The sequence below is a fragment of the Coffea arabica genome, chromosome 6c (assembly GCF_036785885.1).
Source record: "Coffea arabica cultivar ET-39 chromosome 6c, Coffea Arabica ET-39 HiFi, whole genome shotgun sequence".
In the NCBI taxonomy this organism is placed as follows: domain Eukaryota; kingdom Viridiplantae; phylum Streptophyta; class Magnoliopsida; order Gentianales; family Rubiaceae; genus Coffea; species Coffea arabica.
This window is the reverse complement of record NC_092320.1, coordinates 59782899-59854987: the sequence shown is the minus strand read 5'-3', so window position 1 is coordinate 59854987 and position 72089 is coordinate 59782899. Positions and strand designations below refer to the sequence as shown.

Genomic DNA, 72089 nt, shown 5'->3' with positions numbered 1-72089 from the left:
GATCCCAGAGGGAAGGAGAGCTCCGGCATACAGCGTCATGGCGACAAGCGAGCATGGAGGACAGCAGCGGCGCTCGGCTGTAGTGGCTGGCGACTGGGAGTTGAGCGCGACTTGGGGGAGCAGCGGCGGAGATGGGGTTTCGGCCGACGAAGGAAAGGAATGGGAAATAAGGGAAGAAGAAAGGAAGAAAAGAGAAAGAAGAAAAAGAAAGAAAGAAAGAAGGAGTAAAAGAAAATAGGTTTCGGGGATTTTTTTTACATTCTTTTCCCTCAAACATGACGTGGGCACGTCATGAAGGCAAGAACCCTTCTGATGAATATCCGTTGAATTCAAGTTATCACGTGCCCGGTTGATGTGGGCGCGTCATGTCTGTCAGTCCGCTCCAGGATGGAAGAAGAACTCTCCAGATAACTTGACGCGGACGCGTAATGAGAGTGGAAATCCTTCTGATGAATCACCTGAAAATTGCACTTTACCACGCACCCTCTTGACACGGGCACGTCATGTCTGGGGGATACCTACTAATCATCAAAAATGAAAAATTAAACCAGAAATCTGAAAAAACTCTAAGAAAACATATTGAAACTATCAAATAAAGCTGAAAAACAATTAAAAAAAATTAGATTGCCTCCCAATAAGCGTCTTTTTTTAACGTCTTTGGTTAGATGCTAAACACCACCCTTTAATCTAGATGTAATTCAATTTTTCTTGTAATCGGAGGCCTTTCTCCGAGATCCAAATGGCCATTTAGTGCAACATTTTTTCTTAATTTTCTACTTATTTTCACCTCATAAATTGCTTTCATCACATGATATTTGTTCGTAGCAATTTTGAATTTACCCTTACAAGCAAACTCAAAAAATTTTTACACAGAGAGATTAGTGGCATGAATAGCAAACACAGAATGAGAGTTAACATGATATTTCATTGTATCAAAAATATTAAAGTGGACTATTTCTCCATCAAATTCTATTGTGAGAGTACCCTTACTAACATCAATCTTAGTTTGGGCAGCACTCAAGAATAACCTTCCTAATATAATGGGTGATGGATTTGGGGCACTTCTATCATCCATGTATAGAACATAAAAATCAGCAGGAAAATTTAATCCATTTACTTGCACTAAAACAACCTCAACTACTCCATCCGGATAAGCAAATGTACGATCAGCCAATTGAATTATTATCCCTGTTACTTTTAAAGGTTCTAAATTTAGGGAATCATAGATTGATTTAGACATCACATTAATAGAAATCTCTAAATCTAGCATGACATTTTTAATCTTAAAATGTCCAATCTTACAGGGGATAGTAAACATACCTGGATCTCCGCATTTAGGTGGTAGTTTTTTTTGTAAAATCGCTAAAACGTTCTCACCTACTACAATATGCTTATTCCCCCTCAACTTCTTCTTGTTGACGCAAAAATTTTTCAAGAATTTAGCGCATTTTGACACTTGTTTGATTGCGTCCAACAAAGGGATATTGATTGCCATCTTTCGAAACACCTCTAGAATCTCCTTTTCCTTATCTTGTTTCTTTGGTTTCTCTAACCTGCTTGGAAAAGGTGGTGAGTTAGTTCTAACTTTAATTATAGAATCAGGAACTACCTTTGGATTTGCATTTCTCATTCCTTCCTCCCCAAGCTCTTTTTCAATTCGATCTTCATTTTTATCCTTCGGAATCACGAGTTCGGGTCCCTGAATTTCCTTCCCGCTCCTTAAGGTCATTACACTTACATTCTTCAGGTTCAGTTCAGGTTGAGATGACAATTGTCGAGTACGAGTAATCTCTCCAACCCGGATTGTATGTGTTTGAGTATGGGTCATATGGCTTTCTTGGCGCGAGCGCGTGATCAGCTATATTGACTTGCTCCACACTCTCTTTTTGAATCATCGGGCACATTTTTGTAGAATGACCTGTGACAGTGCAAATTTCACACACCTTGGCCTACTGTGCATTTCTTACAGCCAATTGCCTAACAAAAGATGTTAATTCTGTCAATTCCTGTTGGACAGAGGATGTTTCTATTTCATTCACTCTGCGTATCGGGATATCCTCCCTTGTACCAAACTGCTGCGAATTCTCAGTCATTCCTTCAATTAACTCTCACGCTTCTCGAGAAGTTTTGTTCACCAACGCCCCTCCACTTGCAGCATCAATTATACTCTTGTCTCTGAAAAGTAGCCCCTCGTAAAAATATTGGATGAGCAATTGCTCACTTATTTGGTGTTGAGGGCACTTGATGCATAACTTCTTGAATCACTCCCAGTAATCATGAAGCGACTCACCTAGATGCTGTTTCATACCGCATATCTCCTTCCTTAAACTTGGAGCTCGAGACGTAGGAAAATAGTCGTCTAAGAATTTCTTCATCAGGTAGTCCCAAGTGGTGATACTACCGGTGGTAGGTAGTACAGCCAGTCTTTCGCGGAGTCCTTCAGAGAGAAGGGAAATGTCCTTATTTTTATCTGTTCTTCTGTAATTTTCAGGGGCTTCATACTATTAGCCAACCCCCTTAGTGTTCGTGCATTAGCCATAGTAACTTTTTCTCGATCTGGATCACTCGAAGTATCGCCAAGAGAATTTGTTGCTTCAACTTTCGGATCAAGTCTCTGAGATGCAGCACTAGATTGCTCCTCTCTGAGCTGTCGGATCTCTTTTCGTGTTCTCCGCGCGGTCTTCTCTACCTCAGGGTCAAAAATTAATTCACCTGTATGAGAAGAATGAGGCATACACTAGAAAAGTACTAGAAAAATAACGAGTAGAATCTGATAATTAATATACATGTGGTAAGGTAATAAGAGAAATTAATTATAAAATAACTAACAAAATTACAACCTATCAATTTCCCCCACACCTAAACCATGCTTATCCTTAAGCATGAGAATAGGAAACAGACACTAATTTCTGATTATGGCGATTGCTCCATCTACCTTATTGCCAAGATACAAAAAAAAAACACCTATCAAGCATCAATGGTCAAGATCCAAGAAACATCACCCCGGGTAGCTTTTAAACCGTGGACAACTTCAATTTAAGGCAAACTAATCTAAGAAAAAAGAATGGCCGCTCAACATTTATCAGCAAATAATTCAACTATTAACCAAAATTTCAACATTAAATCCACAAATAGGCAAGCTAACTTTAATCACATCTTGACACAACTTTTACCTTTTTATCACGCTTTTCTATTTTTCTCTTTTTTTAATAGTAATAATAGACTTAGTCTCTAGCCATTAGAGTTTTTTTACGCGAACTCCAATATTTGTTAGATGAAGGAACCCGATTACTCAACTCCTATCGCTATGAGACCACGTGCTCATAGAAATTATCACTTTTTGACGCGAGTATCGACACTTTCGGTGAAGATCCCCGATTACTCAACAGTAACGGCTAGCAGGGTACATCCAACTTTAATTCTCAACCAGGCAACAAAATAACTCGAAATAATACAAAAAATAATAGCAGCAGCTAGCCTCATTTCTTCAAACATGGAGAATTCAAGTTAATAATCGGACCAATTCACATGAAAATGCCAACAGTTATTCCCTATGCCTAAAAAAATTAATCAAAAATTATAGGAGTCACGCAATCGTCGATATTCACCAAAGAGATATTTTTGGATTCAACCAAATTAACTTGATACACTTTTATTATTAAAACGTGACAATAGTAGAATTGGAGCCAAACAACCATCATTAATCCTTGATATTCACAGAAGTAAAAAGTAAAAAGAAAATAAAAGAAAAACAGAACAAATAACAAGAAATAAAGAAAAATATCTAAAATTAAAAATATTAGCTGTACCACAGCTCACCCCCACACCTAAATCCGACGTTGTCCTCAATAGAGATCATAAAGCAAAGAAAGCAAACCGGACAACGAAACATCCCCGAATACGTGGTGGAGGGTTTCGGACGGCTATGGAATAGGTGGGAACGGTGGAGCGAAAATGTTGCTATGGCAGTGCGCGACAGTGATGGATCACAGAGGGAAGGAGAGCTCCGACGTACAGTGTCATGGCGACGAGGAAGCATGGAGGACAACAGCGGCGCTCGACTGTAGTGGCTGGTGACCGGGAGTTGAGTGCGACTTCCTATAGCGACGGCGGATGTAGGGTTTCGACCGACGAAGGAAAGGAAAGGGAAATAAGGGAAGAAGAAAGAAAGAAAAGAGAAAGAAAGAAAAAGAAAGGAAGAAAGAAAGAAAGAAGGAGAAAAAGAAAATAGGTTTCGGGGTTTTTTTTTTTTACATAAGTTTCCCTCAAACATGACGTGGGCACATTATAAAGGCAAGAACCCTTCTGATGAATGTCCGTTCAATTCAAGTTATCACGTGCCCAGTTGAAGCGGGCGCGTCCTGTCAGTCAGTCCGCTCCAGGATCGAAGAAGAGCTCTTCAGGTGACTTGATGCGAGCGCGTCATGAGGGTGGAAACCCTTCTGATGAATCACTTGAAAATTGCACTTTACCACGCGCCCTCTTGACACGGGCGCGTCATGTCAGGGGGACACCTACTAATCGTCAAAAATGAAAAATTAAACCAGAAATCTGAAAAAACTCTAAGAAAACATATTGAAACTATCAAATAAAGCTGAACAAACAACTAAAAGAAATTAGATTGCCTCCCAATAAGCGCATTTCATTAACGTCTTTGCCTAGACGTTAAACACCACTTTTCAATCTGGATGTAATTCAATTTTCCTTGTAATCGGTGGCCTTTCTCCGGGATCCAAATAGTCATTGAGTGCAATGTTTTTCCTTAATTTTCTACTCATAAATTGCTTTCATCCCATGATATTTGTTCGTAACAATTTTGAATTTACCCCTACAAGCAAACTCAGAAAATTCTTGTACAGAGAGATTAGTAGCATGAATAGCAAACACAGAATGAGAATTAACAGGATTTTTCATTATATCAAAAATATTAAAGTGGACTATTTCTCCATCAAATTTCATTGTGAGAGTACCCTTACTAACATCAATCTTAGTTTGGGCAGTACTCAAGAATGGCTTTCCTAATATAATGGGTGATAGATTTGGAACACTTCTATCATCCATGTAAAGCACATAAAATTCGGTTCAAAAAATTAATCCATCTACTTGTACTAAAACATCCTAAACTACTCCATCCGGATAAGCAAATGTACGATCAGCCAATTGAATTATTATCTCAATTTCTTTTAAAGGTTCTAAATTTAGGGAATCATAGATTGATTTAGACATCACAATAATAGAAACCCCTAAATCTAGCATCACATTTTTAATCTTAAAATGTCCAATCTTACAGGGGATAGTAAACATACTTGGATCTCCACATTTAGGTGGTAGTTTCCTTTGTAAAATTTTGCTGAAACGTTCTCACCTACCATAATATGCTTATCCCCCCTCAACTTCTTCTTGTTTTGGCACTTGTTTGATCACGTCCAACAAAGAGATATTGATCGCCACCTTTCAAAACACCTAGAATCTCCTTTTCCTTATCTTCCTTCTTTGGTTTCTCTAACCTGCTTGGAAAAGGTGGTGAGTTAGTTCCAACTTTAATTATAGAATCAAGAATTACCTTTGGATTTGCATTTCTCATTCCTTCCTCCTCAAGCTCTTTTTCAATTCGATCTTCGTTTTTATCCTTCGGAATCACGAGTTCGGGTTCCTGAATTTCATTCTCGCGCCTTAAGGTCATTACACTTACATTCTTCAGGTTTAGCTCAAGTTGAGATGGCAATTTTTCGTAAACTTGAGATTCCAAACGGTTGATTGCTATTGCCATCTGGCTCATCTGACTTTGCATTGCTTTATATGATCCATTTGACTTTGTACTGTTTGTATCTGACCGATTTGACTTTGCAAGTTAGATTCCATCTTTTGTTGGCTAGCAATTAGTTGCTTCATCATTTCTTCCAAAGACGGGCTTGAGCTTGGAGGTGCTGGGGGTGCTGGCCGAGATTGGTATTGCTGATGATAGCCTTACTGTCTGTTCGGTACAAAATTTGATTGTTTATTCCCTCCATAGCTGAAGTTAGGGTGATCTCTCCGACCCAGATTGTACGTGTTCGAGTATTGGTCATGTGACTTTCTTGGCGCAGGCGCGTGATCAGCCATGTTGACTTGCTCCACACTCTCTTCTTGAATCATCGGGCATATTTCTCTAGAATGACCCGTGACAGCACAAATTTCACACACCTTGGCCTGCGGTGCATTTCCTACAGCCAGTTGCCGAACAAAATATGTTAATTCGGTCAATTGCTGTTGGATAGAGGATGTTTCTACTTCATTCACTTTGTGTGTCCGAACATCCTCCCTTGTACCAAACTGCTGCGAATTCTCGGCCATTCCTTCAATTAACTCCCACACTTCTCGAGGAGTCTTGTTCACCAACGCCCCTCCACTTGCAGCATCAATTATAGTCCTGTCTCTGAAAAGTAGCCCCTCGTAAAAATATTGGATGAGCAATTGCTCATTTATTTGGTGTTGAGGGCACTTGATGCATAACTTCTTGAATCGCTCTCAGTAATTATAAAGCGACTCTCCTTGATGCTGTTTGATATCGCATATCTCCTTCCTTAGACGTGTACCACGAGACGCAGGAAAATATTTATCTAGGAATTTTTTCTTCAGCTGGTCCCAAGTGGTGACACTATCTGGTGGTAGGTAGTACAGCCAGTCTTTCGCGGAGTCATTCAGAGAGAAGGGGAATGCCCTTATTTTTATCTGTTCTTTTGTAATTTCTGGGGGTTGCACACTGTTGCAAACGACATCGAACTATTGCAAGTGCTTATAAGACTCCTCACCTGCTAAACCATGAAAAGATGGTAAAAGATAATTAGACCAGATTTTAACTCAAATGGGGTGTTATTATTGAAACTTGGAAAAGTAATGCATAAGCTTTGCTGATTTAGATCCGGAGCAGCCAACACCCTTGGTGTTCGAGCATTAGCCATAGTAACTTCTTCTCGATCCGGATCACTCAAAGTATCGCCAAGAGAATTTGTTGCTTCAACTTTCGGATCAAGTCTCTGAGATGCAGCACTAGATTACTCCTCTCTGAGCTGTCTAGTCTCTTTTCGTGAACTTCGCGTGATCTTCTCTACCTCAGGGTCAAAAATCAATTCACTTGTATGAGAAGAACGATGCATACACTAGAAAAGTACCAAAAAATTAAAACAAGAATGAATTTAAAAAGAAACAAATTAACTAACCCCAGTCCCCAGCAACGTCACCAAAAATTGAAAGGTTATCGAGCCTGTGCAATAATAAATGCCTGCTCAAACAAAATATAATTTCTGTAGATAGTGATAAACAGAGTCAAATCCACAGGGATTGGGGATATTTGTCTCTTTTGAAATTCAAAGTAACAAGGGGGTGATTTCGTATAAAAGATGACAATTAAAACAGTCCAAATAAAAACAAATAGTTAACTAAAAATTAAATGACAATTTACTAAAATCAGATTAATAATAACTAAAGATCTAGCCAAGAAATAACTTCAATAATGGTTTACCTAATTGATTATCGATGCAAAGGTAATTTCAATTATTTACTAATAAATGGTTATAACTGCCAAACATTCGATGACAGTCAACCTCTCCTTACCGTGTCGGTGATTAAGGTACGCACATTAATCACTGCTCTAATTCAGAAATAATTCTAGGCAATCCAGTAAGATTTAATTCTCCAATTGCCTTATGTATTAGACGAGTCCTATTCTAACCAAATAACGCACTACTAGGGTTATTTTAGATTAGTCCGCGTATTCCCCCGTCACAAATCCAATCATGCCAATTGTCACTATTTTAAAGTAATTGAACAATTACAGATTTAATGCTCCAATTGACAGCAGGTTCTTGAATCAATTCATTGTCCGTATCCAAGATAATCAATTAATTAAATAACCATAAGCACTGCAAGTAGAGAATATGCAAATACCAGTAAATAAGAGGAATAAATAAAATTAATTCGATCTCACAATTTTTAGATGAACCAAAACCTCCGTTGTTTCCTGACTAGAAAAAGGGATTTAGTTCATATTTGATGAGAAAAATCCACGCGAAAATTCAGAAGTAATTGTCAAAGACATTCTCCTCTATATAATGAAGAAATCCGAATAATTGAAAATGAGAGGAAAAGTACTAAGTCAAAAGGATTGGCTAATGTCTTCTCTGTAGCCTCTAGCCAGAGTTTCACGGGAATAATCTAAAAACAATGAACAACTCCCATAAGCTAAGTCTGTTCCTCTTTTTTCTACCTTGCGGCCGACCCTACTCCAAAAGCACTAGAATTGGAGTCCTAGTCAAATTCTGACTTTTCTTACTATGCTAAAACTACTCATGTTAATTCAAATTAGATAACCAACGAAGGGAATAATCGCGGCTCCCATGTTGCACTTCCAATTGGCAGTTGGTGTCATAAGGTCTTTCCCGCACCTTCCGGACATGTTAAGACCTAAGTTGACGAGATCACGCCAAACAGCATTTGTAGTACGAAATTTGCACCTATTTATCATATTTTTCTCCAACTCCCTACGATAAGCACAAATGCAAAAAATGAGTAGAATCTGACAATTAATCTGCATGTGGTAAGGTAATAAGGAAAATTAATTATAAAATAATTAACAAAATTGCGACCTATCACCTTTCCCTTTCATTGATCAAATGATAGAACGATTAGCATGTCGAGTTTACTATTACATTTTGGATGAATTTTCAGGTTATTTCCAAATTGCTATCGCCCCCAAGGACTGAGAAAAGACCACCTTCACGTGCCCGTATAGAACGTTTGCATACAGACGAATGTCATTCGGGTTATGCAATACACCTGCTACATTCCAAATATGCATGGTAAGCATTTTTTCAGAGTATGTTGAGAAGATTATTGAGGTTTTCATGGACGATTTCAGCGTGTATGGTGAAAGTTTTGATAACTCTCCAAATAACCTGAAATTAATCTTAGTAAGGTGTATAGAAACTAATCTCGTGTTTAATTGAGAAAAATGCCACTTTATAGTCAACACGGGATAGTCTTGGGTCATGTGATATCGTCCAGGGGTATTAAGATTGATAAGGCGAAAATAGACGTTATATCTATTTTAACTTACCCCGCGAGTATGCGGGAAGTACATTTTTTTTTGGGTTACGCAGGTTTCTATCGAAGGTTCATTAAAGATTTCTCGAAAATTGAAACACCGTTGTTCCAGCTTTTGCAAAAAGATGTGACCTTCGCATTTGATGAAGCATGCAAAGGGGCGTTTGATAGGTTGAAGGAAATATTGACCTCGTCACCTATTATCCAACGCCCTGATTGAAATTTACTATTCGAGATCATGTATGATGCCAGCGATTATGCAGTGGGCGCGGTGCTGAGTCAAAAAGTGGGAAAGGCAACCCATGCTATCTACTACGCATCTCAAGCTTCGAACGAAACTCAACTGAACTATTCAACTACCGAAAAGTAGCTTTTGGCGGTTATTTTTGCTTTAGAGAAATTTCGGTCGTATTTACTAAATGCTAAAGTTATTGTCTTTTCTGATCATGCAGCATTACAGTATCTGTTGACCAACAAAGATGCAAAACTGCGACTGATAAGGTGGATATTATTGCTACAAGACTTCGACCTGGAGATCAGATATAAGAAAGGGGCAAAAAATCTGGTAGCAGATCACTTGAGTCGAGTACAAGTCATCGAAAATGACCTCCCACTGAGAGAAGCTTTCCCCGATGAGCATTTATTTTCTGTTAATTTATCATTACCTTGGTATGCGGATATTATTAACTTTCTAGTCACTAACAAGTTCCCTGCAGGATGGTCTAAAGCGAAGAGGGACAAATTGAGGAGTGACGAGAAGTACTATATTTGATATGATCCTTACCTCTGGAAGCGTGGTGTAGACCAAGTCATCAGAAGATGCGTAGGTGAGAATGAATTTCACTCAATATTAACCAATTGTCACTCTTTTGCATGTGGGGGTCACTTCGGACCAAAGAGAATGGCTCGTAAAGTGTTGGCGAGTGGTTTCTATTGGCCGACCCTCTTCAAGGACGCCTACTCATTTTGTAAGTCCTGTGATAAGTGTCAACGAGTAGGTAATCTTTTTCGTAGGGATCAAATGACCCAAACCCCAATGATCTTCATTGAAATTTTTGACGTTTGGGTATCGACTTTATGGGTCCTTTTCCTTCGCCTTTTGGTTTTTTGTATATATTGCTTGCAGTAGACTATGTTTCGAAGTGGGTGGAAGCAAATGCCACCCACACTAATGATTCCAAAGTGGTTGCAGAATTCGTCAAGTCTAATATTTTTGTCCGCTTTGGGATGTCGCGAGCGATTGTAAGTGATCGAGATAGCCATTTCTGTAACAAGACGATTGCTACAGTTTTTAGGAGATATGGTATTTTGCATAAAGTTTTCATATCCTACCATCCTCAAACTAACGGTCAGGCGGAAGCATCGAACCAAGAGATCAAGTCGATTTTAGAGAAAATGGTCTGTCCCGATAGAAAGGATTAGTGTATGAGACAAGAAGATGCATTATGGGCATATAGGACGGTGTACAAGACACTCATTGGCATGTCTCCTTATCGGTTGGTATTTGGGAAGCCATGTCACCTCCCCGTCGAGTTCGAGTATAAAGCATTTTGAGCAGTCAAGCAATGTAATATGGACATTGAGGAGGACGAAATTCAAAGGAAGTTGCAATTACAAGAGTTAAAGGAAATTCGAAATGAAGCATACGAGAATGCCGCGATTTATAAGGAAAAAAATAAGATCTTTCATGACCAAAAAATCTCTAGGAAGACGTTCGTCTGCGGGAGAAAAGTTCTACTATACCACTCGAAATTTAAGCTATTTCCAGATAAATTACGTTCTCATTGGATCGGTCCTTTTGTTGTGACTAATATCTTTCACTATGGTGTAGTGGAGATCCAAAGTTTCAAAATAGAGAAAAAATTTGTGGTGAATGATCACAGTCTCAAGTCATATTATGAAGGGTTTCCAGTTGAACAGGTGGAGATGATGCAACTGGAAGACCCGGCTTGCTTAGTTTAAGCAAATTCTGGGCTACGTCTGGCCAAAGACGTTAAAGAGAGGCTTTTTTGGGAGGCTACACAAATATTGATTTTGTTTAATTTTCGTTGTTCAATGCTTTAAATTTGTTGTTTCTCACTTGGGTATAGTCGATCTTGATATTTTCCCCCACTATGACCAGGACAGGTAATTTTGGCGTGCCCACGCAAGGAGGGCACGCGTTAATCTTGTAAGCCCCAACCTCATGGTCAGGAGACTTTTGCAAAACATGGTGTGCCCACGCCATGTTGGTAAAACCTCTACTGTTCGCAATGCAAGCAGGTCAAGAAATCTTGGTGCGCCCACGCAAGGAGGGCACGCATTAATGTGCAAAAAAAAAAGCCACCCCAAGATCAGATTACTTTTCCAGATCTTGGCGTGTCCACGCGAGGAAGGCATGCGTTAAATTGCGAAAAGCAACTCCCAAGGTCAGAATACTTTTTCCAATCTTGGTGTGCCAACGCCGTGTTTGACGACCCAAAAACAAAAAAAATTAAATTAAAATAAAATATTTTTTGTTTTAACCTTCAATTTTAATTTTCAAATTTTAAAATTTAGATTTCGTAAAAAATAAAAAAAGAAAAAAGAAAAAAAACTGTTTTCTTTTGTTTTCTTTTTCTTTCCTCTTTTCTTTCTTTTTTCTTTCTTTCTTCTCTTCTTTCTTTCTTCTCCCCCAATTCCCTTCCCCTTCTCTTTAGCTGCAATTCCCTCGCACGCTGCCGCCACCTCTTTCGCCCAATCCTCCACCACCGCTACCCACGCCGCGGTCTCTCTTTCTCTCCTTGTCGCGATTGCCACCATCGCACGACTCCTACCGCGCGTGCCACCGAACCCCCCTTGCGCGCCACCAGCCCACGCCGCCGCCTCTTGAACTCGCAGTCGCCTTCTCCCCGCTTCGCCACACGCCCAAGCGCACCAAGCACGCAACCCAGGCACCGCGCGCCTCCCTCACGACTCTCTCTCTCCGCCGCCAATGGAGCGCCGCTGCTGCCGTCCGCTACCGCGCCGTCACTACCTGTCAATTTTTGATAGGTGGAGGTATTGAAGTTTCTACATCGTTAGTTAATTTTCTGGATCATAAATTGCTGGAATTTGTTGCCACTTTCTTAATTGGTTGCACTACATTGCACTGGCGGGGGTGATTTGCTTGATTTTTAACGTGATTGATTTGTTTGGGGCTTTTATTGCATCTTTGGGGTTGATATTTGCGAGGTACCTCTGACAGTTATTTTACTTGTTACATTTGGTTGAATTAACGGCTTTGTTGCGGTCATCTACCTCTCGACTGAGAGCTATGTTGTTTGGGAATTTGCTGTTACAATTGGAGCTTCTGTTGCGCTTTTGGTTGAATTAGTTTTGCTTCTGCCTTTTAAATTGAGAGATATCAGTGCTTATTGGGTTGATTGTTGACTTCACTAGAGGATATTGATTTCTATTGATCTGCATTTACTTGTTCCTCTATTTGTTGGCAATTTTATTTCTGTTAATTGGGTTGCTTGTTAGTGACCATGGTGAGACCCAAATCCTCTTCTAGGTCTAGGACACCTAGACCCTCCACAGCCACCACTTCCCAACCCACCACTCCCGCCTCTGATCCCTCGCACGACCCTTCTTCCTCTGGGAGGAGGGCTCGTCTTAGGAGGCAAAAGAGCGTCTATATTTCTGACCCTTCGTATTTTGAGGGTAACTTGACGTTCACCAAAATCGCCGACAAGCAGCGATATGCTATTTGTTGTGAACGACGGATTACCCCCTGTCGATTTCTGGACGCCGCCACTATGGGTATTCTGAATATTAGGATTGACTTTGACTGTTTGATCACAACCATTGGGTGGCATCCCTATCCTAATATTGTTGACTGTCCAGCCTTTGTTGAGTTGGTTAGGAAATTTTATGCCACATTCGAATTTGACCTTCCCACCGGTTATACAGTCTCTATCCCAACATCATCCGTTTTCGATTAATGGGTCAAGAGTTCCACCACTCCATCACTGATTTTAATCTCGCCTTTGGTTTTATTGATCGGGATTATGCCGACTCTCGTGAATATGCCGAAACCATTCTTTTACATACATTGTGCAGATGGAATAATTAAAAGATGTGTTCTGGAAGATGAGGTACATAGTATTTTAATGCATTGTCATACACTTGAAACGGGAGGTCATTTTAGCACATCTAAAATCGTAGCAAAAATATGGTAATCTGGATTTTATTGGCCTACTATGTACCAAAATGCTACAAATTGGGTTAAAAGTTGTGATCAATGCCAAAGAACCGGTAATATCTCAAGAAAGAATGAAATGCCTTTGACTACGTATTTGGAAGTTGAGTTATTTGATATTTGGGGCATTGATTTTATGGGATCATTTCCTAGTTCATATAATAATAAGTACATCCTTTTAGCAGTTGATTATGTTTCTAAATAGGTGGAGGCCATTCCTTCACAAACTAATGATGCTAAAGTTGTGCTTAAGTTCCTTAAACGGAACATATTTTGCAGGTTTGGAGTCCCAAAGGCAATAATAAGCGATGAAGGTAAGCATTTTTGTAATAAAATTATTGATACTTTGTTGTTTAAATATGGATGCAGGCATAAAAAGTCACTCCCCTATCATCCTTAAGCCAATGGTCAAACGGAGTTGGCCAACCGAGAAATTAAAATCATTTTGGAGAAAACGATCAATCGATCGAGAAAGGATTGGTCAAACAAGCTTGAAGATACTTTATGGGCGTATAGAACGGCATTTAAAATGCCGTTGGGAATGTTTCCATATAAGCTTGTTTATGGGAAAGCATGTCATTTACCTGTAGAAATAGAACATAAAGATTATTGGGCCGTTAAAGCTATTAATTTTGATTCTAAATCTGCAGGTGAAAAGAGAATGATTGAGTTAAGCGAATTGGAGGAATTACGGTTAACTTCGTATGAGAATGCCAAGATTTACAAAGAAAAAGTGAAATTTTGGCATGATAAACACATTCTTCCTAAACATTTTCAAGAAGGGCAAAATGTGTTATTGTTTAACTCAAGGCTTAAATTATTCCCTGGAAAGCTTAAGTCTCGATGGTCAGGGCCATTTGAAGTGGTTCGCATGTTTTCTTATAAAGTAGTGGAAATAAAAAGAGAAAATAGTGATCCATTCAAAGTAAATGGTCAAAAATTGAAGCCCTATTTGGCCGGAGAAAAGGTTCCTAAAGGAGTAATTTACTCCTTAGGAAACGCAATAGAAAGATAAAAAAACTATAGGAGAGTCGAGCCAACGACTATAAACAAAAGTGCTAATTGGGAGGCAACCCAATGTTTATATTATATGTGTTAATTTGTAATGATTTTGTGTTTAATATATATATTTTAGTTGATTTGTTATTTTTGTGTTATAGGGTGGACATATGGAAGCAAAGATGACCATTTGAGAAGAAAAAGACGAACTTTGATCAAACAACTCAAGCCCTTGATTTGCGTTAAAGGTGCTTTTGATTCGCTAAAAAGGGGTAAAATGCATGTTTTCAATGTTTTACATGTGCATACATTGGTAAATTTGGCAAACAAATGATCTAGGATGAATTTTGAGTGATTGGGGTACCATTTGCAATTTTGTAAAAGTTGAATTTCTGCTAAAATTCGTAGCAGAAAACACGTTTTTCACAAAAATGTGCTTCCGAGTCGCGTTTGTACAGAATCGCGTTTTCAATTCTGCACCTGCAGAACAGAAAACGCGCCTTCAAAACGCGACTTTGAGTCGCGTTTTGATGGAAATCGCGTTTTCAAGCCTGGATCAAAATTCAAAAACGCGACTTAAAAAACGCGACTCAGAGTCGCGTTTACCAACATAGTCGCATTTTCATTGCTGCAACATTTGTGAAGGAAACACGACTTCAAAAACGCGAGTTGAATGCGCGTTTTCAGTCGCATTTTCTATGTCCGAATATAGCTTCCAAAAACGCGATTTCAGTTCATTTTTTTCCTTCCTCTATTGAAATTTCAGGCGCATTTTTTTCTCTTCTTTTCTACCCAACTCACAAACCTTCAATTTTGTTCCATAATCTTGCTATAAAACATCAACCCAACACCTTTTAAGCTTCATACAACCTTTTTAACCGATTAAAATCCAAGAAAAACACCTCAAATTCAGTTTTTGAAGGATTGAAGGTTAGGGTTCTTCAACTCTAATTTCTTCAATTGGAGGTCAATTGGAGGTTGTTTCATAGGGCTTTTTGCATTTTTAGCATCACCAAACATCCTTCTACGTGATTGAGGCAAGTTTCTTCATCAAATCTTTTGATTTTAGAAGTTCATATTTTTTATCCTGAGCTTTCTGACATCTGTTAATTTAGAAAATTTGATGATGTATATGACTATTTTTGAATTTGTTCATGCTTATTAAGATTGTTTAAGCATGTTTATATGCTTAAATGTAACAATTTGTTGGTCATTATTGCTTTAAAAATTCACAATTGCTATATTTGGAGGAAATTGAAAAATGGATTTAGGATGTTTTTGAGCCATTGGTGATTATTAATTATGGTTAAGAATGGTTAGTTGATGATGTTTGAGCATGTGCATTGTGTATAGTGAACAATTTGGTTGATTTTGTGAGTTAATTAGTTTTATTTTTGCCTAACTATGGTTATAGCTAATTGCACATTATTATTGTTGATTATAGATGGCTATAATCATGATTGATGCTATTTTCATTGATTAAATTATAATTGAAACATATCTTGTTTAAGTTGGTAATTTTGGGCAATTTTGAACAGAAAATATGTCTCTTTTTGTATGATCATTGAATGATTATAATTTGAGGTAATGTATTTGAGATTAATTCTGGGTTTTTGTTGCCAAATAATGAGTTGTAGTACATATGGATAATTAAAATATTTTTTTTAGGTACTATGCCAAGGGGAAGAAGAGCGATACTTTCATCCTCTAGTAGTGAGGAGAGGGAGGTTAATGAAGAGATGAAAGTGTCTGAGGAGGAGAGTTCACCTTCTCCTCCACCAGTTAGCCATCAACCTGGTGAGGGCACCTCTCGTGGAGCGGAAAAATCGGTATTTGACAGTGCTAGGTTCAACACTCGCAGGAATCAGGAGTGGCATGAGGAGCATGCTAATTTGAAATTTTTGTTTGAGATGCACGTTAGTCCACCAGTTGAGATGATGTACAACATCTTAGATGCTTTTGCTCAGCTTGGATGAGTTCCGATTCTCACCCTTTCAAACCATTACTACCCCGACTTGGTGCGAGAATTCTACGCCAACATTGAGAGTAAGGCGTGCCATAGTGGAGAAATGGTTGAGTCCTGGGTGCGTGGAAGACGAATCGTCTTGTCACGTCAAGATTTGGCCACTATTTTGGGGTGTATGGATGACGGACGTCCAGTAGATTTGAAGAAGGAGTTTGTTCCCCTGAATAGGAGGTAGGATCCCTCGTTGGCCATGGCTAGGTTTGGTCTCGAGTACCAACCTTTTCACTCTACAAGAAAGGAGACCATAGTGGCGAATGTCTTCGAACCTCGTCATCGTCTTATCATTTATATGATGGCTCATAATGTCATTCCAAAGAAAACGGGGCACACGGAGGTCCGTAAGAGCTATATCTATTTCTTGGATTATATGTTCCATAACCGGACGTCTCCATATGCTCGCATTTCACTGCCTAACATCATCATTAGCCACATTCGGTCTACGGCGAGGCGTAAGACAACTTCTTTCAAATTATCCTTTCCTCGTCTACTAACTTTGATCTTCCCACGTTTTGAGGTTCGCTTGGAAGGCATGCGACGGGAGTATGTTCCACCGAGAGCTGAATTATCTATCACTACTCTCCGCTGGCTTGGTATTGGCACAGGGGACGTTCCACGTTCTGTTCAGGAGCGGAGACAAAAGGCTAGACATGGTCGGGATGAAACTGGACCATCTACTGCAGCACCACCTCCTCCTCTACCACAGACTAATTGGCAGCGACTTTTTGATCATATGGACGACTTTGCATACCAGTTTGCTGGCGTTAGGAATCGTCTAAGCCGAATTGAAGATCATTTGGGCATTCATCTACCGCCCAATCGTGATGTAGAGGATGACGATGATGCCGAGGGGGATGACTGATTTGGCACACTGAAGATGCCATCTTTTGTTGCTGGATTTGCTTGCCTTATTGTCTTAACTTGTGGACCTTAAATTGTTTAACTTCATTTTATTTTTCTGTTTTCTATTTGGTAGGTACTTGTATTTTGACAGTGGTTCGTGATTAGTGGCTGATAAGGATCTCAGCCATTGACTTGGGAAGTACTTCTTTCTTTTCTTTTCTTCTTTTGTTTCTTTCCTTCCCTACACATTGAGGACAATGTGTATTTTAAGTGTGGGGGGAAAATATGTGTGGTACTTGTGATTTTAGTTGTGTTTGATGTTAGTTATGTTATTGGCAATATTTCTTGTGCTTCAATTTTGTTTCTTATGGGTTGCTGGCAGGGAGTTTAGTCCACTTTTAAGGGGAGATTCTGTCAAAATTTTTCCAAAACTTTATACATATACATATATATAATAATCATAATAAATAAATAAAATTTTGTCACTTATCCTTTTGAAATAAATATATGTGGTTTTGAAACTTTTTTTATCATTTAATTTGGAAATGACTATTATGTGATTATAATTTTTACATCTATAGGAAAGTATATCTAATAAAGTGGAGAAAATTATGCCTACATTTTGCATGTTTGATGAAAATTCTTCTTTGTATCTGATTTTATAAGTTAAGAAATTAATATGGTCAATAAGTGTCATATTTTTCTCATGATTATTCTTAGAGGAAATTTTATTATTTCTATATATATATTCATTTAAAAAAAAAGGGTTATTCTACTCCAATAGTTTTTGTACTTAGTAACCGGGAGTCTTCATCTACAAATGTCGACTTTCGCGTAAAACGGTACTTAAATTAAGAGTATGAAAAGCAACTTGAGTATGTGAAATGTTGAGTAACCGGGGATTTTCATCTAAAAATGTCGATCTTCGCGTCAAAAGACATTTTTCACAACTTAAGTAGTATTTAACCCTTAAAATATATATAAAAAAAAAGAGAGAAAAAGAAAAAAAAAGTAAAATAAATCCCTCTTTAAGAAAAATAAGAAGTTGATCATGAGATTAGTTAGCATCTTTATTGACTATAGGAGCTGCTTGCTTGCGAAATTGGATAAAAATAAGAAGTTGAGTTGAATTGGTAAAATTATGGTACATTTGGTTCTTCTTTGCTTGATATTATGAGTACTTGAAGTTAATGAAAAGATCACATAAGGGTTATTTACCTTGATTCAAGGAAATGGGATTGAAATACTACATATGTTTATTTTCAATTTTTGGATCATTGATGGTTGGAATTTTATATTGTTTGAGGACAAGTAATGATTCAAGTGTGGGGGTATTTGATAAGGATTTATTTTACGTATTTTTAAGTGCATTTTATTAGTTGATTTTGGTTTGATTATTTAGTTTTATAACTAAAATAAATAGGTTTTGGTAAAAATATACATTGTTTGGTAAAAGTGCCTAATATTGCATTTCTATTGATTTTAATGGAAAAAATTCATTTTCTTGCAGGTTAATGATTCAATCACCAAAAGATGTCAAGTTAGGTGAAAAATAGATAATTGGTGATGAATTCAAGTGGTTAAAAGAGAAATGAAGTGAAAAACGCTTAAGTGAAGAAATGCGGTTCAAGACAGTTTTGACATTGTTTGGTATTTCGACTATTTCTGGAGCTACACTTATCCAATTGAGGTGATCTTTATACCATTTTAAAGCTAAGAAAGAGACCTACAATTGTTATGAAGACATTGAAATCCAATTCTGCTCTTTTCATGGACAAAACGTCGGAATACAGAAGCTGCATTCGGTGGTCGAAAATCGAAACAGGGGTTTGACCAGGTGATAGTATTTTGATCATATCTCAGGCTACAAAGCTCCGATTTGGATGATGTTTGAAGCATTGAAAAGCTAACTCAAAGGGATACAATTTTTGTGTTTTGCACAAAAACTATTTCAGCCTTCATCATAGAGAAAATCGTAGTTGAAACAAGGCCAAGTTGAAAACTTGAGTTGATAAAACGCGAGTTGATGCCGCGTTTTATGTAGTCGCGTTTTGTAGCTGAAAATCTGCAATTTGCTCAGCCATTTCTCTTGTGTTCAGACTACTTTCCAGCTATAAGTTACAAGAGAATTCGGTGCACATGCTTCAGAAGACAAAAGGGCAGACAATATGGCTTATTTTCAAGTCAAAAACATTGGTTCTTGATTATCTTAACAAAGTTGAGATTTGGAAATCAAAAGATGGAATTTGACTTGGAAAAATGAAGCTCTTGAGCAATTTTTATGCAGAGACATTGGGAGAGGTCAAAACAACCATACGTAGGGGAGTTTTTCATCTTGTAACATTTTCTCTCTAGCTAGAAGTTCTTAAAGAAGCATTTGGAGTTTTCAATTGTAATCATCTTGTACAAGAACATAGCAGAAATTTGAGGGTTTCATCATTGATTGGCTAAGTTTTCTTTTATCTTTCTTGTACTTGTATTTTATGATATTTTGCATTAATAAACTTGTGAGTTTGATTGTTAAATCATTCATGAGTAGCTAATTTTCTTTATCTAGGGAGTAGATGAAACTTATGGCTAAATAATATGAATTGCATGTGATTTACACTTGTTATATCTTGTATTAACTTGTTTACTTGTGTAGTTGTGATTACTTGTTATTGATTGATCACCAATAGCATGTTTATAGTTGTTATTTTTCAATGAGAATTGGTAGTAACAATGAAAACACATGAGTAGAGCTTAAGTTGTATGTTCATGAAAATAGAGATACACTTAGTGGATTACTTAGCATTTCATGAAAGAAAACAGAGTAGAACTAGTATTTCACCATGAAAATAGGGAAAACTAAACTACTTTAGGCCATTTCATCATGAGAATGAGAATTGGTAATTTTGAAAATGAATCTCTGGTTAAACAAGAATAATAACAAGAGGTAAATCCATTCATTTGTGCATTTATGCCAAAAGTGGAATCTACATCCCTAGAGTCTTCCTTGAGTGAAAATTTTCCATTTGCATTTAGCATTTGTTAAACTAGATTTGTAGACTATAGCAATATACGTTCTCTGCTCAAATTTATTGTAAGTCTAAATAATAGAGAAAAATAAGGGCCTAGTACTTGTTTAAATTGCTCCTTGTTGGATCGACCCGATACATACCCTACATTACAATTTCGGCATATATACTTGCAACTAACGGGTATAAAAATTGGATTTAAACTTGCATTGATATAAAAATCCCGTCATGCACAACAACATTAAGGTTAATTTGGGGTGCTGGCTCGCTTCTCAATTCAAATCTATTTTGACTAAAAAGAAGTGCCCCCTGATTCTTGCGTCTTATATTACCCATCTGGCTATTAACCTGTATTTGCTTGATCTTTCTAACCATGATTTGCATGTAGCCTGTCAAATAGAGCCCTTAGACATTTCCTGCTTAGAAAAAGTGGGTTTGTTTAGGGAGCGTGACAGCGAGTGGGAGATTACTCCCCAGGGGCCGACTCTCGTCCCTCCTCGACACTCTTCTGCCCGTTCCTCCTCTGCTGGCGCTGATTCGGGCCCGTCTACCTCTGCTCCGTCTCCTCCACCCCCAGGGGCTGATGACTGGCACCAACTCCGGACACAAGCTCAGAATCTAGAGGCTCGGATGACCAACATTGATGCCAATGTGGCCCAGATGGCACAGAATCTGGCAGCATTTATGCACCACTCGGGTTTTTCACCTCCTTTTCTGCCTCGCCCACCGATGTGACCCCGCCACGATCCCCATGATTTCAGGGAAGTTCCGTTGTCCTTCTTCTTGCTTTTGCTATTTATTTGCTACCTTGAGGACAATGTACCATTCAGATGTGGGGGGATTCGACCGGTGTCTTTTTAATTTTCTGCTTTTGGTACTACTTATCTTGGTGATCAACAATTGCCTGGCCAACTCATTCTTCTATTGCTAGTTTTGGTTTATTCTATAAATTTAGCTTCGGTGGCAAGTAAGAGCATGTTGCCATGGTGAATATTGTGAGTTTAATGAATTTGTGCGAATTATGGTTAACTTGTTTAGGCAATGTAAATATTTTCCTAGCAACTGTTGTGAGGATTGGTCGATTGTTGATCTTAGTTCTCCATGTTTCGGAGATGATGCAGGCTATGATGTTTAATTGTCTGGTATTTTGATGTTTTGTTGTGAATAACATATGTGATGTGATTCTTGAAATGCCAAGACAAACCAAGAACGTGAACCACAAGCCCGGATCTAGGTTAGGAATCAACGTGTGGTAATGGAGTTCGTAATCTATCTTGGACCGCACAAGAAAGACTAGAACGGGTAGGACAACGCCACAATCAAGGTGACTACTTGATTGATAAGTTGACGAATCACCTTAGGGCAGCTCTAAGATGTTCAATGGTGACTTCACAAGCCAAGAAGAGCTTTTTCACTCACGAAAGAAATCTGAAAAATTTTCTCAATTTTTATTCAATGACCCCTCAAAACGTTAAAGCAAAGGCTTTTTATAGCCTTTTACACGACCAACTCCTAATCCAACTAAGAAGTAAGAAACTTAACCCTAACTCTCATTAACTCTATGAATTAACTCCAATTGGGCTACTAACTATGGTCAATATGACCTTGAGCCCTTTTATTAACTAATTGACTAAGACAATCAAACTCAAATTTTGGAATTAACCAAATGACATAAAACAATGGAAATAAGCGAAAACAACTCATAAAGGAGACCATTCGGCCAAGACACAATAAAATGACTCTAACTTGATGCAATCGGACTTGATACCACTTTAAAACCAGCTAGTCCCGTATCATTCTCCTTCTCTTAAAGGTGATTTGCCCACAAATCGAAGCGCGAATGGTCACAAGATGAGTTACATGTCATTGGGACAACCTGATAATGATCACATTCAAGGGTTGCATCCAATACAAGGACCACCATGTACAATGCTGGAAAGGACCAGTTGTAGTAACATGAAGCTCACGGACCAATTTCAAGGCTTATGTATCAATGAGGTATGGATCCTCAAATTGGTGCGGAACATCTCCCCACAATCCAACGTCTTTAATCTCAATCACTGGTGCATAGCACAAAATTGGATGTGGAGATAAAGAAGCTTCACACGGATAATCTAGGAGTGGAAGGTAGTAGTTGTAATGTTCATTGAGGAACTCTGGCTTTAAACGAACTTGTGATATACAATCAGCCCTAATGTTGTCGACATCTTCACGGAAAAGAATGACAGCAAGGTAGGGTGAAATTGGACAGCAATCATGCAATTCCATATTCGTGTGATTAATCTGCAAAAAGGAAAAACAACAAGAAGCAATTGTGATACGAAATATGGGCGGCTTATGGGCCATGTTTTGGGCTGCAAGAGATTGAATCTTTTAGTAATAGTTAGTAGTTTATTTTCTAGATTTCTATTTTATTTGCTAGGAATAAATTCGGTCCAAGACCTCATGTTGAGTTGGATCCGATTTATAGAGTCTAGACTCACTATAACTTAAGTTGGTTAATTAGCTTTTATTGGGTTATGTTGGGCTAGCTTAAAGCCTTCATTGGATCAATTATAAGCTGACCATTAGATAGTGGATTTGAGTAGTGGAATCGGGCCAAAGGCCTAGCCTAGCCGAGTTAGGGTTTTGTCCTGTAAGGCTATATATAGCCTAGGTTTTCATTCATTAGGGGACAGTTTTCAGATTTTATAAAATATACGTGAGTTTATTCACTCTCTCTTGTCTCAAGAGAATTTCCTTTGAATACTTGAGAATTGATCTCAAGTTGTTCATTGAACTTATCAATCAAGTAGTCTCCTTGATTGTGGCGTTCTTCTATCTATACTTTTGGTTCACTAAATTTGCTAGTCGTGGGTTAAGGACGCTCCTTAGTTCGTGGCTTGTGATTCTAGAAGGGTCAAAGTTCTGCCAATCATCCCAACTTGGTGTTCGTCTAGATCCGTATCACATCAGTTGGTATCCAGAACTAGTCGACGACATCAAGTATATCCCATTGAGTTTGTTCGTAAGCTTCCTAGTCAATTTTATTTTGCAAATCTGGTCGTGTCTCTCTTTGTGTAAAGTCCGATTGTTATTACAAAAAAAAAAAAAAAAAAATTCTGTCCTCCTTTGTTGTCTTGTTGAGTCACTCTTTGATTTCTTTTGCTTCGTGTCCACTTCGTGCATTACTTGTTGTGTGATTCTGTCTTGAAGCCTGCCTTCAAGTGTAGCCATGTTTTGTTCGTTGCATATTCTGTTTAAATATCAAAAAAAAAAAAATTTCTGCGACGGCTAGGGTTTTCACTTGCAACTAGGGTTTTCCTTGGGCACAAGTTTCTTACCGAATCTGTCCAAACTTTAGTTTATTCCACCAAGTTGTTTTCATTAATTTCCTAAACTGATTTTTGTGGTTAAACTTGTTAGGGGTTGGAATCTTGAAGGGGGACTACAATAATCTAGGGTTTCTTGAGTTCCTTGAAACTAATCTTGAAGTCTTGAAACTTTGATACATGTCTTGATAGTTGTTGGAGGATTGAAGGAGAACATTGGTTTGACATTAACATTCTGGAATTTTACCCAAAAACAGCCAAGTAATTGTGTGTTTTAGAGTCAAAAAAAAAGAAAAGAGAAAAGGCATTCGGGTAGCAAGCAACAAAGAAAGAAGCCGAAATTTTATTGACCAAGCTGTCTTGTTACTCCTTGTTCCAAACCAAAGCAGAAACTACACCAGGAAAAAAAAAGAAAAAAAAAAGAAAAGAAACTCAAAAAAATTCTGTCCAACCTCTTCTTGAAAGTCTCGAACACCTTGCGTCTTGATCACTTGAACAACCCTTGCTTGAGGTTCTTGATTATCTTGGGCCTTAAAAACTTGCACTTGCCTTCGTATAAAAAGTTTCTTGTACGTTCTTGCATCCATACGGGGCTTCCTTGATTTAGGAGTAAATCTCTTGGGAATTTCTTGAGCAAGCCGCTTGGGGGACTCTTGAGTGACAATACTCTCGTTGTCTTGAGAAGCCATTTCCTTGAAACAAGAAACAAAACTGCCGTGGCCTTGTCTAAGGAAGAGAGAACAGAATTGTGCGTTGCGTCTTGAAGGAGAAAGGCCGAATTGTTGGCAAGCTAAGGGCGGCTGGAGAGAGGAAATTTTAGTGAGGGATAGTCGACTTTTTGAAGGCTTCAAGAAGACAAGAAATCTGGAATTTTTTCGTGGAAGCAATTCTGATTTGATAAGGTAACAAATCTGGAAATTTTCAGCGGTTAGGAAGCTACCAAATTCTGTTTTGCAGCCGACTTTGGAAGGTTTAAAAGGAGCAGAAATCTGGAAATTTTTTTAGCTACCAAATTCTGTTTGCAGCCGACTTTGGAAGGTTTAAAAGGAGCAGAAATCTGGAAATTTTTTTAGCTACCAAATTCTGTTTTTGCAGCCGACTTTGGGAGGTTTCAAAAGAGAAGGAAATCTGGAATTTTTTTTTTGGGAACAATTCTGATTTGTTATAGCCGACTTTAGGAAGGTTTTTGGAGAGGGAATCTGGAAAAATTTTGGTAATAATTCTGTTTGGTTAGCCGACTTTAAGGAAATTTCCAAATAAGTCCAACACCTAACTTGTTTCCAAAAAAATCAATTGGGCAATTAAGTAAAGCACTTGGGACCTCCATCACCATACTTGGACTTTCTTTTTTCTTTTTTCTTTGTACATCAATTCTTTCCTCTTCCATTCCTTATTCATTACTTGAGCTTTCCATTTCTACTTTTTGTTTCCTTGTTCCTTTGATACAATTGGGAGCTATTTTGATTAAAGTTTGATTGAATTTCCTTGAGAAATTTCTGATTTCTTCAAAGGAAACAATCGATTGGCTTGAGGAGTGAATTGGTAAGAACATTAGAGTGACATAAACACTTGAATGAAAACACGAGAGGAGTGAAACACTTAAGGGAGCGAGTGAGGACTGTTATACTAATTTTTGTTGAGTTTTGCAGGTAATAAAAGTATGAGACAAACGAATGCTCAACTGGAGCTTCACCATCTTGTGCCTAAAGGAGTAAATACTGTGGCATTGCGTGAGATAACTGAGCAATTGGAAATCATCAAAGCTCAAAAAAATGATTGGTTTTATACACATTGTCATATCAAGGATAAAGTTTGCAGCTTAGCCATTGATAAGGGTTGTGAAGTTAATCTCGCAAGTACTGTCTTGGTTGAGAAATTGAATCTTCCAACCATTGATCATCTTCGACCTTACAAGTTGCAAAGTGATAGTGGTGATATTTGGATTACTAAGCACACACTTGTTCCTTTTCGTATTGGTCAATACGTGGATGAGGTGTTGTGTGATGTGGTTCCCATTCAAGTGACACATGTACTGTTGGGACAATGGTGGATGTTTAATCGAGAAGTCAAATATGATGGATATACTAATAAGTATTCCTTCACATTTAATGGCCGTCGTACCAGGCTTATGTCGCTTGACTCTAAGCAACTTTGTATTGATCTAGCATACATGAAGAGTGAGCATGAGCGTTATAGTATGAAGAAAGAGCTGGAGGAGAGAATTGTGACTGAAGAGGTAAAATTCGAGGGAGTTGAAAAGGAGAAAGAGGTTGAAAATAATGAGGGGAAAAAGTCAGCTACTGAGCATGAAAAAGAGATTAAAAATTCTAAGAGTAAGCTGATTGTGAGAAAGGATGTGAGATCATATGTTTTTTCTAACGATCTTGACTCTACTTTGTTTAGTGTTTCTACCTTTATGCAGGTTAAGCAAGGAAAAATTGAGTTGATCTTGGCATGTTCTATGCCTAAATCCATTGGTGAATATCAAACTTTTCATGGAGTTTGCACCTTAAGTGTTGTCTCTCTTTGTCATCCACTGATGTTCAACGTCAACCATGAGCCTGATTTGCTTGTTGGGAGGAATAATGAAGTTTCAAAGGGAGTTTCTACACTTGAAACTTGTTATAAATTTCCTTCTTGTTTTGTTGGTGACAATCCTTTCCTCATTGGTCCAAATTCTGATTCCTTACAACCTGATTTTATTCTTCAATTTGAAGGTTCAGAAGCTGCCTATCTCGATCTTACTCCATTTGTGCAAGATAGGCCATACCAACAACAACTTGCAATGAATTTTGTAACTTTGCAAAATCATGTCCGGGACTTTTCTAACCTGATTGAGCATCACTATGAAGATCCTTATCTTGTGAATGTGAATGGTAAGCTATCAAGTGATTTTATACCTACAAATGCTAATCGTGTGATTTATTGTGTAGGTCCAAAGTCGACCATTCATGACACAGGACTGATTAGAGAGCTTTGGAGTGGTTGGAGTCAAGCCTTGAGTTTCCCATGGCAGATTGTGAGCCTTTTCAAGCTGACCAAGAGACATGTGCACCGAATTACAATAATCATGACGTATGCAAGTATCATTAATTCTAAGAGAGCCAATATGTGGAGATTTGAAGTTTCATACTACCAATTCTTGTAGTACTATTCATTTCCAAACACGATTTGAGGACAAATCTTTTTCAAGAGGAGGGGAATGATACGAAATATGGGCGGCTTATGGGCCATGTTTTGGGCTGCAAGAGATTGAATCTTTTAGTAATAGTTAGTAGTTTATTTTCTAGATTTCTATTTTATTTGCTAGGAATAAATTCGGTCCAAGACCTCATGTTGAGTTGGATCCGATTTATAGAGTCTAGGCTCACTATAACTTAAGTTGGTTAATTAGCTTTTATTGGGTTATGTTGGGCCAGCTTAAAGCCTTCATTGGATCAATTATAAGCTGACCATTAGATAGTGGATTTGAGTAGTGGAATCGGGCCAAAGGCCTAGCCTAGCCGAGTTAGGGTTTTGTCCTGTAAGGCTATATATAGCCTAGGTTTTCATTCATTAGGGGACAGTTTTCAGATTTTATAAAATATACGTGAGTTTATTCACTCTCTCTTGTCTCAAGAGAATTTCCTTTGAATACTTGAGAATTGATCTCAAGTTGTTCATTGAACTTATCAATCAAGTAGTCTCCTTGATTGTGGCGTTCTTCTATCTATACTTTTGGTTCACTAAATTTGCTAGTCGTGGGTTAAGGATGCTCCTTAGTTCGTGGCTTGTGATTCTAGAAGGGTCAAAGTTCTGCCAATCATCCCAACTTGGTGTTCGTCTAGATCCGTATCACATCAAATTGTGTTAGTAAAGTTACAAGAAGGGACTTTGTCACACCCAACCCTTACTAACAAACTATGCTTCATAGCTTTATACACCCCTTTGGCTGAACTCACTAGTGCTTTTCTCTCATCACTACTCTCAATCTTACTCTTTTCTTATTTTCTCAACACACACTTTAACTCATATTTCTCATGTAATCTCACTTGATCCTCTTGGACTTGTCCAGGGATAAAAGGAACAAGAGTAATCTTTTGATCACCATGCATGAAGGAATACTTGTTAGATCAACCATCGAAGTAGACAGCTTTGTCGTATTGCCAAGGACGACCTAAGATCAAGTGACACGCTTGCATGGGTACCACATAGAGCTGTTAATCGAACCAGGCAACTCGCGAGCCGAGCTCAACCCGGCTCGATAAGAGCTCGGCTCGGCTCGTTTAGAGAGACAAACGATCCGAGCTCGAGCTCTTCTCAGTACTCGTTTAATAGCTTGGCTCGTTTAAGCTCGTTAGGCTCGAAGGGTAGGGGCATTTTCGTCATTTCAATGTATATGTGGTACTCTAACCTAAGTCATCTCCCGTCTCCGTCTGTAGCCCTAATTTTCTTTCCTCTTTTGGTCTTACGTTTTCCCGTCCCACAGCCATCACCCTCCAGCCGTACCCCGCACCCACAGCCTCCATTCTCACACCGCACCCGGCAGCCGCAGCCGCACACCCGCACTCTCCATTCTCACCGCCAGACGCCATCCTGAATTTTTTCTTTCCTCTTTCTGTCATGGTGGGTCGGTATGGAACTACCTCAGAATGGTGTTCGGGTTTGGAATTGGGTGCGGCGTTGGATTTGGTATTGGGTATGGACAAGGGATTGGATTTGGTCGCACACTGCAATTGCTAAGATCATAGCTTTTCCAGCCTAAGACGAAGTCCAAGAGACCAATCCTTGTTCAGATTTGATTTCCTGTATTCTCGCTTTGATTCTGTTTGTTTCTTGTTTCCTGTCAAGACAAGTAGAATTTGAATTTCTGCTGTTCTTTTGTTTGACAAAACATCAGTGTAGACGAACCCGGATGGTGTGATTTTGGCTAATAGCACTTTCTTTTTCCCCTTGCAATCTTCGGCATTTGTAGGCAGTTTTACTGCCGAAGTCTTGACTAGTGATGGACGCACTTAACACATCCTTTTATGACTATGAATTTACAGCTGAATCTGGATTGTAGACTACAACCCTTTCATGATAAAGTTACGTGAACACTCGATCTCGAGTTCGAGCTTCGAGCTCGAAAAACTCGGCTCGAGTTCCACTCGAGCTCGGCTCGATTTCAAACTCGAGTTTGAGCCCGAGCTCGAGTTTTCTACCAGTGCATTGAGTTGATCTCGAACACCTTGTGAAGCTCGAATTACTAATCGAGCGAGCTCGAACTAACTCGATTGGAGATTCGAGTCGAGCTCGAATGTCCTATGCTTGAGCTAGACTCGGCTCGTTTAACAGCACTAGTACCACATCACATACCACTTCATCTTCATACCTACCAATTCGAAATGGTACCTTCACTTGTCTATAAACACGTTCACCACCATCATTATTTAACCATTGAAGGCGATATGGTTTAGGGTGCTTGGTGGTTGGAAGAGACAATTTCTCAACCATGAACAAACTTGCTACGTTTGCGCAACTCCCTCCATCAATTATTAGACTACATAACTTGTCCTTGATATGATAACGAGTGTAGAACAAGTTAGCCCTTTGCTCACCCTCAACTGTTAAAGCTCGGGCAGCAAGCACTTTTCTTGCAACCAAGATTCCAACATTCCCTTCAAATAGCACTTCTTCCTCCGAGTGGTCACTTTCTTCTACTAAAGGTGGCATACCTTCATAATCGTCCTCATTATCCGACACAACTTCTCCATTAGGCAAGATAAGCATGGTCCTTTGGTTGAGACATTGAGATGCTATGTGTGCAAAGTCTTGACACTTGAAGCATTTAGTATCCCGACTTTGCGGTTTTGGAGCTCTTTGACTAGCTTCCATCTTGGCCTTAGGTGCTGGTTTAGCATCATTAGGCCTCGGTTTTGGTGGTTGAGAAATCCCTACGGTCTTGTCCTCACCTCTTGAAGGTGAACTTCGCCAATTTCCAGCTTGATAGTTGGAATTTGAGTGAGTGTTACCCCTCCTCTTGAGGCGCCTTTCCATCTTCACCGCCCTATCCAACAACTCATTTAAATCAAGGTAATGATGCAGCTCCACAATCTCAGCAATTTCGTCCCTCAATCCATGCAAAAATCTAGCCATAGTGGCCTCCAAATCCTCATGAACATCAGCTCTCATCATGGCCATTTCCATTTCCTTAAAATAATCTTTAACCGTCATACTACCTTGAATAAGAGTTTGCAATTTGTTGTGCAAATCTCTATGGTAGTAAGATGGAATGAAGCGTTTCCGCATCAATCTTCTGAGCTCATCCCATGTCCTTATGGGATGTTCATCATTTCTCCTCCGACTTGCATAAAGTTGATCCCACCAAATTGCTGCGTAATCGGTGAATTCAATACCTGCGAGCTTAACCTTTTGACTCTCTGAATAAGATTGACATTCAAAGATAAGCTCCATTTTCCTCTCCCACTCTAGGTAAGCCTCCGGATCGGACTTGCCTTGGAAAGGAGGAATTTTGAGCTTAATCCCTCGGATTTCATCATCATCTCCGTGCTTGAAATTTCACTTTGCTCATCTAGTTCGGTCCTCATAGGCCTCACAGTCATCCTTATTATTTGAATCACTTGATTCATCCAAATGAGACTTCCTTTTGGTTGTACTTTTTGATGGACCAGATTGCTCCACCTTGCTTTCCAATGCGTCAAACCGTTTGTTCAATTGATTCAATGCCTCGATGATATGCCCCATGTCATAAGGAGTATTAACAGTTCCAATGTTTTGAGACAAATTTAGTTCAACCTGCAAAAGAGAAAGGTTAGTAGTAAAATTCCTCACTTCACCCCCTGAGTGTTTACCCTCACACTCGTGTTGCGCTCAAGTGTTTAAGTCCTCTCTAACCTCACAAAATAAGCTCTCAAGGCTGCTGATTGCCTTACTGAATAACTTAGAGATTTCCTCAAGTTGAAACTCCACTTATCAAGTAGTAATCACAAGAGTGGCACGGTCAGAATTTTCACAAGTAAACAACAAGGATGAACTATGGACAAAGGTGCTGGAAATTCCAGATTTAACTTGTACACGAGAAATCCCCAAGAAAATGACAGGTTGTCGAAACTTGTGCAATAATAAAAATAAACCTAGTTGCCAATCGGAGTAATCAAAACCCAATTCTAAGTACTGGAGCATGGACTCTAGGTGTGCAATGGGTTACTTGATTCACCCTGTTCCCGAAGAGTTTGATTAATCCGATATACCAGAATGGGATTGCTTATTCACAAGGAGTTACTGATTTGTAAACAGAGCAAGTAGGGTCGAATCCACAGGGATTGGAAGTAATTCGTTTCTTACTAAAGTTCAGGTTAATAATGGGGGGATTTAGGGAGAACATAAAATATTCCCTCCGTTCCATTTTGATAGTCCTGTTTCTTTTTTCACATAGTTTAAGAAAAAGTAGTTAACTTTGTTGGAAAAGTAAATTTAGATTGCTATTTTCCTAAAATACCCTCACATTAAATAGAGTACAACTTTATAGGAACTTGAATTGATGGTAAAAAAAGAATCAACTCTCATTAAATGGGGTAGGTTTATAGTAACAACAACTTACATTGAATAAGGGTATTTTAGGAAAATTAAAATACAACTACATTCTTCAATTGGAAAGTGGACTACAATTTGGGACAGACGAAAAAGGAAAACATGACTATCAAAGTAGGACGGAGGGAGTAACTAATTAACTAACTAATGAAACAACTAATAGAAATAAACAAGGAGTAATCAATAATCAATACGACTCTAGTCAAAGGTATAACTTTTCAAACACGGTCCATTCAACTGATCATCTATGCAAAGATAATTCAATTACTCATTTAAAGATTGGTTATAGTTGTCATACATGCGATGAACAACCAATCTTTCCTTACTTTTTCGATAGTCAAGCTACGACCATTAACTATTTTCCTAACCAAGAAATAACCCTAGGTACGACCATAGAAATTAATTTCTCGATTGTAATAAGAATTAGAAAAGCCTAACCCTAACCAACAAACACGCTACGAGGGTTCGTTTAAGTTAGATCATACATTTTCCTAACATGAAACCAATCACGCTAGTCACCACTGGTATTAATCAATTAAACATTTACGGATTCAATCAATTAATCTGGCTGTAGATTATTAGGTTAATTCGAATATCGGGCCCTTGACATTCAAATAACAAAACAATCATAAGAGGTTAAACTAGAAAACATACAAATACCAATGAATAAAAAAAATAAGTAAAATAATTCGATCTCACAGATGTTTGAAACCGAGTTTTCAAGTTGACTTTCGACTAGATGTAGAAACTTAGTTCATCTACAGGGAGGAAATCCCATGCGAAATTGTAGACGTAATTATCGAAAACAAGCTATGTTCCCCGGACAAGGGGCACAAACGGTTGCAGGTGCAACCGTTTGTGCCGATTGTATTCATTTTTCACAGCGCGTAACTTCCATTGCACACGATGTAACTTACTTTGCACACGACGTAATTTTACAACACTTTTTTGTGGGCCCCACACATGGCGTGAAAATCGAGTTACATGCTGTAATCTGAGCCGCACAAATTTTTGAGGCCACATCGTGGCCGTGAACCTTCAGGAACGGTTGTCACTGACAACCGTTCCTGCCCCATTTCCATGTTCCCCCGTCGTCCTCCTAGAAGGGACGGAAAAGAGGAAATAAATAAACGGAGGAACTGGACCCAAAAACCAAGGGGCCACTAATCTCAACAATCAAAAAGAAAACAAGAGCAAAAGCCAGCCCGCGAATATTCCTTCTATTTCGGAATTCTAGTGCTAGTAAACTACCTATTACTAGTCAACTACCAATTAGCAAAAGGAAAGGCAATATGCTTGTGGCACAATGTGGGCCGGTTTGTGGATCTTTTAGAAGCTTTCTAGGTGTGGAGCATTTTTCTCAAGAAAATTTCCTTTTTTTTGCACTTGTTTGCTCCCCTTCCTGTAATTAGGGTCAAATACCAAATATAAGTATATGTTAACAATTAAAACAATATTTGGCAAGGACAAATAGGAAAATTAACAATAAAATTACTAACAATTAATACCCTATCAAAAACCCGAATGAATGATAGATTATCTGTGCTATTTGAACTCTGATTTTGACACTCAAATGACGCTTATATGGTGGCTGGAAATTGGAGTTAAAACACTGGTTTGACTCAGCAAGAATGACACACGAATTTGGAAAGACAGGAACAACTCAAATTAGGAAACTAGTATTCTTAAAGTCCCAAATTGATTTGGACTGATTTGGAACTAACAAGACATGACTAAACCGAGAATATGACTCCAAATAAAGTTATTTCATGGCTGGAAGAATAGAAAATACTGGAGCAACAAAACACTATGGCAGAAATTTGGAAGCCTAGAAATTATTCTACCCGACTAGGTGGCAAGGCTGGAAATTTAGAAGCTGCCGCAAATGGATCTTGACTTCACCGTTTGGGAGATGAGGTGTGGCTTTGGGATATTGTCCAGGCGTAATTTCGATTTTGGGAATGGGATATTGTAAACCAAATTGAACTAGAATTCTTTGTCCAGCTTTGGAAGCAAAGATCCACGTCACTTTGGTTCTCCAATTCACAATTGGCTACCTATTCAAGAATTCAAGATGGTGATCCGTTTGTCTTGTCTTTTTTTTTTTTTAATACAGACCATGACCAGATTCTTTTTCTTCTTTTCTTCCTTCCTTTTTTTTTCCCACAGATCAAAGAACAAGCCAGCCGCAATTCACAAACCAAGACACGAACTGGGATTTCCAAGAATGTCAAGATTTGGAAACTTTTGGTTTAAGAGTTTCAAGAAACCTTATTAGGCTACCCAAGGACTCTAAGATTTTCAAGATTCTGTCCAAGGAACTTCAAGAAATTCAAGAGTTTTGGTCCAGAATTTCAAGAACCTTGAACACTTCCACGCAACAAGACAAATCAGCCATGGTTGCACCCAAAACACTAGAGAACCACCCACGGATTCTTTAAGGAAGAGGTTTGATCAGAACTTTTTTTTTTTTTTACTCTAGTTGACACAAGACTTGACGAAACAAGACAACAAGACACAAAATCAAGACTCAAACATGACTTGGACCAAGGAACAACAATGGACAGCAATGAACAAACAAGAACAGCTATGGAGACACAAGGAACCCTAGCGTTTTGATAGGGTGTTAATTGTTGATTATTTTATTATTAATTTCCCCTTTGTCCTTGCCAAATATTGTTTTAATTATTAATATTTACTTATATTTGGTATTTGGACCTATCTACAGGAAGGGAAACTAAAAAGTGCTAAAATGGGGGACCTGTTGGAGGAAATTGCTCCACACGTAAAAGAGTCCAAAAAGCCTCATAAAACTGGCCTACATGAAGCTACAGACGGATTGAATTTCTTTTGGCCGATTAGAAGGGTTGCTGACTAGGACTCTTACTAGCAAGAGGAAACACAAAGGAGAGGAAATTTGGCAGAAACGCGGCTCTTGTACTCCTTTTTACCTTCAATTTCGTGGGGACCACGGAGAGAAGTTAGGCAATTTGTTTTAGATTAGGAAACAATTCTTTTCCTTTGGTCGGGCAATTATTCATGGGCCGTAGCTTTATCTTTGGGGAATTGGGAGTTTTTCCGGGGGCTCTAACTTTATAGTTTTTCCTTCTTGTTTTTCTTCTTTGTCGTCTCTTCTAGGAGGACGAAGACATAGCTTGTTTTCAATAATTACTTCTACACTTTTGCATGGGATTTCCTCCATGAAGATGAATTAAATCCCTTCGTCTAGTCGAGGAACAACGGAGGACTTGGTTCTACTAAATTTGTGAGATCGAATTAGTTTTTATTTATTTCCATTATTCACTGGTATTCGTCTATCTTCTGCTTTATGTTCATATGGTTGTTTTATTATTCGATTATCCAGGGCCCGGATTCTAGATTAATTCAGTAACCTGAAGCCAATTAGGGTAGTTAAATCCGTAATTGTTTAATTATTCTAAACTGGTGGCAACTGGCATGATTGGATTTGTGTCAGGGAGATAGACAGGCTAACTTAAAGAGACCCTCGCAGCGTGTTGATTGGTTAGAATTAGGCTCTTCTAATTATTCATGCAATTAGGGAATTGAACTTCTATGGTCGTACCTAGGGTTGTTTCCTGATTAGAGAAATAGTCAACGGTCGTACCTTGGCTATCGACAAATTGAGGAAGAGTTGGTTGTTTATCGCGTGTATGACAACTATAACTAATTTATCAGATAGTAACTAGAATAATCCTTGCATCTGTGATCGAATTAAGTGAACCATCTCTGAAGTTGTCTCTTGGCTAGAGTTCGTCCATTATTATTTTTATTGAGATAATTAGTTATTTGAGTTGTAGTTATTTTATTTTATTCTAATTTATTCCAAGTAATTTAGTTACTCTCATTTTCAAAAACCCCCCCATATCTGGAACTTGAGAAGAAATTAAATTATCCCCAGTCCCTGTGGATTCGACCCTACTTACCGCTATATATAGAATTTGTATTTTATTTGAGCAGGTATTTATTATCGCACAGATTCGGCACCTGTCACGTTTCAACAAGGAAAATTTCGGACAGGTTTGTTAACACACAAGACAAGAAACAATGAAGAGAAAATACACAAAACAAGACATGATTTCTGAAGAAAAATACCTAGACAAATCACAAATTGGACTACACAAATTCGGACAGCAAGGTTGAGACAAACGAAACCCTAAACAACACACAACAAAAAGGGATATAACATTGACACCTCCGACTAGCTCTGATACCAACTGATGTGATTCTTGAAACGTCAAGACGAATCAAGAACGTGAACCACAAGCCCGGATCTAGGTTAGGAATCAACGTGCGGTAATGGAGTTCGTAATCTATCTTGGACCGTACAAGAAAGACTAGAACGGGTAGGACAACGCCACAATCAAGGTGACTACTTGATTGATAAGTTGACGAATCACCTTAGGGCAGCTCTAAGATGTTCAATGGTGGCTTCACAAGCCAAGAAGAGCTCTTTCACTCACGAAAGAAATCTGGAAAATTATCTCAATTTTTATTCAATGACCCCTCAAAACGTTAAAGCAAAGGCTTTTTATAGCCTTTTACAAGACCAACTCCTAATCCAACTAAGAAGTAAGAAACTTAACCCTAACTCTAATTAACTCTATGAATTAACTCCAATTGGGCTACTAACTATGGTCAACACGACCTTGAGCCCTTTTATTAACTAATTGACTAAGACAACCAAACTCAAATTTTGGAATTAACCAAACGACATAAAATAATGTAAATAAGCGATAAACAGCTCATAAAGGAGACCATTCGGCCAAGACACAATGAAACGACTCTAGCTTGATGCAATAGGACTTGATACCACTTTAAAACTAGCTAGTCTCGTATCAATATGGCTATACTCCGCTAGTGTCGTCACCCAGTAACTGGAAGTCCTCACCACAAATGTCGACTCTCGCATCAAAAGGTGGCGATATCTATGAGTATGTGGTCCTGAAGTGGTGAAAAGTTGAGTAACTGGGCTCTTTCATCTAAAAGTGTCTGAGTTCACATCAAAAGACTTGAATGACTTGGGACTAAGCATTTATTCTTTCAAAAGAAAAAAGAAAAACAAAACAAAAAAATAAATAAAGAGAGAAAAGGGAAAAGAAACAAATATGAAAAATATGTAAGCATATGATCATGTTGGCCTGCCGATCCTTGGGTTTCAATGTTGAGATTTTGGTTGCCAGTTGGACCAATTGCTGACTGTTGCTAGTTTAATATTTTGCCTTCCTAGACGAGTTAGACATGAATTGGACGAGTCTTTGATTTCAGGAGCTACCCAGGAGGATTATGTCTTGACACTTAGCCACTAAACCTTGATTTTGGTATAAGCACAGCTTGGCAATAAATGACGTGAGAGCTGACCATTGTTTGAGTTTAGTTGTTCTCATGCTTAAGGATAAGCATGATTTAGGTATAGGGGAAATTGATAGGGTGTTAATTGTTAGTCATTTTCTAGTTGATTTCACTCATTATTGGTGCCAAATATGTTGTTAATTGTCGGATTCTACTTATAATTGACATTTGGACATAATTGCAGGGGTGGAGTACAAAATCCTGAAAAGTGAAGGATGAGACGTGCAAATATGCAAGAGTTACAAGCCGACTCCAATTGGAGGACAAAGTTTCCTATTCTGGTGGCCTTGTGGTGCGTTGGTAGGAGGAAACCAAGAAGAAATAGGACCCTTTTGTAATTGATCCCTAGGGGGATTCGGAAACAGCGAGGACAAGTTTAGATAAAAACAAGAAAACTTTCTTTGGTGGGGACGGCTTCGTTCTTTTGGCATTGGCCGTTTCCTTGCTCCTTTGTTTTTTTTCTTTTTTCCGTCTCTTCTATGAGGACTACTGGAACACAGCTTTGTTATTATTATTGATTATTAGAGAAAAAGAGATGTTTTGAAATCAATTGAATTGCGTGGACATTTTCTCATGAGGCGTGGCTAAGCTTTTCATCTAGTCAAGGATCAATGTGACGACACAGTCCCGGAAATCTATGAGATCGAATTAGTTTTCATGTGTTTCTTAATTTGTTAGTATTTGCACGTTTTCTATTTGAAATTCTATGGGATTATTTTGTTAATTGGATGTCAAGGACCCGATATTCAAGGTGACTTATTAATCTCCTATCAAATTAATCAATTAAATTCGTAATTGTTTAATCAATTAATATCAGTGGCAACTAGCATTTATACACACTAGGGGAACATGCGATCTGATCTAAATAACCCTCGTAGCGTGTTATTGATTAGGGTTAGATTTTTCTAATTTTTAATGCAATTAGGAAATTAATTCCTACGGTCGTACCTAGGAGTGTTTCCTGGTTAGGGGTAATTAATGGTCGTACCTTAGTTACCCATAAACTAAGAAAAAGCTGGTTGTCAGAGCTCGTCGGTGACTATAACTAACATATTAATAAATTAAGTGAACCTCCCTTGCATCAATGATCGGATGAGTGGACTATCTCTGAGAAGTTGTATCCTTGGCTAGAATTTGTCTATTGTTGCTTTAATTCCTGTCTACAGTTGTGTTAGTTAATTGTTTGTTTTTGGTTGGATTGCTCAATTGCTTTTAACTTTATTCCGATAAAACCCCCCATTGCCAATTGGAACTTCAAAGAGACAAATATTCTCAGTCCCTGAGGATACGACCCTGCTTATTACTATTTGCAGAAATTATACCTTGTTTGAGCAGGCATTTATTATTGCACAGGCTCGACACCTGTCATTGAACTCTAAGTTTGTTAATGCAAGATTTGGATGTTGTGTTTGTGATGTTGATTTAAAGCATATGACTTGGGTATTTGGTTGAGTTTTCTATGATTGTTTGGTGTTAATTTTTTGGCTAATTGATAGTATTATCTTGTTTGAGTTATTTAGCACTTTTGCTCTTATAATAATGATTAACTAGCCATTGATTATGATCATTTCAGGGTGTCAGATTTGCAATGAGAATTAGAATTTGATACTTGTTTATAGAAGTGTTAAAATTAGAGAGTACACTCATGAAAGTAGAGGTATACATTTGTGGCTTTTGTGGCTTTGTTCCATGTAATTTCATAGAAGTTAATGAACTTGTAGTTGATTTCATAACCACGAAAGTATGTATGAATTAACTATAGGTATAGTTGGTTTACTGATGAAAATGAGTATCATGCATATTAGGAAATTATGCCATAATTTAAATGAGATTTTGGTATTCATTTGGTTAGGGAGTTGCACTAGCATGAATAGGTAAGGATTCCATTACCCAAAGAGCTTTTATTTGTATTTGTCTATCCATTTATAATTTAGTTTATTTGTTTTAATTTGTTGATAGTCTAAATAATAGAGAAGTTTTAGTGGTGCCGGTAGTTGTCCATCTTCTTTGTGGGTTCGACGTTTAATACTCTATACTCGCTTACGACTTATATACTTGCGAAAAATCGCATGTAAGATATTTAGAAATGTACAAATGTAAAACTGTGAATTAAGTTTAATTATTATTCACCAGCAGTTGTTGAAAAATTGGGTTGTTCGGAAGTTCTTGAAGGATCTATGTGAAATGTTTCTTCATGGAAGCACACCATGGTGGGTTATCCTACAGATTTGATTTGCTTACGCTGATATTTTAATAGGTTTAGCAACTATCAGCAAAATGATGCAGAAAAGTTTGAATTCCTCCTTTGTTCTAATGCAATATGTAGTCAAATTAATGATTAAGATATCTGGAATTTCTGATGTAATATGTTATATTCATATTCTGTTCATAATATGTTAGTGGCATTAGCAAAATTGTTCTTGAATTATGGGGTTTGAAATTTGCTCTCTTTGTCTTGAACAAGTCATCTAAAACGAAAATAAATAGAAAAGGGAAAAAAATATGAAACATTCACTTCCAAATTACCTTGACTAAGAAACGTGTGCGCCTATATTTATTAGGACATTGATTTTACCATTTCTGTTCCTTTTTGCTGATTATGATCCAATTATGCAATTTAAAAGTTTGATCAAGTTTCAAAGTCAAAATAAAATTTGCACACATCAAAAGAACTTAGTTGTTTAGGTTACATCAAAGGAAGAATTTGGCAAACATAAAATATAGCTGAGCATTCAAAAGTGGGATGTGGGATGTGGGATGAGATCTTGCATGCATGATTGATTAAATTGGAACCTTGTCATTCAATTATAATCGGCAATACAAGTGCCAAATTTCGAGTATTTTTAGATCATTTTGCAATGAAAATGGAAATTTAAGAACACTGAATTAAGTCAAGGGTTTTTCTAATGGAACACTTGTTAATACACATCAATTTACTATGTAAATGTATACGTTTACACTATTGTCATCTAGGATATTTTTACACTATTTCAATTGAAATTTTTTTTTTTTTAAATGTTAATATTTGAACTCCATCTTAAGTTGTGTCCATTGGACACTCGTAAGATAGATCCTTCAATAAGAAAAAAACCTTTCAAATCCCTGAACTCATTGAGTCATCAATCACTGTCTTCATCTTCAATCATCGAGGAAAGTAGACTAATCCAAGTGTACATAAAAGAGTTTAAGCTTCAATTGAAGTTTCGGTATATCATTTCAAAAGTAAGTGAATTTGTAGAAAGTTTCAAACTAGGATGGATTCAACTCATATCACCACCATGGGTCAAGGCAATGCTCTCAGAATTATATGTTACTTATGGGAATTTTTATAAATCAGCCACCATTATAACCTTCACATTAATAGCTGGATTTGAACACACAATCTTTTATGAAAAAATAATCCATCCTGACTAACATAGCCAGCTTGTATTGCGAAATGACGCTATTAGAATGAATTGAGCACACGAGTCAGGCATAAATTAAGCAGCGCAAAAACGGCTAATAAAGTTGCTTTTGAATCTCTATGCCATTCGAGCCTTCTTTCTTTGACGGGGTAGAAATAGTAGAGTGGTTGCATAAATAACAAAACTTTGCCATGCCATTCAAGCTATCATGTAAGGAATAAATACATTAAGCACGACATAAGTAAACCCACTAGAAAGTTTACAGCGCAGCTAATGTTTGGTATAGAACTATATAGTAGGCTGGGATAAACGCATCCAATGGGTTTGCCAAACCCTATGCTTCGGTAGCCGGCTAAACCAAGAAATTGACCCTCCTTGCTCAGTATAAAACCCTCAACCTCTTCCAAAACATTGCACAGCAAAAATCTTTCTTTCTTGACTAAACCAAGAGTGCTTAGGTATTATTGGGGTTTGAGAATATGGGCTCCAAGGCCACTACAAACCCAGCTCTCTTTCTTGCCTTTTTCATTCTGGTCAGTGCTAGTGTCCATTGCGCACCACCTCCTCAAGCAACTTGCCCAAAAGATGCCTTGAAATTGGGCATATGTGCTAATCTGCTGAGTGTGATTGGGATCTTCGGTGGATCTCCCGTAACAAGACCTTGTTGCTCTCTCATTGATGGCCTTGCTGACCTCGGGGCAGCTGTTTGCTTTTGCACAGCCCTGAAATTCAATGTTTTGGGCATCCACCTTAATCTCCCACTTAACCTTGCCGTGACTCTGAATGCTTGTGACCGGCGTGCTCCACCAGGGTTCATATGTGTCTAAACAGATTTCCGTGTTTACTGTTCTAATGTGCTTTTCTTTTGTTTCTCAACCATGAATTTACTTCTAAAGAAGTCCTCTCCCTAAATAGTGGTAAGGGTAACTTCTTGTTACTTTGTCATGATGTTATATCGGATTTGGTGTTTGTACTTTCCAATAAAGTTTTCATGTACAAGTAAGCTCAGTCGGCTCTAAGCTTGTATTTTTCTATGTGGTGATCAGTGAAAAGTTAAAAAGCTTTTATATTATATTCATGACGCCATTTTCTGACTCTGTAAAAGAACATTACATATTTTACAAGCGTAAAATTGAGGATTAATGCGTGGATATTTTCATTGTTGTCCTAGAGGCAAGGTTATGCTTTAGTATGATGCCCGCAACCTGCAGTTCAATCAAACGATTGCACTGCTTAGACTGTGAAATATCAACATCCTAAAATATTCTGTCCTTTTTTTTTTTTTTGTGCTGTTGTGAGTGAGAAAACATAAAAAAATATGTGATGATTAAGCCACTCTGATGTTGTTTTGATTTTGGGATAAATTCCTTTTATCCATTGCCAATAGCTGGAGTAATTTGTTACCGGAGTATTAACTTTTGAAATGTTAAAATTAGGAGGGACAAAAAGGTATGTACAAGGAGGATGAATCCTAGAATATTTTTATACTTTCAATTATTTGCAGCCATCGATCATTTACCTTGATTTACACGGAAGATGAAGCGAAATATCCATTCTCTTTTGGACATCTGTTATCCGTAATTTGCTTGTCATGAGATTGCCCCCGTACGTATTTCCTTTCCATGCAACTTGACCAATATTAGCCCCCGATCCCAATCACTGAAAAGTTATCCTAATTATTGAAATTCGGCAATCAACACAAAAATTGGATGGCCTTAAGGAAATGCTCAGAAACGTCTTCGTTCAGAAACGTCTCTAATTGCTTCCTTACTCTCAAATAAGCTTAAACAATATATGCATCACGTCAGGCGACACTTGAGCAGCTTTTCTGAAGCGTTGAGGCAGCGATCAATGAAGCCAAAAACAGTTCAACATTTAGCCGATCGAGTTGCATAAAGCACCCCCTGTGATTTTAATAGTATGCACAAGTACAATAGTTCACTAACATCTGCTGCGAAAAATGTTGTCTGATTATTGATGAAATGAATGGTTGAGGAGATCAAAAGAAGTAAACTCTCGCCAATATTCAACCAAGTTGCAGATATATTCCCAGTGCTATAACTAGGCACAGGTGTATGAGTTTGATATGTTCGCCTAGGAAAAATGCTAACCAGCTGATGCTGAAATGAAGATTCTAATCGTTGAGGAGGTCAAGAAGACTTGGAGGTGGATGAAAGGTTTTTATGCAAAGGAGTCACATTCCTTTGTTGATGAGGCTCTTGATTTAGCTATATTGGTCATAGGAACCCTAGGGATGGCAATGGGGGCGGGTGCGCGCGAGCAACCGCCCCGCGGGGAGCTCTCGGGGCCGGGGGGAATTTTTTCCCCCCGTTTAGAAACGGGGCGGGGGGCGGGGGAGTATACCCCCGCCCCATCCCCCGCCCCGCCACCCGCAAAAAAAAATTATATATATAATTATATATAATATATAATTTAATTAGTTATAAACTTATGATAATGATATTATTAGTTAGATGTATTATATAATGTATATTAGTATATGTAATATAATTGATATTATCAATTATACGAATAATTAGACATGTCTACTAATAAAATTTATTAATTAGTTATGCTAAATTTACTAATACATTTATACTAAATTTCTAATTACACTTAATAGAATAACATTTTTTTCTCAAAAAAAAAGCACAAACACAATAATGAATTAGTGATTGTATTTGTACCAAAAGTGAAAACTTAACTATTTTAGTTGTATTTATTTCATCATGTTGAATTGTATTCAAATAACTTTTGTTTGATTGTTTTTATGAGTTTCAATTGTAAAATTAAAATGAATAATAACTTGATGATGTGTTGATATTTTAGTACTTGATTATTTATTAAAATTTAACTATAATAAAATTTTATTAACCCTGCAGGGAAAATTTTATTAACCCCGCGGGGGCACCTGCGGGGGAAGCGGGGCGGGGCGGGGGGAGTGGGAGGCGGGGAACGGGGCGGGGGGTGCGATTAACCAAAAAAAAGAGTGTATTTCATATTTCCCTCCATCCTTATTGGCAAATTTATTTGATATTTTGAACAAAAGTTGTCATCCCTTTCACCATTTGGAAAAAAAAGGTAGGAGAAGAAGTGGATGCAATGATCATTGAGCAGCGATGACTCCATGCTGCATGTCCTTCCTTATAATTCCTAGATAGGTAATGGGCCGTTAAGCCTTCCTAGCAGCCTTTTTTTTTTAAAAAAAAAAAAAAGGGCTCTTTTTTGCTGCATTAGGAAGATGATGTTTCGCTTATAAAAGTTTCTCAACCGACCTCCTAATGTTTCGGTTGAAGAATGTGGGACTCTTGATGAATGGCCAATTTCTTCAAATAATAATAATAATGTACATAATTTGGACAAGGAAATTGGTATTTAATAGAATATTATGCGATATTTATTTTCCTAGAATATAGGATAATTAGTAATTGCTGCATGGAAATGCCATTTTTCCAATAAACCCTCATTCATGTATACTTACACTTTTTGGCTGCAATAGCAAAGATAACATTTTCACACGTTAAAGCTTCTGAACTGAGGCCTAGTGTTAAAGGGAACATCTAATGCTATTGTCGGTTGAAGAAGGTTCTCCATTAATAATATACATAACTTTATTTAATAGGATATTTTATGATATATATTTTTCTAGGATATAGTATAACTTAATGAATTGAAATCCCATTTTTCTAATTAATCCTAATTAATGTATTTATAAAGACAGGGAATGTGAAAAATCCTTCTAGCCAAACAATTGAGTTCTTTTTTTTTATTGCATAAAAAAGGAATGAGTAACATTAAAGATCAAAGTGGCTCTTGACATTCTGAACGTATTGAGGGTGTTCTTTAAGAAAATAATTCGGAGGATTGGAGAAAAAGAAACGAATGGTAATAGAACATTAATTTAACTACCAAACTTAATTACTCGAGGAAAATGTAAGTATAATTTTTATGTGACATAGGAAAAACAATTCAAAATCAAAATGGTAGGAAAAGATATTATCTCAGACGAAGATTCTTTGGGTCAAGAAAGATATGCACATTCAAGCAAAGACATTACAGATGGTAAATATGGTAAAATGGAAAAATATATTTGCAGGGAAAGATTCTAGGATTTGATTAAATGAAGATGGGAATCCAAAAGGTAAAAATATAAAGAAGATAAAAGCATGTATTTATACGTCTTCCTTGAATATAGGAGAAAATATTGACAAACGAGTATAAAGGCAATCAAAGATTTACGGCCTTATTTTGGCCATTCCTATGTTTGGCAAGAAACCAAAATACATGTAATATATTTAGTATATAAAGAACAAGCTAGAAACCAATGCATTTCTCAGAATTCAAGAAACATGGCTTCAAGATCTGCTTTTGGGATTCTTATAGTTTTCATCTTCCTCTGGACTGCTGCTGATGCTTCTGCATTTTTGCCACCTAAAATCTTCAATGTTCTGAACTATGGTGCAAGAGCTGATGGAAACACAGATAACAGTCAGGTTAGTTTGTGCAGACTAAATCAGCCAACCCATGGGATTTTCCAAAAGGGAAATCTACTAATGTTCATTATGAACTTGATGTTTTTACAGTACTACTTTTCAACAAATTTGCGTGGAAGTATTTCTATTTTACGTACTTTTGTTATTAATTTCGCCCACAAAACGAAAAAGAACTTATGCATTTTGAGATTATTGGAAAGTGGATTAATATTTTCTCTTTTGTTTTTGGGTACTTTTGGGTAGGCATTCCTGAGAGCATGGATTGATGCTTGTAGATGGAAAGGAAGGAGCAGAGTTTTGATTCCAGGGGGAATCTACTTGCTGCATTCAGTAACATTTTTGGGACCATGTCTTGGAGAAATGACATTTATGATTAAAGGGACTCTTAGGGCTCCTAATAATCCTGCATTGTTCTTCACAGACACTTGGATTGGATTTCGTTATGTTGATAATTTGAGTGTGAAAGGGGGTGGATATTTGGATGGTCAAGGTGCTTCTGCTTGGCCTTACAATGATTGCTTCAAGAACTCTCAATGCTTGCCCCTCCCTATTGTAAGTTCCATTTCTTCATAGCACACATCACTTTTTTTTTTTTTTTGGGTGTGCATGGGGAAAGAGATTGATGATTTTGAAGTCTCTCTCGACTTTAGATTTTCTCTTCTTTTGGGGGAGGGGGATCTTTAATCACCACTTACCCTTATAATAATCTCTTTTGTTATCTTAAATTCTTTACGAATTGTTGCTCAATTATGAGGTTGAATATTTTGTTTAAGGCTAGCAGATTCTCCTTAAGCTTATTATTGGGAACACTTAATACGACGAGTACGCTGTTGTACTACTTAATAGGTAGCCTTTGTTCCTGAATTGGTATTAGGCTTTGTTTTAACTATTAAGTTACTCGAATTTGGACTTGATTGAAGAGGGATTAACTATAATCATCCTCCTAATTCGTTCACACCTTGATAATTCCTTAACATTTCTAGTGAAAAATTTAATGTATTTCAATAATTATGAGTTCGATGGAGTGGTTATGCTGTTGTAATTTTCTTTTTGTAGGAAATTTGGAAAATAGTGCACAATTAACCAGAGAACTTCCAAAGATTACAATAAAGAATAAATAACATTCTACAAAAAAAAATGGTATTTCTGGTTGTATGTTCTGAACCAAAGGGTCCTCACGTTTGCCGAATTTGGTAAATGTGACGTCTAAAAAGCTTGATTTTGATCAAAGTCTATTCTTCTTGAAAGCAAGTGTCACATCATTTAAGAAGTAAATACCTTATCAAAATTTTCTTCTTTCGAATGTTCATTACAGCTTTTCTGCTCTCTCTCTATATATAGCCTAATATCAGGTCTCTACTGTTTTCATTTCCCTGATTTGATCCTGTCAGAGTTTGAGGTTCGACTTCATCAGGAATTCCAAGATTCAGTACATAAGGTCAATCAACAGCAAAAAGGCCCATATCAACCTTTTTGCATGCGACAACATAAACATCAGCTATGTCAGGCTGACTGCTCCAGAGAGTTCTCCAAACACAGATGGAATCCACATTGGGGCCTCAACCAATATAAAAATATCGAGAGTGAACATAGGAACAGGTGATGATTGCATATCCATGGTCTCAGGCAGCCAGAACATTGACATTTCTGAAGTTAATTGTGGCCCTGGTCATGGCATCAGCATTGGAAGCCTTGGCAGAGGGTTTGAGAATGAATATGTTATGGGCATAAGTGTAAGGAATGCCACTTTCAGTAATACTCAAAATGGTGTGAGGATCAAGACCTGGTCGCCTTCTTTGTCTAGTTTGGCTGCAAATATTAGCTTCCACAACATCATAATGCAAAATGTTAACAACCCCGTCATTATTGATCAGAAGTACTGCCCATCTTGCCCCCCATCGGTATGATTTCTTTTCTTTACGTCCAATTTGTACACTGACAGTGCAGTAATACCACTTTTACACGGCTTTGGATACGTGACATATAACATCTATTGCAAATCAAGATTCTCTTTTTATACACGTGACACGTATCGAAATTTATGCTGATGGTGTAAGAAAATTTAATCGTGTTTTCAATTTATACTCAATCCGTTTTCTTTTGCGACAGTACTACTTAATAATTAATTTGTTGTTTTTAGGGTGATGAATCAGTCTCAAAAGTTCAAATCAGAGATGTAAAATTCAGCAACATTTGGGGCACATCCAGTTCTCAGGTTGCATTATCTTTGCAATGTAGCAAATTGGTGCCATGCCAAGACGTGAAGCTCGTGGATATTGACTTAGCTTACAGAGGCCAAGGAGGACCTGCAATTGCATCTTGCTCTAATGTTATTGGCACTTCCTATGGCAGACAGGTCCCTCGAGGTTGCCTATAGTCCTCTTATTACCATATTTTTAGGCCTCCAAATCTACTGATGGTTCATGTTCCACAGCAGGATCTTTTAGACAATTCTTTCTAGTGCATATCTTACTGAGTTACCTTCCTAACATAGAAGATTTAATGGGCATAGGGTCCATTGAGTTGTTATGAAGTTTTCCCACATGATATATTTCAGCAAACACCTATTCTATCAAGTTTTGTGCGCGCGCGCGTGTGTGTGTGTGTGTGTGTGTGTGTGTGTTTTGCAAGAACTAAAGTTACACTAAACAGATATCTCGAGCCATATAATTGAGTGACGAGCAAATTGGTGTGGAAAATAATGCAGAAGAAGAAGTAATTGTGAGGTTGTAGCCAAATCAAATCGAATAAAACTTTTAGAATTATCAAATAAATAAAATAAATGGAAAACAATGAAAAAATTAAGTAATCGAATTAAACATGCTTTGGAAGAAATTATATGTTCATGGTTTTTACTTTTAATCAAACTTTGGTGGTGTTTGGATTGCAGTTTTCTACAAAAAAAAAAAAAATGCATTTTCGTAAACACGTTTTTCAATCACTTTTTGTACCTCACACACAGGAAATCGCTACAATACTTTTTCTTTTTTTTTACAAAAAATTTTACAAAATAAGACCGCCTTTACCATCTTTTTTCGTAATTAGGAATGCACAAAAATACTTGGCAAATGACAACTACCATAAAGTAGAAAGAATGGGAAAAAAACAAAGACTTGTTAAATTGAAATTGCCTACATAGTTTTCACCTCAAATTGCTCATCCAATAATCTGGCATGCCTCATTGTGCTCATTTGGTCTGATTTTTCTTCTCTGTAAACAAAAGGCTTCATATCTAAATTACAAATTATCTATTTCAGAGGCATTTTCATCTATTTGCTTTACGCAAACTCCCATTTCTCATATACACAAATGGGTACACGGGCGATGCAAACAAATAAAAATGTCCTAAACTAGATAATTAATTTGAATACCTGTTAAGGGATGAAATTGAATAAAATGGCAACAGTAACATTTGCCATAGCCGGAATGACCCATATAAAATCAGAACAAGTTCACTCACCAATATGAAACATTTGTGATTTACTGATCGCTTTAACATTTTCAGCTGAATATTATTGTAGTAGCAATTTCCTTCCTGTCTAATGAGCAATTAAATTTATCTAGTAGGAGGCGATCATGTACATTAAGTTCCCTAAATCAAAAGGGCAACCTACTGTAATCTGGGTTTTTGAACCCACCAACAAAAAAGAAGAAGAAAACCACAATGAAAAAGATTAAAGAGAAATTATATACATTTAAAAAAAAAAGTTCTAAAATAGCTGTCAGATTTACTGAAAAAAAAAAAGGTGTTTCTTAGTTTCCAATGCTAATCAAGCTTGAAGCACCTATCCAAGAAAATTGGCACAGTCCAAACTAGTTGGCAACTACCATATGGTTGAAATGGAGGGAGAGTCACACTTGAAACCAGAGATGTTAGAAATCTAATAAGTCAAACAACATAAACTGCTTCTTGGGCAGTGAAGTCTATCCCTCAGTGCTATCTGCCATTGAAGACCACCTTAATTGCAAGGAACTATCCACTGGCTATTATAGTAGTAACAGTCATGAAAGGCAGAAGCTAATTCTGGCAACCAGCATAGCACATTGTATTCAAATTGCCCAGATAGTATGTTGTGATGAGTTAGATGTTTAAAATTAGTTAATTATCAACTAGTGCACCAAAAATCTCAAAATTTACAATGCTTACACATCTAAAACATACTGTAACTCAAAAAAAAAAATTTCGCTAGGCACCGAAGCAATTCATGCTAATTATAAAGCTTTCACAGAAGTCTGTTATCAGAGAAAGAAACAAGAATCCATGGGGAAATATACTTTGGAAAAAGTTTAAAACGTCAATTAAAGAAACTCTAGTCAAGAAGCATCATAATGGATTGGCAAACTACATAGCAAGTAAGCTGGTTAATTCTGCTACCATTCTGTTCATAGACTAGTTGAATTTGTTAAAACAGGGTCATCAAACCAGTGCGCAAGCTGAAATGAGATAGACCACTAAACACAAGATAAAGTCTCAATATGCTGGACCGCGTCCAGCCAAATATACTTTGAAGAAGCTCTAAAGGAAGAAGGAAGCTCCCGCAGATGACTCGGATCTACTTCAGCAAGCTCCTTCACGGTCTTATCATTTATATCATAAGAATTGATTTTACCCTCTAGTGATATCACAACAGTTGCTTTCTTTTCTTTCTCATCCACAACAAAACAAGGCATGCGTAAATCAAATTTCTTATCATTTGACGACCTCCCTTCAACCACCATTGAAGGATACTAAGCAGTCAAAGGAGCAAGATCGATAAAATGCCCAACAACCCACTCAGAATAGCCCCTTTTCAGAGAAAAGACTTTCACTGGCATTGCTTGAGGTTTGCTCAGACGAATAAATACAAATGCCCCACTGACTCTCCAAAGTAGCAGGTGTTCCACAAACACAGAGAGGGAGTTGGAGGATGAGGAATTATCGGCCTTAGACACTCATTATCCAAACCAAAGCATATACTATTGAAAATTCCAACCCAATGAAGACCACCACTCCAATACACCCCTCTTTCATAGAACACATCATAAATCTCATATGTCTCTTCTGTTTCCCTCCAAACCAAACTTTCAGATGAATACACAATAAAACCCAACTCTCCACTGTTTTCATCAGGATTGCGCCACACAGACACAAGTTTGTAATGATCAGATTTTAAAGGATCAAAAACAATATTTATAGGTTGAAACATATCTTGTTCTACTCCTGATTTCTTCAGGGGAATAATCCTATGCTGATTGGTGGAGGGATTATACACAATGAACTCTCTATGATCAGATTTGGATGCAATCTCAATGCATAGCAATGTGTTGCAAGATTTGGATTGCGCCACACGGACACAAGTTTGTAATGATCAGATTTTAAAGGATCAAAAACAATATTAATAGGTTGAAACATATCTTGTTCTACTCCTGATTTCTTCAGGGAAATAATCCTATGCTGACTGGTGGTGGGATTATACACAATGAACTCTCTATGATCAGATTTGGATGCAATCTCAATGCATAACAATCCGTTGCAAGATTTTGATTCAATCTACACTACTCTTATATCATGGGGAGAGAGGGAGCGCAACTGAAATTGTATAGGAATTGGGGATAAATCTCAAGACTACACAAGTGCGCTACTACCCTCTCTAAATTTTTTGAACAAAGGAAGCACAATGCTTCCTTGTACAAGTTTGTCTTTTGGTGATATTAGTACAAGAGCAACTTTCAAAGGGGCATTATGTAAACAACAGTAAATTATGCAGGTAGCCATTGAACTTTTTAAATAGTTAAAATTTGGCCATTCAACTATTAATAGTATGCTTTTATCTACAAAACTATCAAAAGTATAAATTTTGGGTCATTTCATTTAATTTTACCGTTAACTTTGCCAAATCTAAGGGCCTGCATAATTCACGAGACATGCTATTAACGGTTAGATATGGTAAAATTAATGGTGAAATTAGACGAAATTGCCCAAAATTTACGCTTTTGATAATTTAGTGGATACAAACATACTATTAATAGTTGATTGGTTAAAACTTGACCATTTGTAAAGTTTAGTGGTTGTCCGAGTAATTTGCTCATGTAAACAATGAACTTTCAATACATCTTCGGATACAAAATAAGGATGAAAAAGAAAGGGTAATGTTATTTGCACTTCCCTTATGTTATTTGCACTCCCACTATCCCATTTTCATCTTGATGAGACCATATTACCACTGTCTTAATTTTTTCTTCTACCCTATCTTTTGTTAACACTTAAGGAAGTTGGGCACAATTGTGTTCTCTTTTTCTAAATCTACATAACTTTTGCTTCTCTTTTCTAAATCTACATAACTGTTTTTTTAATTGAGGTACCATTGCATCATCTGGATACTGGATGATGTTATTCTATTGTTGAAATATACAAGAAAGCTTCACTCCCTATGTGGTATGAGCTATTTTTAGTAGATTTTCTGAAGTATTAGTATCCTATTTATGAGACATTGTAGTTTTACTCAGTTTCTAGTCACCTTTGAAGATTGGGATTTTTGTTTTTATTTTTTTGGGCTTGAAGTTTGGAATCTGATCATATTACACTGCTAGATTGATCTTTGGCATCATATAATGTTGTGACATTTTGTAAAAAAATACATAATACATATTAGTGACAATTTTAAATTAGCCATTTTAATGTGTAATGGAATCATTAACTGGTTTTAGAATGTAAGAGAAATTCTAGTAAAGTTAACTCATAGGCAAGGAGAAGAAAGTAGGGAGGGGGTATATGGTCTCATCAAAATAAAAACGGAATAGTGGGAATGCAAATAACATATGGAGAGTGCTAATAGCATTACCCAAAAGAAAAAAGAAAAAAAGTTTGGAATTGGGGCATATGCACCATGTATCTTAGCTTAGCTTAGTAGGATCTTAGCTTTATAGGAGAAAGTTGTAATCTCAAAATTGAATGATTATTCACAATTATCCTACCACAAAATGGTATTTCTCTACATTCAAGGGTTGAAGAAAAGCTCCCACGACAGTAGTGTGAGTTAATTACTTACCAACTACTCACTTGTCAGCACGCTTGTCAATGGGTTAAACTGAATATGGTTTTCCAAGTAATTATATTCATGCGCTTTTATCAAGCATCACACTTGGATAAGTATATGTTAATTAGGGATAGCAACGGAGGCGGATACTCACTCCATGGGAGGTGGGATTGAGCAGGGATTAGGGCAAGGGCAAGCAGATTTTTATTCCCCTACATTATATGGAGCAGGGAGGCGGGGGAGCGTACCCCCAACCCATTCCCTGATCCACCCCTTGCCTAAATTTTAATATAGCGTAACATATATGTATATTTTATATATATAATGTGAAATAAATGCTATGTTATTATTACTATATAAATATATTGTTATTGAGTAAGTTACATGATATGTTGTTACGATAACATGATATAATTTTTTGCTAAAATTTCATAAGAATTATTCATAAAACTAGTATTATATCTATACAAATAGAAAATGTTAATCGTATAAAAAATAATAATGATAGTGGAGCGGGGGTACACCCTGCTGGCGTAGTGGTGCAGGGGCACGTGTTGGGGGAGTGAGAGTGGGAGCGGGAGTGGGGGAACTTTTGTGAAACAGGTCGGGGGTAGGGGAATCTTCTCTACCCCCAAAATCGCTCCATTGTCATTCCTATACAAAATATAAGGGGTGGATCTATTTCAAATTTTAAACATTATCATCTACCTTCCAAAATTAGGAAACTCTAGCGAAGAAATTTTAAATTTTTTTCAAACGACTAACACTCGAGCTCACCTACTATTATGTACCCTAAAGGGACATGATTTTACTCCTAGTATCTCAAAGTTGGTCCAAATTAGCAGTAAAATAGATCCATAGGCAAAGTAGTTCTAGTGTAATATTACCTGCCATTGAAAACCACCTTACTTACCAGGAATCATCCACAAGCTATTATGCATGCAGGTACAGTCATGAAGGCTGAAGCCATTTCTGCTTACCCTAGCAGCCAGAATTGCATAATCTCATACTTCCAAAAGGACATATTATCCTCTTCAGTGCAAGCACAACTGCAAGAGGTGCAAAATCGGGGAAACTTAGCAAAATGTTCTTATGTTGCGTAAGAAACCGTTTACACTGAATCGGGGAAAAGTAGCAAAATGTGAAGAGTTTCGAATGTTTATGATACTGTAAACTGTAGTATAGTGAAGCAGAAGAACTCTGCCCAGACAACAAAGAACAATCAGGTTGAAGCGTCTCATCTCTGAATTCATTTATAGCAAAAAAAAAAAAAAGTATCTCAATACGAAGTACAAAAGGGTAGACCAAAATTGACACTACATTATCATGCTGCCAAAGCTTAAGATTGAAATGAATCACAGAAAGTGGATTGTTTGTACTTAGGGAAGGTTTAGGACCATCATCCCCAACTCTGCAACACACATTCCCTGTGTTTCAAAGGTGAAGTTGTCCAATCATGGGGTGAAACATATTGTATTCGACAGATGGTTGTCCTTGGCATTTCAAAGCAAAGTTCTTATCCAATGATGCATGTATCCCTGACTTTGAACAAACTAATCATACCTGATAGCCTAATACAAAGTCACAATGCAGTTACCTATCCCTGATTGGTGCCAAAACTTCCAGCAACTTGAAGAAGTTGCCTGCAATTAGCTAATACATCTAAAAACATACTTTTATTCAACTAGATACTATGAACAAATAAACCACTATAGCCCCAGTCATTCCGGAATTTCCAGTGAGCACAAGAGAAGATTTGCTTGTATGAAAATAAAGATAGAAATAAATAAATTGCTAATTCTAGTTAATGTATAAATAGACACAAAGCATTGTCATCTATGCTCATTTTGACAGTTCATTCTCTAGGTCAGCAGAGCATAAGTACGAATTTGATTCTAATTTGTGTTTTCAATAAGTGGAAATGTCATGTTTTTGTTAAAATAAATGGATTATTCACAGATGTGATTTTATTATAAACATTTAAACAGTAATTATTATTTAGGATGTCATTGTTGTCATCCAAGTTTCACTTGGGAAAAAAATTTGTCATGTTTTGGCAGATTTTTTGATAAAGCTACAACTGGACGCACAATAACATATTGAGGTTGAACACATTGGAGCAGCAAGCTCATAGATTCTCATGTTTACAGCTTTATTAGAAGAAGTTGATAGCCAACTTCTAGCATAGAATATTTGCTGACCAAAAAACAGGGGCACCTACTGAAAATTCTTGAAATGCGCACCCCAAAAAAATAATCCTCTACAAGAAATGAATCCATCAATAGCCGAACCATACAAGTGTTACAGATACAAGAAGCAATCTTCACCAAAGAATAGTAGCAAAAGTCAGGCTTGTTAGGTATAGGGCGATAATAAACTTTGAAACATCTATTCCAATTTCCAGGAGCTTTTATAGTCAAATACCAAAAGAACGAAATTCAACTAGAAGACTGGGGGAATAATCCTTCAAAAATCACCCGTTCTTTACTGATACGGCTGAAAAACTCTTAGTGGCATGATTAGTATTTGATTATCTACAAACCATACAAAATTTTCAAACCTTAAGAACAATTGAAGGAAGGCAAATATAAAATCATCTAGTTAATTGTTAATTATGCAGCAGATTAGCACAAGTTAAGAGCGATAATAATAATGAAATTGAACTTTAACGAAGCAGAAGTCCACTATTAAAGAGAAGAATGAACGAGGAAGTAGAAGTCTTCTTGTCCCTCAATTTACTTATACCACAGATTATCCCAGTATGATAAAAAATAAATTGGGCGACGAACAAAGACTAAGATTCGACATAGAGCACTCAAAATCAATTGCATCATGCTGAAAATTCCATCTCATTAATACAAATTTCAAGTTTCCAAAAGAATGGAATTTCAACTATTCAGGCACTTTCTGTGGTCAACAACCAGAAGAACGGAATTGCAACAATTCAGGAAGCTTCTATAGTCAATAACCAGAAGAATGGAATTGCAACTAGGCTAAAAAATTGCAGAGCTGATATCTTCTTCCTCTAAAACACATCTATTCCCAACGTAAACAGCTACCAATATGCAAATATCATAATCAATGTGTTTTTGGGTGATAGTGATGACAAGAATACAAGTACGACGTAAAGCTTGAATATACCTAATCATAGGTGGATACAGGGTCATTGAGTCACCGCTTCACATACCAAAATGATGTAGACCAAAATTAAACAGAGGCCAATGTCTCAATATGCTGGTAGCCTTCCCTCCATATGTACCTTGCTCCCTGGGCCGTACCTCTGCAAGCTCCTTGACAGTCACGGAATTGGTCTCAAAAGAAATGATTTTTCCCTTTATTGACAACACAAGAATTACAATATTTTCTCTCCTGTTCTGAAGAAGTAAAGGTATATGAAAATCAATCTTCTTCTGCACAGAAAGATCATGGTCTACAAGAAAATTTGTAGGATACAAAATTTTCAGACTTGAAATATCCATCAGATACTTCTGAATCCACTTAGAATGGACTTTGTCCAATGTGAAAACATTAAGCTCTGTGATTTTAGGCATGTTTAGACCAATGTAAAGTAAATTACCCCGACTCTCCAAATTGGCAAATTTCCAAGCAGTCATCATAGGGATTTAGGAACTCGGGTATAACCCGCCTAAGGCAGTCATCATCAAAATCAAAGCATAAAGTAGTGCAATATTCACTAACCCAGTGAAGATCCCAATTCCATAACACCCCTCTTTGAAAATAGTAATGCTTATTCAATGTCTACTCCATATCCCTCCATTCTCCAGTTTCATATGAATACACAAAGAACTGGACTTGGCCGATGTTATCATCCCCAAATACGCATACAAGCTTGTAATCATCAGATTTTACAAGGTCAAAAGCAATGTTCATAACTTGCATAACATTTCTTTCTGCAAGCATGAGCCACGGAATCAGCTGATGCTGATTAGCTGATTAGTGGTTGGGGTTAAACACAAAGGAGTTTCTTCTATAATCATTCTTCAAGTCAAACCTGACTTCACCATTATGATTATCAAACAAATCACCTAAGCGGAAAACGATGCTACTCATTGAATTCACATAATCATTCTTGAGAGAAATGAAATTCAGCTCGGGGGTTTCATCTATTGCAAATCAGAAAGAGGGCAGATGCAGTGTCCTCCAGGGAATATCGCCGAGCATGAAGGCCGCAAATTGTGGGGTTGGAAATGATCAAAAGCCATTGCTTGGAAACTCATCGGAAGCGAACAGGGGATTTTGGGGGCAAGAAAAGTAAAATCTGGGTTAGAAGATATTCGATATGGGCGATGATGATTGAGGAAAATTAAGAATCAGGACGTGGGGATTTAACGAGGAATTGATTTCTTTCCTGGCTGAAGTTGCTAGAGCAGAGGAGTTGGTGGTGCGGAAAAACACTCACCTGGCGTTGTTCTAATACGTGCCTAATCAGAGGAGATTTTGGCGTTGCAACTGAAGATCTTCGATTGGAGGGGCGGCCACCGGGATCCATTTCCGACTGGGAATGTTGACGGTGACATTGAGGGCTGGCAAGTGGAAACTGGAAAGGATTGCCGATGTTTTATGGCGCGCACGATTGTCATTACTCCTCTCGAATTACGAAACGGCTAGTTGGAAAGAGTAATTTGACCGTTAAGACTAGGATCATCCTTTATCTTTCAAGTAATCATACATACATACATACATACATACATATATATATATATATATATATATATATATACATGTATATATGTGTCTTTTACTTTTTTTTTTTAACCTTTTTCTTTCTGGCACGTTTAATTTTGGACAATCAGATTGGGAAAAAAAAAATTTTGGAGTCCCCCTTACCTTAAATTACAGATACTACGAGTTCAGTCAACCTAAATTGATTTACTTGATAAAAAAGAGTTGTGCTCAAGTTTTGGTATATGATATGAAATGAGTCACTTCCTCATAAAAAAGTTGATACATAAGTTCCTTATAAAAAAGTTGTTTGTTCAAGTTCTGCTATGCGATATAAGTGATGCGTTAACGAACGTTACATGAAAATACTAACATGTCCTAACCCGTAATGGTTGGTGAATGAAGTTGAACTCACTCAAACATTTCTTTTTACCGAAAAAGAAAAATGTCCATTTTGTTCAATTTGCTAAAATAATTCGCTATGCATAACAAGAGGTACAATCAACCGAGTTTAGCTACTAAATAATTTTGCTTTCAAATGACAACACTAATTTTACATTGGTATGCTTTTTGCTAGTTCATTAATTCCAAGTTTAACCAAAAATAATACTATAATTAGAGTAGTAATTGCAATGCAAATGAAATGGTGGGGAATGAATTATTTTCAAATTAATTGTGGAACAAAACTTTCATCACATATCAAAAAATTTTATATTTTTACTTAGGGGCAAACCACTGCAATCCTTATATTTGAGCATAAACAAACCCACAATATGAGAGACAAAAAGAAATTCTGTAAATCTAAGTCGCATACTAAAAGTACAGAAAGTTTCATATAGCCTTCCCATTTTCCTAATAAAGGTGTTTGTTTGGATGCATTGCTAATATAGCTTGAAGCAGCAGTTTTGTTGAATAAGCATTGAAGTGTACCTTCCATGTCTACATGATTATCATAACATAACCTAAAGCTAAAGCAGTACAGCAAATTAACACCTCCCACACCAAATCATGCCAAAGGAACCATTTATTGGGTAAAATACTGGTATCAGTAAATGAAAGGGGAAAGCTAATTCTAGCGACAGCGTTTTGTTTCAAATTTTGAGGAGGAAATGTTTCCTCTTCAAACATATGAGCAAAACTGCAGCAGGGTTAAAAAACAAATAACACAATTATGTCACACACAGGAATGATGACTAAGAGCAAGTAAGCAACATACAACAAAGCAGGGAAAAAACTAGCAAAATAGTGAAATTTTTGAGTGTTTAATGGTATTGAAAAGTGTAGTCTAGTGAAGCAGAAGTACTCTATTGAGGGAAGAAAGGACAATCAAGTTGTAGTGATTCATCTCAGAATTCAGTGCTACAACAAAATATCTCAGTAGAAGGGGAAACCAAAATTGGCACTAAATCATCATATTGCCAAAGCTTAAGATTGAAATGAATCAAAAATGCTAACTGGATTTAGTTAGAGGAAGTTAGGGACATCATCAGAAGCCTATACAGTCTTGTCAGTACATCATATTTAGCTGTTCAAATCCTAGAACATGAAGACTGGAATATTTTTTATTTGAAAAACTAAATTAATTGGCAGTCAAAAATCATCAACTAAGTTGCCTAAAACTATCGGGCAACCCAGTGCAATTCTTGCATTTGCACAATGAAACTCACAATAGAAAAGAACAAAAAAAAATTGCATCACTATGTAACCTAACACGACAGGCAGATTCATAATAGCCTTCCCCATTTACTTTAAAAGGAAGGTATTTCTTTATATTCAATGCTAATAAAGATTGAAGCAAATATCCAAGAAAATTTGCAGAACTCAGAACTATAAGAAATAAGTATCAAATCTTAGCTTTAACATCTGGAGTTAAGCTATTAAACCTGGCATCCATATGGCACAGCTTTCTACACAGTTCTGCTAACATAGCGTAATGACTGGTAATTACATTGTGCAAAATAACACCATGATCACTTTTCTATACTAAATCTTCACACTTCAAAACTATTATAAAGTTGATATTGAAGGTTATAAAACGCTTGCCAAATGACAACTACCATAAAGTTGAGTTGAAAGCAAAGATGTTAGAGTATGGATTATCCAACAATGTAAACAGAGTATTGGGCAGTGAAGTAAATTCCAAGGTGAAGTAGTAGTACTACCTGCCATTTTAAACCATCTTTTATGCATCGAAATCGAATCATCAGCTGGCTATTATACTAGTAGCAATCATGAGCCTAGCAACCAATTGCTTTTTAGGCTCAAATTGCCCAGATAGTATATCAATGATTTAAACATTTATAAGATAGTTAAGTATCAACCAATGAGTGCAGCAGAAAGCTCAACATGAACAGTGGTTTTACATCTACCACAAATTAGGACTTAATTAGGCATCACAAAGCGCAACTAGAATGCAATGCTTTTCGCCTGAATCAAAAAAGACACCCCCTGAAATTCTTGAAATGCACACAAAACGGAAAAAATTGCAGCATCTTAGCCAATATTGCTAATAACAAAGTTTCAAAGAAGCCTGTTAGCAAAGACAAAAGTAACAAGAATCCATCGGGAACTAATTTGGAAAAAGCTCAAAACGTCTATTCAAAAAATTCCAGTCAAGGAGCATCAGATTGGAACAGTGAATACAAAGCAAGTAAGCTGCTTACAATTTTTTCAATGTCACATCTTTCTGGTTCTGCTACATAACTTTCATAGAGGGTGGTCATTGTATCGCTGTATATAGCAAAATGAAATGGGCCATTAAACGCAAGCTAATGTCTCAGGGTGCTGGTAAGCTGCCTGCCAATCGTAATTTAGAGCACGACCCTTCGATAGATCACCGAAATCTACTTTTGCAAACTCCTTCACACTCATATTATTGATCTCATAAGCAATGAGTTACCCTCGATTGATATCACAGGCATTGTTTCCTTTTCTTTCTCATCCACAACAAAACAAGGCATATCCAGATGAAACCGCTCCCTGTATATAGGTTCATAGTCATCAACCACCATAGATGGATACAGTGTAATCAAAGGAGCAATATCGATACAATGCTTCACAACCCACTCAGAATAGTCCCTCTTCAACGAAAAAACTTTGATTAGCGTGGCATCAGATTTGTCCAGACCAATGAAATACAAATGCCTCCCTGACTCTCCAAAGAAACAGATATGACACCACTCAGAGGAGGGATTTTGGGGATGAGGAATCACCGGCCTTAGACACAGATTGTCCAAATCAAAGCATAGAGTACCTGATGACTTACTAACCCAATGAAGACCACCATTCCAAAGCACCCCTCTTTCGAAATAGTACCGGACACCACGTTTCCGAAATGTCACCCCTGTCTCACTCCAAACCCCAGTTTCAGATGAATATACCTTGAACCTGAATTCTTTTTTATCATAGACCAAGACACATACGATCATGTAATGATCAGATTTGGAAGGGTCAAAAATAATATTGATAGCACGATGTTTTTCGACTGCCAATTTCTTCTCCCTAGGAATAATCCTACGCTGATTAGTGGTAGGATTAAACACTACCAATTTTCTACCGCCATCATAATGGGAGCTATCATCAAAAACGGAGGTAACAGAAATGCATAATAAACCATTGCAAGAATGCAAGAACAGGACCTGCTTACAATCAAGTAAATCATTTAAGCGAGAAGTGAAGGTACCCATTGACTTCAAGTCTTCTTGGCGGAGAGAGATGAAATTAAGCGGGGGAACTTTGATAGAAAAAAATGAAGAAGAAAGAAGGAAGAGCAGGACGAGGAGGGATATTTCCGGCAGTGGAGGCGGCGAAAAGCAGGCTTGGAAATGACTGATTGCCACTGCTTGGAGACGGATTGGAACTGGAGGAGAGCCTTCGGAGGCAAGAAAAGTAAAATATGAATAATGAGGTCTTCATTGTGAGCTATGGAAGTGGCCGAAGGAGAAGATGCGGACGAATGAAGCCGTGGGATTTTGACGGCCGGACTTTTATCTCCTTTCGCTGGGAGGAGAACGGGTTTTGCGGAGGCAGAGGAGGTGGAGGAGGAGGAGCGGAGAGAGATTGTTCTTGGATTCTTTATGTTTTTAATGGCGTATCGTCGTTCTGAAGAGCATCGGGATCCGCCGGAGCAGCCGCCCTGGAAGCGAACCATACTTTCCCGGCGACGGTGAGTAGAATAGACCCTTTGACTGAGGAAATACAAGGACGATTTGGTTTCAGTTTACTCTCTGTTTATTTTAGGGCAAAATACACTTTACCCCCCTATAGTTTAGTATTTTTTACATAACCCCAAATTATACATAATCCCCTCCTCCCTTTCCCTGATTTGGATTGAAGTGTCAAAATGATAAAATTTGCATTCCATAATGAATCAACTAAAATGTCAAAAGTACTCCTATATAAAATTAAAAATTATTTATTAATCACAAAGAGTTATATATATATATATATATATATATATATATATATATATATATATATTGAAAATCATCAAAGGATTATATGGTAAAACACTAAATCATAAGAGGGATATATGGTAAAATATAAAATCATAGGGAGTGAGAATGTCATGCACATTATGGTTATATATTTTGATCACATCTGCCATTTTAGTTTTTAAACAAGGATAATTTTGATATTTTTATGAATTCAATTACAAATAATTATTTTCATCACTTTAACACTTTAATATAAACTATAAGGGAGATTATATATAACTTTTGAAACTATAGAAGAGTTGCTTGAAAAATTGCTAAACTATGAGTAAGTAAAGTGTATTTTGCCCTTTATTTTTATGATGTAGAATGAAATACACTTTTTGGTATTTATTCATAAATGATTACTCATGATATTTTCATATTTAAAATGACAAGATAAATAAAAAAAACTAAAAACACCTATTTAATTTGCTACTTCTTGAAAAACATAAGAACACAAAGAAAAAATGTAGTTTTGATCTCCAATATTTGCATTTGTGCGGTTTTGTTTCTAAAATTTCTACAGAAACAAATGGGATAACATTTTGTTTTATGACTCCCTATTTATTCTAAGGGTTTAAAATGAAGTGCATTTTGGGTATTATTCTCAAATGATTATATGATTTTTTGAGATTTAGAATGACAAGGTAAAAACTAAAAACGCCTATTTTGCTGCTTTTTGAAAAAAAAAATTAATGGCATTAAAAGAGGTACATAGAACATGAATTTAGTCCTAACAGGGTAAATAGAATTATATATTATAACCAAAAATTGTACAAATTCCACACTACATTATGAACTTTTGTTGGAAATATGACTAAATAGAACACTTTCAAGCATATCATCGCTAAGGATACGTTTAATAAAACTGAAGTCAGAAATCTGAAATTTAAAATTTGAATCCATTAAATTATTGAATTGTTAAATATTAAATTTAATACATTTTTTATTTTAAAATTTTTGACATCTATTTATTTGATATGTGAATTATGTATCAAATTAGGGTTAATATAGTTCTTTTACATTTATTAGGATAGGTAAGTAATTATTTCAAAAACCCCAGGGGTGTTAAGTAATATTAGGAGAAACCTCAAGGGAGGTTTCCGATATTATCCCTTTGTGTAAAAAGAGAGTTGTGAGCTATAACCAGAATCAGTTATCCAAGCAATTTGTGGGCTGCAAGTGGATCCCAGTCAGAAGGTTGTTAGCGGACCGGGATTTTGGATTCGGTTAAGAGATCTTCCATTGAGGGGATGCATACCGTCCGGGCGGGAAGTACTCTTTTATCCTTACTGATGAGTCCAAATTGGGCAGTCCCTCCTTTCAAATTATACCACAAAAAATCTAAACTAATTGCTATTATTTCTTTATAGAAACATGCAATACGTGGAAAAAAAAATTAAGTAAAGCAACATAACAAAATAATCACACTACTACAATAAATTGATAGTAAAAAAAATTACTCCAGTTTAGGTTTCATACTATATATTTATATATAATAGTACCATACCATAATATTTATTTCATATTATCATCTATGTACAAATAGATGTTATATTACGGAATTGGAGTTTGGGGATACTCGTCCCCGCACCATTTAAATTTTGGGGGGTGGAGGGGGGGAACATTTTCCAAAAAAAAAATACTCTCCCCGTCCCACTTTGATAGTTCTGTTTCTTTTTTCACACAGTTTAAGAAAAATTAGTTAATTTTGTTGGAAAAGTAAATTTAGATTGCTATTTTTCTAAAATACCCTCACATTAAATATGGTACAACTTTATGGAACTTGAATTGATGGTAAAAAAAGAATCAACTTTCATTAAATATGGTAGGTTTATAGTAACAACTACTTACATTAAATAAGGGTATTTTAGGAAAATTAAAATACAACTACATTCTTGGGACAGATGAAAAAAGAATACAGGATTATCAAAGTGGGACAGAGAGAGTAATATAAAGGAGAGAAAAATTGGATTAGAGGCATCACAAGTTCCATTTTAGACGAGTGGAGGTCTAGTATAAATAAGTTTTGATAGGGTATAAACAAGTGGATTATGATGTAAAAAATTTTAAAAAGTCTATCTTACCCTCGACTGGCCTGAAATGGAACTTGTGATTCCCCTTGCCCCATTAATCCCCCATCTCTAACATTTTGCCACTAGGGAATTTTTGTTTGTGTGGCTCGTAAAAAGCTGAGAGTAGGGTTAAAAAACAATTGAGAATAGAAAAATAAAAAGTAATAGCTTTGTTCATAATTGGATAGTGATTTTTCCTTTTGCCAACAAAATTTTTCTATTGTATCTTAATCACATTTTTCAATCATTTTGAAATATATTTTTTTAAATGTGCATCACATATATCACACAAAATGTTACAACTTACAATATTATTTTAAAAAATTTTCCAAATAATCTCCAAATTAATTTGTTTAGAATCAAAAGATAAACCTGAATGAATTTTTACAAGTTTGGAACAAAATAAAAAGAAAAAAGTTTGGAACATGCCTAATCTCTTAAGGGTATTAAGAGTTTTACTTCTTTTTTTTTTTTGGTGAAATTAGTGGCATACCATAAGGGCAACATGCATGGGAATATTGTAAGACACGAACTTTTAGTATATCTACTGCTATTGGAAAAAAAAAAAAAAAAAGAAACAAAAGTTTGATATAAGACCTCATGTGTAATGTATCTTATAGGAAAGAGTTTTCTGAATAATTTCAAGTTTAATGACTTTCACAATTATCGCCTCCTCAGTCCATACAACAATGATTTCTTTACCTTTAGCATCATGGCTTCATAGCCTTGTTATATATAAGCAGACCCCTAGGTTTGCAAGAAATTATCTTCATGGTTTTTATCATTCTTTGTATGTTAAAAAGGCACTCTTATACACTTATACAAGCACACTCTCTTTAGCTTGAATTTAGTCCTCACAATGTAATAGGATTACATATTTTGACAAAAATTTATACAAACTCCACACTGTAATGAGAACTTTTGTTTGGAAATTTGACTAAATAGAACGCTCGTATGCAAATGTTCAGTACAGACAGTTTATCGACGCACACTCGATGCGTGTGCAACTTGTCAAAAAATATTTTTAATTGAAAGAATCACAAAAATAGTGCAAGTGAATATAACTATTTTACGTAATATGTAGTAGAAAGTGTGTTATACAGAAATATGGACAAATGGAAGTAAAAAAAATCGTTGGTAAGGGAGAACGTGAGAATTGAACGAAGGTAAAAACACAGGCTTTATTATTGTAAAGATGGTATTGCTTTATCCATTTCGAGCTATGTTTTCTATGTGGATATCTCGACCACTGGTTCAGATCATGCGTTATAAAGTATGCCCAGATGATAACATTGCTAAATTGCGTTAACAGAAAACTTGAATCTGATTCTTAGAATCTGAGTTCTAAAGTGTTATTTAGAGTAGACATCTATGATAAATTATCAAGTGGAACTGCTTTCATATAATCATCAAAACAACACTACTCTTAACATCTTTTTCTGGCAACCGGAGACCATCAAACTACTTGGAGCAACCATAGAGCTGAAATTGAAGGTTAAACTTGAAATTAGAGATGCTAGAGCTTGAAAAATCCAACAACACAAGACTGTTTTCTTGGGTGGCAGATTACTGCATTACTCGGATTCTTCACTTTGCCAGGCAATAAAGTGCTGTGTCACTCGAACTCTTCACTTTGCCGTGTGGAGTATTCATGTAGAACCCTTCATTTTGCACTGGAGTGCCTGCGTCCATAGGACTCGAAAAGCAGTAAATCCCTATGCAAAGCAGCAGTCATGTAGAACTATCTGCCATTAAAAACCATCTAGATTACAAGTCATCATCCAGCAGCTATTCTACTAGTACCAGTCATCAAGGGCGGAAGCTATTTCTACTACTCTGACAGTCAGAATTGCATTTTATCTCATTTCAGAAGGGCATATTAGCCTCTTTCAGTCTACAAGCAAAACCTCAGCAAGGGAAAAAATAGAGAATGCTCCCAAGTCGCATAAGAAACTGTCATATTAAAGAAACACCAGTCGACAAGCATCAGAATGAAACAGCAAAATATACAGCAACTAAGAAGCTTTGCAATGTCTCCCTCCTATTGCTAATTACACTACCATATTGTTCTTAGACTAGTCTAATTTGTAAGTACAATGTCCTCAGATGGCCATGTTCACCAAAATGAGATAGACCACTATATACAAGCCAATGTCTCAGTGTGCTGGACAGCATCCACTAAACAGTACTTTGGAGCTCTGAAGGAGAAAGCATGCTCCAGATGGCTGGAATCTATTTCAGCAAGCTCCTCGACAGTCATATCACTGATATCATAAGAAATGACTTTACACCTGAGTAATATGACAGGCATTGCTTTCTTTTCTTTCTCATCCACAACAAAACAAGGCATATGTAAATCAAAATGCTTCTCATTCGACTCTTCTTCAACCACCATTGAAGGATAAAAAGTAACCAAAGAAGCAACATCTATGGAATACTTGACAACCCAGCCAGAATAGTCCCTTTTCAAGGAATAAACTTTCCATAGCATTGCTTGAGGTTTGTCCAGACCGATTAAATACAAGTCGCCCCCTGACTCCCCAAAGTAACAGATATCACGCCACTCAACAGAGGGAGTTGAGGGATGAGGAATCACCGGCCTCAGACGCTTATTGTCCAAATCAAAGCATAGAGTACCTGATGATACACTAACCCAATGAAGATCACCATTCCAATACGCCCCTTTTTCGAAGTAATACCGGTCACCATCATGCTCAAATTTCGCCGCTGTCTCGCTCCAAAGCCCAGTTTCAGATGAATATACCGTGAATCTGAATTCATCTTCATCTTCATTGACCACCAACGCGCTTACGAGTATGTAATGATGAGATTTGGAAGGGTCGAAAACAATATTAACACCTTCAGATTGATCTTGTGCTGATTTCTCCCTAGGAATAGTCCTGTACTCATCAGTGGTAGGATTGTACACTAACAATCGTCTGTCTTCGTTAAAAAAGGTCAATTCGAAGGAAACATCAATGCATAACAAACCGTTGCAAGAATGCATGTTTAGGACTAAACCACCATCAAGAAAATCATTTAAGCCAGAAGTAATGGTACCCATTAATTTCACATCTTCTTGCCGGAGAGAGATGAAATTGAGCGGGGGGTCATCGACACAGCTGTCAAGAACAAAGAAAGACGAGCCGGCAGAGCGGTATTTCCGGCTGTGCATGCGGCGGAAACCAGGGCTGGAAATGATGGATAACCATTGCTTGGAGACGGATTGGAAGCGGAGGAGGGACTTCGGAGGCAAGAAAAGCAAAATCTGGGCCAAGAGATCTTCATTGTGGGTTACGAAATCAGCTGACCATGATGAGGAATGAAGGCGCGGGGCTTTGGGGATTTGATTTTCATCATCTTTCTCGACGAGGAGTAGTGGCTCTGCTGAGGCTGAGGAGGTGGTAGGGGAGGAAAGGAGAGATATTCTTCTTGGATTGGCATAGTGTTTAATGGCGAACTCTGCGGCTGAGGAGCCTCGGGATGTGCCGCCGCGACCGCGGCGGTGGGGATCCATACTGTCCCGGCGGGAAATGCACTGTGGCGAGTGTGTACCGCTGGGGTGTATCAAATCCCATGTCCCATTTTTATTCCCCCTACGAAAAAGAATTGCTGCTTTGAACTTGGCCCCTCTCAGACTTTAGAAAATCTCAATTGACTCCCTTAATTTTAGAGGTGGCAAATCAACCCACTTAACTAGATTTATCCATACCCGCCCATGAATAGATGGGTATGGGTATCTTAAATTTTTGTATATGGGTATAAATGGGTTACCCAATAATACCCATTTATTAAATGGGTATTATTGGGTAACCCATCAAACCCAATTAACCCATTTAAAATTCTCTTCCCCCCAAGTCTCTTCTTTTCCCCTACCTTTTTTTTTTCAAATTTTTCATTTTGTCATGATGTTAACATTATTATTATTATTATTATTATTTGTTGGTTTTATCTTATTATTTTATTTTTTCTTAGTTTGTTAAGTTGCTCATTTTTTAGCATTACCAATTTATGATAAATTTTAGCCTATTTTCTTATCTTTATAAAATGAAATTTTAAATTTATATATGAAAAAAAATGTTAGGGGTTCAAAACTTTTGGATTAAGTTTTTATATTAATTTTTATAGTACTTAATTCAAATTTTTATATTCGTATTATTCAATTATTAAATAATAGGTAATTTTGTGACATAGAGTATAAATGAAAAAAATTGGTAATTAAGTTTATTGAACATTATAAGTAAATATTTAAAACTAATGATGGATACAAAGAGTGGTATAAATTGATAACTTAGTTTGCAAAAATGAATTTAAATGAGTTTGCAAAAAGTTAAAATAAATGAGTTATAAATGGGTAATTGGGTTACCCAATTCATTTTTTGACTACCCATTTATACCCATCTAATTAAATGGGTATAAATGAGTTGACTCACTTATACCCATTACCCATTTTATCCAACCCAAACCCGCCCAAGTCACCCATTTTGACACCTCTACTTAATTTAAACTTTTTATAACATTTAATATCCATTTCAAAATATGATATTAAAAAACTCATTTTAAGAGAGAGAACATACTTTTATTTTAGATTTGCCCTTTTCTTATGATTTCTTAATTACCATAACACTAATTTTGTCTCTTAATTTTTGTGAATTGATCGATATAGTTCTTTAATGAAAATATAAAAGTTGATAACAAGATTGAAATACTCCTTAATAGTTTTTGTGCCATTGGTTTGAACAAGAAATGTTAAATTAGTTGAAATTTTCAATGATTTACAATACTCTTAAAAATAACTTGCAATAATTTATAACCACGATGACATCTTTTTGCACCAGCTTAAAAAATAATACAAACAAATTTGTATATAATTTTTAGCATGAGTTTTTTTTTTAAGTTTTCAAGCCATTGATTTGGACAAAAAAAATTAAAATTCAAAAATACGTAGATGATTTATAAAACTTCTTAAATTAACTTAAATTTTTTTACAATAAAGAAATATTATCTTTATAACTTGCAAAATTTTCAAATAAACTTTCAAATATTAATTTTGGGTATTAAAAAAATATACTATATTTTGTCTTATCAAAAAAAAAACTTCATACTTTTTGTTTTTATTTTTCTTTTATTATTAACATACTCATGTTTTGGCAATAAAAAAGTGAGACAATAAAAGGGCAACTTTGGAATGATATTACATTTATTCTTCCAAAATGAATTTTCGAATATTATATTTTAAAATGGGTTGTAAATTATACCAAAAACATAAAGTAAATAAAATAACAAGTGAAATTTTTGAAATTTTGAAGTGCCAAATGAAATTGTTAGAAACCTTAGGGGAGGTTTCTACAATTATCCTTTTCTATAATACCCTTGCTCTTGCAGGCTCCAACCAATTTTGGAAAATTTTCACCGCTTCCACTCTTCTTGTGGGCCGGGAGTTGAGGAGCAAAAGGAAGGAATGTGTCGTTTTCTGTTGTTGACACGTGTAGAAGAAACGGCCACGTATTGCATTTGTGTGTTGGCTGTTGACACTACTCTTTTGTAACGTTACGAAAGAAAAAACGAAACCAAAGATTAGTTGTGCGAATGAAAAGCAAAATAAAAATAAATACGGACACTGGCCTATTGTAATATTAAAAAAAAAAATTCATTTCTACGGCTGGCATAGATTGGTATACATTCCTTCTAATGGCTACAATTGTTCGACTTTTTTTTTTTCATCAATATTTCAAGAAATTAGTTGCGGGACTTTTATCTTGGTTGAATTGTAATTTTTTTGGATTTTTTTTATGTTTTCTATATAATTTTCAATCATTTTTGTAATTATATCTAAAATATATCATGTCTGAAGAAAGTGTTAAAGTAATTCTTTTCCAAAAAAAATCTAAAAAATTATAATCCATATTGGCTCTTACTCCCCCAAAAAAAAATAGTACCTTGAAAAATTTGTTTGTAGAAGAATTTAACGAAACAAAAATCAATATTTGTTAAAAGGGTTTTTTTAACGAATGAGTATTCGTTAACACATATAATATTTACCCAACCTACTATATATGTATACATACTAACAATTATTATTCTCTCTTGCATTTATATATTTTCTCTATTTAATTTTGCTTATCTTCCCTTGTATTTATTTATTTTTTTATAATTAATCTTATATTTTTAAAAATATAACACTTGAAATATATTTTAACGAATGCACATAAAGCACCCGTGACACAGACCGTTGTTAAAATTGTTCATATTTTACAAATATGGCACACATTAAAGAAAACTTTGAAACATTAACTATTTAAAAGCCATCTACAATAGAAAATTGACCAATCAACACACAATTTGATCTTCATTTAATCACCATCCATTATCCTACATATCACACGTCATGTTACTCGACTCATTGTCACCTGGTTTAGCCTAGTCCGGTCTATATCTCGCAATTAAACCTATCATTTGGGCTTAATTAGTTGGGTTCATTGGAAACCATATACATTTCAAGTTTTTAAATTTTATATGTAATATATAAGTAAAAAGTATTTATATATTTACTAGGTATTATTATTGATTTTATCAATTATAAATTATATATAATTAAAAAAATTAATGCTTTAAGATTAGTATATTCTAAAAATATACATTTATTTTGAACATATAATGTATAAATTATTTGAATTTGAGTTGAGCCTAGTTTAGGTTGAGCCTAACTCGACCAAAGGCAACTCAATTTCGATTTTATGTAAACTCCATATCCCATTAATAATTTTTCTCACATAATAAATAGTAATAATTCTCTTATTTGTGAACCATAGTACGAACCAAAAACCAATATAGTCTGTGCATAGAACACTTTCAAACATATCCTTCGCTAACGTTTGAGTGATCTCCAATCGCCAAAAGTTGGTAAAAATGGTGTTGTTTTGATGACGTAACTATGTAAATTGAGTCGAGTCGAGCTCAAAAACTTGGGTTTGACCTTGAGTTCAAACTCATCGAGCTCTTGAAAGTCAAACTCAAGTTCAAGTTCGAAATCGATTTTATTTTGTCGTATTCAAGTTCGAGCTCAAGCTCATCCAAATCGAGTCCAATCGAGCTTAACTCGAGTTCAATCGAGCTTAAGAAATATCAATTTATACTTTATATAATTTTAAATAAGGAATGAAATAGACATTTCATACTAATAAATAAAAAAAAATTAATATGTGTGTACGTATGTGCAATTGTGAAGTTTGATTGAACTCAATTAAATTCGACAGAATTTCGAGTTTCACATATTAGGCTCGAACTCGACTCGTCAAACAACGCTCGAACTCGACTCGTCAAACAACGCGAACTGCTCAAACTCAGGCAATGCAAGTCGAGCTCGAGTTTTGACCTAGCAAGATCGCCAGCTACTCGATTGAGCTCGATTCATTTGCAGCCTCAGATGTGTCAAGGGTACTCATAAGCATTTACAATTCAGATTCTAAGTATCTAATTTAAGCAAGAGACATGAGATCCAGTAGATTCAAGTTTTCTTTTGACCAAATTTAGCAACATTTTGGCATTCTTAAACCAGACCTGAGCCGGTGGTTGAAATATTTATTTAATAATTATTACCATAAAGTTGAAAGTGAAACTAGAGATTGGAAAATTCCAAGAATATGAACTGTTTCCTGGGGCGACTGAGTAGATCCTAGGCAAAGTAGTAGCATAGTACTGCCCACTACTAAAAACTATATTAAAAGAAATCATCCACTGGCTATAATACTAGTGGTAGCAGTCATGAAATGCCGAAAGCTAATTCTACTCAGTCTAGCAGCCAGAATTGCACCTTATCCAAAATTTTCAAAAGGACATGTTATCCTGTTTAAACAGGATCAAAGGTGCAGCAGGCAAGAAAATAGATAATGCCATCATGTTGCATAAGAAATGCTTAACATTAGATCACAGAAAATTAGAAAAATGAAGAACAGTTTGTGTGCTTAAGATATCGGAAGTGCAGTATACCAGAGCATAAACACTGTCAAGTTGAACAAAGCACAGTTAAGTTGAACCTTCTAGTCTCTGAATTCTAGAACAACAAAGTATCTCGGCATAAGGATTGAAATGAAATCACAGCGCCAAAGCTTAAGATTTAAATGAATCAGAACAAGAGAACAGCAATAACTTAGGGGAGGTTAGGGCCATCATTCCAAACTATTTGAAGTTGTCCAGATATTTTGCGTTCAACCAGCAGTTGTGCTTGGCATTTTATAGCGTTCTCACCTAATCATGCATGTACCAGTATAACAACAATGAAATATCATATATCATGTCCTAATACTGATTGTTATGCAAAGCTTGTCATCTATTAGGCTACTGAACTATACATTTGTTTAACTAGATCAATGACCTTTTGCAGTAATTGTCGATGCCTGCGGTCGATTTTTGAGCAACTTGGAGAAGTTGCTTGTGATTAGCTACAATATCTAGGAATAATCTTTCTTTCAAGTAGACTCTTTGACCTAATAAACCGCAATAAACCCAGTTGTGCCAAAATATTCAGTTTAACTACAAGAGAAGATTTGCTTGTATGTCAAATTTAATAAAAATAAATAATTTTGTGATTATAGTCGACATATAAATGGACAGAAGTGCTATCATCTAATGCTAATCTTGACACGTTGAATTTCTAGGTCGTATCTGCAGAGTGCAAGTATGAATTTGTTTCCAAGTATCTGTTTTTTTGATAAGCAGATTATTCATGAATGTGATTTTTATTAAAAACATTTAAAAAAAAAAAAAAGCAATAATCTTTTAGCATGTCATGATTTTAATAAGAAGTCCACTGGAAGCAAGAGTTAACATGATCGAGCAGATTTATCAGTCATGCTCTAATCAAGAACAGCTTCAACCAGTTTGAACTTGAGCATACTAAGATGCAAGCATAGAATTGAGGTGAAACCGTTAAAGCAGCAAGGTCCTCAACTCTCATGGTCTTTCAGTGTTATGTGTAAGCTTCATTAGAAATTGATACTACTAGCATGTAATATCTTCTGATGCAAAAACAAGTGCATCCGCACAAAATTCTTGAGATGCACACCTGAAAAGAAAATTATCTATTTCTTAATCCATCCATAACTGAAAACTCCCACAAGACCCTTGCAAATATGATAAGGGATCTTTGCCAAAAAACAATACAAATTCAACCTTTGCACAATGTAAGGTATTGGTAAACCTTGAAACATTAATTCCTGGAGCCTCTATAATCAATTACTGTAAGAAGGGAATTGCAACAAGAAGATAATGAGAATAATCCAACACATAACATGTGCTATTCCTGATACATCTAAAAGAAAAATAATGGCATAACTAACATTTGATGATCTCCAAACTATACAAGATTTTCATACCTTAAGAACAACTAAAGGTCAGCCAAGTACAGAATTATCAAGTTGCAGCTGCATATACCAAAATGCTGCAACCCAATTAGATATAGGCCAACGTCTCAACATGTTGGTAGGCTTCTCTCCACATGTATTTTGAGGCATCCCTCCGCAAGTAC

General features: G+C 36.6%; 5 protein-coding genes, 1 long non-coding RNA gene and 2 other non-coding genes across 9 annotated transcripts in view; 4 read left to right on the top strand and 4 right to left on the bottom strand.

Annotated features, from left to right (window-relative positions):
• Window positions 1-865: 865 nt before the first annotated feature.
• On the bottom strand, window positions 866-1729 carry LOC113693397 (uncharacterized). Its single transcript, XM_027211945.1, has one exon. It carries the CDS (start codon window positions 1727-1729, stop codon window positions 866-868), a length of 864 nt encoding a protein of 287 aa, XP_027067746.1.
• A 494-nt stretch (window positions 1730-2223) lies between these two features.
• Window positions 2224-2330, top strand: LOC113694440 (small nucleolar RNA R71). The gene has a single exon (XR_003449390.2). It is a non-coding gene; the product is annotated as a small nucleolar RNA R71 (small nucleolar RNA).
• A 30554-nt stretch (window positions 2331-32884) lies between these two features.
• On the top strand, window positions 32885-34350 carry LOC140008142 (uncharacterized). The gene is made up of 2 exons (XR_011815548.1): window positions 32885-33495; window positions 33776-34350. It is a non-coding gene; the product is annotated as an uncharacterized lncRNA (long non-coding RNA).
• Window positions 34351-40300: 5950 nt separating this feature from the next.
• Window positions 40301-40648, top strand: LOC113693396 (14 kDa proline-rich protein DC2.15-like). The gene has a single exon (XM_027211944.1). It carries the CDS (start codon window positions 40301-40303, stop codon window positions 40646-40648), a length of 348 nt encoding a protein of 115 aa, XP_027067745.1.
• Window positions 40649-44170: 3522 nt separating this feature from the next.
• LOC113693395 (exopolygalacturonase-like) lies at window positions 44171-46691 on the top strand. The gene is made up of 4 exons (XM_027211943.1): window positions 44171-44314; window positions 44558-44866; window positions 45706-46215; window positions 46455-46691. The coding sequence occupies exons 1-4, from the start codon at window positions 44171-44173 to the stop codon at window positions 46689-46691; spliced, it is 1200 nt and encodes a 399-aa protein (XP_027067744.1).
• A 1898-nt stretch (window positions 46692-48589) lies between these two features.
• Window positions 48590-60229, bottom strand: LOC113691431 (uncharacterized). Of its 2 annotated transcripts, none has more exons than XR_003448707.2 (3): window positions 58677-60229; window positions 54472-54704; window positions 48590-52379 (listed from the first exon to the last, which is right to left on the bottom strand). It is a non-coding gene; the product is annotated as an uncharacterized protein (transcript). The 2 variants fall into 2 exon arrangements; XR_011816259.1 differs by having other exon boundaries at window positions 54472-54662.
• Window positions 60230-64504: 4275 nt separating this feature from the next.
• Window positions 64505-66140, bottom strand: LOC113693394 (F-box protein At5g07610-like). The gene has a single exon (XM_027211941.2). The coding sequence runs from the start codon at window positions 66078-66080 to the stop codon at window positions 64701-64703; it is 1380 nt and encodes a 459-aa protein (XP_027067742.1). The 5' UTR covers window positions 66081-66140; the 3' UTR covers window positions 64505-64700.
• A 5873-nt stretch (window positions 66141-72013) lies between these two features.
• Window positions 72014-72089, bottom strand: part of LOC113693393 (F-box protein At5g07610-like) — a 1407-nt gene continuing 1331 nt past the window's right edge. The window contains exon 1 of the mRNA XM_027211940.1: window positions 72014-72089. This exon is cut by the window's right edge and continues 1331 nt beyond it. Coding sequence (XP_027067741.1) covers window positions 72014-72089 — 76 coding nt within the window.

Bases quoted from the DNA above. Each gene is read 5' to 3' on its own strand.
- LOC113693397 (XM_027211945.1), bottom strand. From the start codon at position 1,729: ATGACCTTAAGGAGCGGGAAGGAAATTCAGGGACCCGAACTCGTGATT.
- LOC113693395 (XM_027211943.1), top strand. From the start codon at position 44,171: ATGGCTTCAAGATCTGCTTTTGGGATTCTTATAGTTTTCATCTTCCTC. The intron at 44,315-44,557 runs GTTAGTTTGTGC...ACTTTTGGGTAG, and splicing joins GAAACACAGATAACAGTCAG to GCATTCCTGAGAGCATGGAT. The intron at 46,216-46,454 runs GTATGATTTCTT...TGTTGTTTTTAG, and splicing joins GCCCATCTTGCCCCCCATCG to GGTGATGAATCAGTCTCAAA.
- LOC113693394 (XM_027211941.2), bottom strand. From the start codon at position 66,080: ATGGATCCCCACCGCCGCGGTCGCGGCGGCACATCCCGAGGCTCCTCA.
- LOC113693396 (XM_027211944.1), top strand. From the start codon at position 40,301: ATGGGCTCCAAGGCCACTACAAACCCAGCTCTCTTTCTTGCCTTTTTC.